General features: G+C 33.2%; 10 protein-coding genes across 12 annotated transcripts; 6 read left to right on the plus strand and 4 right to left on the minus strand.

The window, feature by feature from the left end:
• Positions 1-4,472: 4,472 nt before the first annotated feature.
• Positions 4,473-5,476, plus strand: LOC120284184. Its single transcript, XM_039290978.1, has 3 exons — positions 4,473-4,841; positions 4,905-5,272; positions 5,356-5,476. The coding sequence occupies exons 1-3, from the start codon at positions 4,473-4,475 to the stop codon at positions 5,474-5,476; spliced, it is 858 nt and encodes a 285-aa protein (XP_039146912.1).
• A 3,975-nt stretch (positions 5,477-9,451) lies between these two features.
• LOC120250229 (ethylene-responsive transcription factor ERF027-like) lies at positions 9,452-10,542 on the minus strand. The gene has a single exon (XM_039259024.1). The coding sequence runs from the start codon at positions 10,325-10,327 to the stop codon at positions 9,716-9,718; it is 612 nt and encodes a 203-aa protein (XP_039114958.1). The 5' UTR covers positions 10,328-10,542; the 3' UTR covers positions 9,452-9,715.
• A 1,430-nt stretch (positions 10,543-11,972) lies between these two features.
• Positions 11,973-14,468, minus strand: LOC120283660 (protein-ribulosamine 3-kinase, chloroplastic). Its single transcript, XM_039290376.1, has 9 exons — positions 14,337-14,468; positions 14,069-14,222; positions 13,796-13,886; positions 13,643-13,717; positions 13,473-13,561; positions 13,223-13,341; positions 12,772-12,912; positions 12,359-12,435; positions 11,973-12,253 (listed from the first exon to the last, which is right to left on the minus strand). Exons 1-9 carry the CDS (start codon positions 14,437-14,439, stop codon positions 12,107-12,109), a joined length of 996 nt encoding a protein of 331 aa, XP_039146310.1. The 5' UTR covers positions 14,440-14,468; the 3' UTR covers positions 11,973-12,106.
• A 645-nt stretch (positions 14,469-15,113) lies between these two features.
• Positions 15,114-17,404, minus strand: LOC120250078 (RING-H2 finger protein ATL78-like). The gene is made up of 3 exons (XM_039258840.1): positions 17,003-17,404; positions 15,896-15,993; positions 15,114-15,523 (listed from the first exon to the last, which is right to left on the minus strand). Exons 1-3 carry the CDS (start codon positions 17,138-17,140, stop codon positions 15,301-15,303), a joined length of 459 nt encoding a protein of 152 aa, XP_039114774.1. The 5' UTR covers positions 17,141-17,404; the 3' UTR covers positions 15,114-15,300.
• Positions 17,405-22,241: 4,837 nt separating this feature from the next.
• LOC120283393 (BAG family molecular chaperone regulator 3-like) lies at positions 22,242-23,777 on the plus strand. Its single transcript, XM_039290068.1, has 4 exons — positions 22,242-22,665; positions 22,744-23,000; positions 23,084-23,230; positions 23,305-23,777. Exons 1-4 carry the CDS (start codon positions 22,461-22,463, stop codon positions 23,560-23,562), a joined length of 867 nt encoding a protein of 288 aa, XP_039146002.1. The 5' UTR covers positions 22,242-22,460; the 3' UTR covers positions 23,563-23,777.
• A 1,090-nt stretch (positions 23,778-24,867) lies between these two features.
• On the plus strand, positions 24,868-39,989 carry LOC120283969 (ARM REPEAT PROTEIN INTERACTING WITH ABF2-like). Of its 2 annotated transcripts, XM_039290795.1 has the most exons (3): positions 24,868-24,980; positions 25,362-27,116; positions 39,957-39,989. In XM_039290795.1, exon 2 carries the CDS (start codon positions 25,391-25,393, stop codon positions 27,092-27,094), a length of 1,704 nt encoding a protein of 567 aa, XP_039146729.1. In that variant the 5' UTR covers positions 24,868-24,980; positions 25,362-25,390; the 3' UTR covers positions 27,095-27,116; positions 39,957-39,989. The 2 variants fall into 2 exon arrangements, with proteins under 2 accessions (XP_039146729.1, XP_039146728.1); XM_039290794.1 differs by lacking the exon at positions 39,957-39,989 and having other exon boundaries at positions 25,362-27,344.
• Positions 29,105-33,016, plus strand: LOC120283971 (peroxisomal membrane protein 11C-like). Its single transcript, XM_039290797.1, has 8 exons — positions 29,105-29,231; positions 31,417-31,638; positions 31,733-31,807; positions 31,891-31,965; positions 32,058-32,138; positions 32,210-32,284; positions 32,368-32,541; positions 32,624-33,016. The coding sequence occupies exons 2-8, from the start codon at positions 31,447-31,449 to the stop codon at positions 32,657-32,659; spliced, it is 708 nt and encodes a 235-aa protein (XP_039146731.1). The 5' UTR covers positions 29,105-29,231; positions 31,417-31,446; the 3' UTR covers positions 32,660-33,016.
• On the plus strand, positions 39,411-41,303 carry LOC120283970 (dihydrodipicolinate reductase-like protein CRR1, chloroplastic). Its single transcript, XM_039290796.1, has 10 exons — positions 39,411-39,575; positions 39,652-39,774; positions 39,858-39,932; positions 40,025-40,090; positions 40,166-40,261; positions 40,349-40,465; positions 40,534-40,626; positions 40,717-40,818; positions 40,902-40,988; positions 41,074-41,303. The coding sequence occupies exons 1-10, from the start codon at positions 39,477-39,479 to the stop codon at positions 41,104-41,106; spliced, it is 891 nt and encodes a 296-aa protein (XP_039146730.1). The 5' UTR covers positions 39,411-39,476; the 3' UTR covers positions 41,107-41,303.
• A 2-nt stretch (positions 41,304-41,305) lies between these two features.
• LOC120283972 (probable ribonuclease P/MRP protein subunit POP5) lies at positions 41,306-43,382 on the minus strand. Of its 2 annotated transcripts, none has more exons than XM_039290799.1 (4): positions 43,233-43,382; positions 42,694-42,883; positions 42,416-42,553; positions 41,306-41,554 (listed from the first exon to the last, which is right to left on the minus strand). In XM_039290799.1, exons 2-4 carry the CDS (start codon positions 42,869-42,871, stop codon positions 41,406-41,408), a joined length of 465 nt encoding a protein of 154 aa, XP_039146733.1. In that variant the 5' UTR covers positions 42,872-42,883; positions 43,233-43,382; the 3' UTR covers positions 41,306-41,405. The 2 variants fall into 2 exon arrangements, with proteins under 2 accessions (XP_039146733.1, XP_039146732.1); XM_039290798.1 differs by having other exon boundaries at positions 42,694-42,889.
• Positions 43,383-44,048: 666 nt separating this feature from the next.
• LOC120249991 (probable plastid-lipid-associated protein 10, chloroplastic) lies at positions 44,049-51,046 on the plus strand. Its single transcript, XM_039258714.1, has 10 exons — positions 44,049-44,203; positions 44,312-44,419; positions 44,497-44,631; positions 44,715-44,810; positions 44,989-45,069; positions 46,015-46,101; positions 46,450-46,505; positions 46,579-48,627; positions 49,426-49,685; positions 50,310-51,046. Exons 1-8 carry the CDS (start codon positions 44,075-44,077, stop codon positions 46,691-46,693), a joined length of 807 nt encoding a protein of 268 aa, XP_039114648.1. The 5' UTR covers positions 44,049-44,074; the 3' UTR covers positions 46,694-48,627; positions 49,426-49,685; positions 50,310-51,046.
• The last annotated feature ends 10,410 nt before the right edge of the window (positions 51,047-61,456 follow it).

Raw genomic sequence — 61,456 nt, forward strand, 5'->3', positions numbered from 1 at the left:
TTATTAATATTTCTAAATTTATTTATTAATTTAGCAAGATTTTTTAAAGGAACACCACTAATTTAAATTTGTCACCCTTTGCTGAAAATTTTAAATTTGCTTATGTGTTAAAAATTTAATTTTAGCCGCATTTTCACTAATAAGCGCCACTAAAGTTATTTACAAATTTAAATTTTTATTTAAAATTTTAATTTAACATGATTTTAATAAAAAATCACTAAATTAATAAATCAATCAAAAAATATTTACACTTCAACGCCGTACAGCAAATGAGAGTTCAAGCAGGGATGCTACTTAGATCCTATATAATCATGCATACCACATGGTTACTCTAACAGGGCTTTGTGGCGTTCGCCCTTAGCACAGATGTGACCGAGCCGTTTAGCCGAGAGGATGGCCAAGGGAAGGTCATCCTCCAAAAACTAAAGCACGGACAGTATGGTCGGACACCATATTCGATTATAAGTGGGAATGACTTCCCGCACAATCAACCTTGGGCCGTGATTGAGGAGCGAGGGCGGAGCCACGAGCAATGACTGAGCGGGCGTGGTAGTACCAAACAACACTAGGCTGGGAAAGGCCGAAAATATTCCAAGGCATGGACCAAGAATATATAGCAATCACCAACGAGGGTCATAGGCACACTTACCGAGCGGCATGGCCGAGATGGCCGGCATGGCTCAATAAGGTCACTAGGTATGGATCGGGCTGACGCGGCTGACGTGCGGGACATGGCTCTATAGTGTAGCACAATGTACCGTAGGTATGGCCCCGGTAAGGTGTGACGCGACGGGGCGTGGTGTAGGCTTACAAGGCGTGGCACAGACTAATAAGCAAGGTGCGGTATGGTTCAAGGCATGGCGACGCAAGTATGGCCAGTATGGCTCGGACATGGGTGATGTGATCCAATATGGGCATATAAGGGCTGGCCACTCCAAAAGAAGGTTATCTCTTGGAGCCTTTGCCTATAAATAGAAACAAAGGGCTGCCATTGTTGGGCAAGTACGGGTTGAGCTTCAAGGATGTGGTTGTAAACTTTTTTTCTCTAGATAGTTTATTTTTTTCTCTCTTCATATTGGTGTCTCCTTGTTCTCTTTTTTTCTTACTTAGCTGATTCTTGGCATATTAAGGTGTAGGCTGACTTGCATCCGGGCAAGTGTCGCACAACCCGATCAGTAAGGATTAGTCCTTGGCAATTATCACCTTGCCTAGTGAGCCCGAAGGCTGCAACCAAGGTCACCATGTAGGCATGTTGTGCCTAAATCATGTGGCCACACCTTATAGCCACTTGGTTAAGTTCATGGCATGAGCTTGGCGTGCCATAACACTTAGTCATGGCTTGGATAATGGCTTAATTATATGAGATTTCCTAGGCACGCCGGTGCATTGCCAAACTGCGGCCAAAGCACCATTTAGGGTCTGTTTGTTTGGGGGTATTTGAAATTACATGTAATTATAAATACTGCACTTTTAAAAAACTGATGTTTGTTTGGGGGTATTTGCAAATCCAAGTGTAATTCTAAATACCCCTAAACCCACAATCAGTTGGATTTTGGATTACATTGAAATCTATGGTAATATTGAATACAGGTAATTGCAAAACACAAACAACCCATCCCTTTTCTAGATCTAGCATTGTTCTTCTTCTTCAGATCTGGGCAGTGACCACGCCCCCTCTCTAGCCTTCATCCAACAAACCTGGGCAATGAGCGCGCCCCCTCGCCGGCCTTCATCGAACAGATCTGTGCTCTTCTCAGCCCCATCGCCGTCGTCTAGTACAACCCGTGCTCCCCATCGAGGTAGTGATTTGTACTCTGGTCTCGCCGTCGGAAGCGCAGCAGCAACAAAACCAAGGTGTTTTTATGGATGCTTTTTCGTTGCTCTGTTCATGTGTTTTTATGGATTTATGGATGCTTTTCTATTTTCGTTGTTGTGATCACACGCATCTCTAGTGAGGAGCTCCTCTGGTTTATTGATTTTTTTTAAAATTATTTTATCCTTATCAATAAGCATCATTAATTATTTTTGTATTCCTTTAGTTAGTGCTGAAGATTGGTCATGTATGTTGCTTAAAATAAACAATCTACTGTGATCTCCACTATAGTGTTCTGTATAAAATTTTCTTATATATTTTGTTTAATATGATTATAATCAATCCAAAAAGAATGATTACAAATAAAAAAGCTGAAACTGATTATGAGTGTTGCATTAATTTTGCCCACATTAATGGTTTGTGCCTAAGCCTATCACCTGCCAAAACTTAGAAGGAATTTTTAATAAAGATTTATGTATTTGGTTTGTATGATTAAATATAGAAGGTTGTGCATGTTGTAGATTAAGGTATATATGAAGGCTAGCATTTATATGTGACCAAAAATAAGAAGTTACAAATTAGTGCAAAGTCTCTCAAACACATCATTTCACTCTCATAATCTTCCTTGAAAGACCAATGATTTTTATGTTTTCTTCAGTAACCAGTTTGAACTGTATACAAGCTTTAATTAAAGGACTCAATGTGAATGGAGAAAAACTTGTCATGACTCAATAGAACAAACATCTCATGTATGCTTATTAATTTTTTGAGATATACATATAGAAGAATATTATATGAAACATTCCTACAACTACACTAATTACAAGCCTGCAAATGCTCCTCTTGTATGATATATATACTTAATGAGAATAATATATATACTTAACATATTGGTTAACACCACTTTGTATTGGTTATTGAAACTGGGAATTAATGAGAATAATATATATACTTAACATATTAATGAGAATAATAAATATTTATTTTTTGTTAATAGTAATTGCTTTTTAACATGAGCAAATCTTGTATGATTGTAATTATGGCAATAATATCGCAATATCGTCAATTTGAAATTAACTTTTAACTATTATTTTAGATGGATCATCGCAATGGTGTTGATGAATTGTACCTATTAAAAATAACGGTTTTAGCCGTGGCCTATGCCGCCATGTTACATGTGCGCAACAAAAGACGTCGAATTTATAGAGAACCATCCCGTGAGAGACTACATATAAGGGAAACATATTTGTCTAGGTTGGTAAATGAGAATGATGCCACTAGTATAAATATGGTTTGCATGGACAAATTTAGATTTTTTAACATTTGCACGATACTACGTGCAAAAGGTCATGTGCGTGATACATTACACATGACTGTGGAGGAGCAATTGCTTATGTTTCTACACACTATTGGATATAATCAGCGCAATCGTGTTATTGCCCACAATTTTTTAAGATCAAGCGAGACGGTTAGTAGATATTTCCACCACATCTTATTTGCAATCGGTGAACTACAACATGACTACATACGACCACCAAGTATGCAAACACATCCATACTTAGTAGCGAGGAGGACATTATACCCATACTTTAAGGTATCCTTATATTAGATATCACAATCACACACACACACACAGATATATATATATATATATATATATATTAAGGTTAATTCTAACATAATGCACTGGATCTTAGGATTGCATTGGGGCCTTGGATGGAACATATATTCATGCATCTGTGCCGGCATCTGAAATTACAGCATTTCGAGGAAGAAAACCTTACCCAACCCAAAATGTCCTTATAACTGTAGATTTTGACTTACGTAACACTTATGTGCTAGCTGGTTGAGAAGGTTCAGCACACGATGCTTTAGTGCTTCATGATGCTCTCGAATGACCTAACGGACTAAGGGTCCCCGAAGGTACATAGAGTCATCTTTTTTTAATAAAAAATGCCACCAGAATAAATTAAATTCTAAACATTAATCTTATTCTTATGATTTTATTTTTTATTATTAGGGAAGTATTATCTCGTTGATGCGGGATATACTACGTATCCAGATTTCATACCCCTTTATAGAGGGGTTAGGTATCACTTGAAGGACTTTGGCTCGAGGACTCCTCAAAATGCCAAAGAGCTTTTTTAACTTGGGACATTCATCTGCTCGTACTTCTGTTGAGCGTGCCTTTGGTTCTTTAAAAGGGCGCTTCAAAATTTTATCTTCTAGGCTTTTTTTTCCATTTAAGACACAGGTAGAGCTAGTGTTGGCATGTTGTATTTTACACAATTATATCATTAGTGATGGTGAGGATGAATTCATTCCAACTGAGTAAGATTGGATACCACAACGGACTTCACAAGAAACTGCTAGGGAGCAAAGAGAAGAAGCACAAGAGTGAGCTGCTCGTTGTGATCAAATTGCAGCTGAAATGTGGGCGAACAAGTAGATACTTTCCAAGTCTAAGTCTATGAACTAATGTAGTGTTGTTTTAAAAGTGCAATTTGTTTTGTTATTGGATGGTAATTCTTGACTTAAATGTGTTTGTTACTTTGATTCTGATATGTTAAACTATGATAACGTTTAACTTATATGTATTTATTATTTTTATTTTGTTATGTTATTGTATGCTAATGTTTGCCTTACATGACCAAGTAGAATGGATGGACACAATGTATCTGAATGCAGCAACACTTCATCAGTTAAGAAATCCACATCAAGGCCATCAGGGACCAAGAGATGGACACCGGCTGAGAGTCGCTATTTCATACGATTCATGGCTAACCAAGTTGAGCAAGGGCTAAAGATAGACAAAGGCTTTAAACCACAAGCAATCCAAGGTGCAATTCGAGCAATGAAGGATATGTTTGGGGTGATAGTCACAGAGGCCAATGTGGGAAACCATCTGAGGACAATAAGGAAACGGTGGGCAAGGATTAAAAAATTGAGAGACATGAGTGGTGTGGGTTGGGACAACAACCTTAAAGTTATTATCATGGGCGAGGCTGAGTACAGAGACTATATTCAAGTATTTCTTTTCTTTGATTTTTTTTTGTGATAAATTGTAATGTTTACAAATTTTATTGTGCAGGTCCATGTACAAGATGAACCATATCTGAATAAGCCAATAGAGGATTACGACCTATTGGAGATTATATGTGACAATGATCAAGCACGTGGTCATTATGCCATTCAAAATAATGGAACCCAAGTTGGCACAAATATGGACTTTGAGACAGCACCAGGACCAAGATACCCGGATGACAATTTTGTTGATTTGTCATTTGGAGATGCAGATGCACATGATGCCTCCCCGTTTGTTAATACTCAATCTGGCGCTTCCGAACATACATCAGCAACTAGTCCACAAAGAAAGAAAGGGAAAAGCAAGAGCAAAGCAAACACTGATGATGAGCCACTTCGCGAATTGGCGACCACCATAAACAAAGCATTGAATCGGTTAGATCCAGCCAATCTCTTACTTTTACAAAAGAACTTTCAGAAGAATGTATGAAGCTAAAAGAATATGGCTACTGTACAAGGCAAATTCTGAGGGTATATGAGCATTTGATGATGGATGATGCACGAGCTAGAATGTTCTTTGCCATAACTGAAGAAATGCGCAAGGATTGGTTGGAGGAATTCTTTGAATCATTTGACTGATGTTCTTGAGTTGTGGAGATGGTAATAAATTGTCTTTATTTTTTTTCATTGCAAATTTACTTGAACATGAAACTTAAGGTGTGGTAATTTGTTTTCCTTGAAGAATTAAGGCAACATGAAGTGGATGAATCTTATTCCTCCTCAGGACAGCTTCTTTCTAGTGGGAATTACTCATATGAATGGTTATATGTATGTTTGATTTTGACTTTTATATGTATGTTTGACTTTGTGGACTTTTAGAACTTATATACGTATGTTTGAAGACTTTTATATGTATGTTTGACTTTGTGCACTTTTAGAACTTATATATGTATGTTTGAAGACTATTATATGTATATTTGTAAGAGATTTCATATGGAGTTTGCATGGAGAATTATATGTATTTTTTGGACTTATATGAGTTGTTGTTTGAAATTAATATGTGTTTTTGATTTGCTTTCAAATGTTGTTGTCTTAAAGTACTTGTTTGCATATAAAAAGTTTTTATATTTCATAGTGATGTTGTTTCAAAATTATAGATTATCATGCTTGATTTGGTACTAGTTTACTCAAAATAGAATCAGTTGCAAGTGCATCACTCACTATTTTGATGAAATTATACTAATGACAACTGGAAATAGATGAAATATCCATGCAAATATTTAAAAGCATATGTGAAAAATTTTGTATTGTTACCTTTTTTTAGAGTTATAATAATTGCTTCTTAAGTTTATATTAATAGTTAAAATTTATTCCAATAATTCCAATAATAATAATAATAATTTCATATTATTACAATATGTAATAGTATGTTTAAAAATTAATTTAATAATAGAATTATGATTTTCTTAATATTAGGTTATTTAATTTTATATATATTAAAAAAAATGAGATGTTAAGCATGTGAGGGTTAATCTCACCATGGTGATCATATACTTCAAATACATCAAACCAAACACATTTTTTACAAATCAAAATTTACAAATTCTTCCAACCAAATACAAAATTCTATAATCCTACATTTCAGATACATCTAACCAAACACTGAATTTGTTAGTTCACTGCATTTTTAATTACAGGATTTACAATTACACTGTAATATGAAATTCACTGTCTTTTCAATTACAGCTAACTAAACGCACCCTTAGTTTTATTTGCGTGGTATTACGCACAATCTACTAGGACATCTCCATACTAGACCCATCCAACATGATATTATCCCAATAAAGACTAGGTACTCTAGCATAGGTTGGGCCATGAGCTTAAAGGTGAGTCTAACTTTATTGTGTGATATTGATAATGACTTTTGAATTTTGATGTATATCATACCACCTACACGCACCATGATGGCTGACATACGCCTTACATGCATGGGTCACACGTGCCGGTAATATGCACTATTGCATGTGTCGTTAAATTACTCATGTTGATCACCCTAATGCAAAGGCCACAAATATGTATTGAGACATACTGGACATAATCACTTTTCATATGGATTATATGCAAAATTATTTAATTTATCTAAATAAAAAAAAATAGCTATAGTAAATTGAAACAATATGTAGGTTTATATCTAACACATACATCTCTAACCATATGATAAATGAAATACAATTACAAAAACAAAAATAATAACATAATTATAAAAATATTCATGCATGCTAGTTAGAGGTATAAAAGCTTTTGTACCAACTGTTGGAAAATTTATTAAAGTTTGATATCAACACAGACAATCTTTATTATTTAGATATACTATGAATACTAGCAGAACATTAGATGTCTAATCCAATGAAGGCTTTAATAAATTAATTTTGGCATTTGAAGATCACAATAGTAATGCTAATCTACATCATTTAATAGATAGAAAAACCCTGATGATATTGGTCTATACAAGATCCTCTCTATCAAAGAATTAACTTTACTTTAAATTTTAAAGTAATTAATATATAAAATACCAATTAGGATTAACGCATGATTTTAATACTAAAGTTATTGATCATAAAAATTTATTTAAATCTAAATCTAAATCTAAATCTAAATCAGTCTGAAGTCAATCAAGATTTGCAATTTTACATTAACACTTGCATCATATTATAGAATTCCCTTTAGTCTTTATCATCCTTATCTTGACAAGTGATTGATGGCATGTATGGTGAACCTGAATGGAAAAGATGCAAATAAATGTCACCAATAATTGGTGCTCACAATTGGTAATGTAATGGTAGAGAGTTACTGTTTCAGAGGCCTTGTGCGCTTACTAGGTTTCGGTTTTATGGTTGTACAGCTGTTTGTCGGCGCACCGGGTCTGACAAGCCGAGCTTAGTTCGGGGCATGACACTATTGTTTTTTTTTTCTCAATAAATTTGAGTATTTCGATAGTATACCAAATTTTTATTTACTAGAATTTCAATAAGTGTTTGTTAATTGTAAAGTGGAAAAATGTAATGATTTTAGAGCTTACTCGAAAATTTAATTTTACTAGAAAATCTTAATTTATGAATTAATAACTCTCTTATCTTTTTTTTATAATAAAAATGACAAGAGCTACCTTGAAAAGTGTGTGTCAAAAAGACATGTAAGTACGATAGTACATCAATTATAATGATTTAACTATTCCATGAGAATTTGCTATATAGGGCAGGTTAATATATAGACAAAAAATGGCTTTTCATAATGACTTATCATATAGAGAGATGAAAAATACTACTCACCCTAAAGAGACTCAATAAACGATATTAGTATATTATTCTGTAGTATTTAAACAATATTGTATAATACCCGGCAGAACGAATTCAATCTGGCACCACTCATTTTACCATTCTAATCACTCACCAATATACCATCTAGTCATTGTGATATATATCACTAAAATCTTAAATAGAATGGCCAACGACCAAATGATCTATTGGTATACGGGTTGCGATAGAGCTCTTCATCGAGTGGTGAGAGTTCGTTTTTCGGCTGAGGGCACATTTCTGGGAGATGTGAGCAGTGGTTGTGTGCGGGTGGTCTTAGCGCCCATGTGTACGCAGACCCCGCCCCCCACTGTTCTCTCGAGGTTTGTGTATGCACTGCGGTTTTAGCGGGGACTTTCGTACTGTTTGTTCCTCTTGTATCTTAAATAGAATGGATCGAAAGTTAAAATAGTTTAATTAAAATGTGAGTGTGAAGAAGGATCATGCAAAGAAAGACAGAGAGACACCACCAACCAATCCGAGTCTTTTTATTTAATAACAAGAGATTCACCAAGGTCTTGTCCTCCTCAACAAGGCATTGTGGGACCTTGGCCAGCTTAGAAACTTCTCCATTTTCAATAGTCAAAAGCTTTTCTTGTCTCTCGCCCTTTTTCTCTCTCTCTCCATTCTTTTTACTTACCATCTCTGTGCATGCATGGAAAGATCAATGAGAAACATGGATTAATCCCAACGCTTAAAACACTTTCTCATCATATATACATATCTATATATATCAAAGGTATATATAAACATAATGATATAGGTTTATAAAAAAGAGGTTTTAAATATGAAAAGAAATGTTATTTAATGCATTCCTCTAAGTATATATATATTATTCCTCATTACCTAGTTTTCATTTTCACCTCATCATTCATATAAATCATACATTTAACAACAATATATGCAAAACTCCTAATATAATCAATCTCTATTATTCCACCAGTAAAACCAATAAAAGAAAATTAATTTCTGGGAGAATTAGTGCTGCATGTGATGCATTAAACTCTTGCAAACGTAATTTGTGATAACTAGCATGCCACATACCTGTGTCATTTTCTAAGATTGTGAGAATCTCTCCTGCATTTACAGTTCCTTTTCCCTCATAAAAATGCCAAAAAAGATTGTTGAGAATTTTGATTTCTCTGTACCAACTTCTTAACTTCTCCTAGTAGTACTCTAGTACCTTCTCTTTGCACCAAGACATGATTATTCAAAACCCTAATTAGGGTTTCAATTCCCTGCCACTCTTATCATTTATATATATATATATGCATGCACACCCATTCATCTAGTTAGTTTTACTGATATATCTAAGACTAAGACTTCAACATTTTTATTATCATATAACATCTCTTACAACAAGTCTCTCCATTGCCACTACTTCAACAACTTCAACACTAACAAAACTCACTAAAACAAACACATAACTCTCTTCTTCTTCTTCTTCTTCTTCTTCTTCTTCTTCTTCTTCTTCACTCTCTACTAATTATCAATCATATATATATATATATATATATATACTAAATTATGGATAGCTCCAAAGGGACTCAGACTCAGAAACATGAGGGGAGTCATCAGAACAAGAAGGACTCAACCTTGGAGGACTCATAAGCATGCCTTCAGCCATGTTCATCAACAACAATGGCATATCAAACAACTCCTCTTCATCCACAAACTCCACAACATCTTTTCCATTCTCACCAATCTCCGGCCTCATCACGGCAGCTGCCGCTGCCGCTGCAGCTCTAATATCAGCCGGAGACAGTGACACCGGAGTTGGCCAAGAACCAATACACTCAGGAAAATTCAAAACAGCATCCTTTCCCTTTAATGCATGACAAGCAACATCATAAGCAACTGCAGCCATCTCTGGAGTTGGATAAGTGCCCAACCATATCCTATTGGCCTTTCTTGGTTCTCTTATCTCTGACACCCATTTCCGGCTCCGACAACGAATGCCTCTATACTTCCGGTGATCACTGGAACCTCTGCCGACATGTGATGATGATGATGATGATGATGATGAGACACTTTGTGTGAATGGTTGTTGGCACACAATTGTGGACTCTTGTTGCTGCTGTTGTTGATGAAATTCATACACGTGTGATTGTGACACGTGAGAATGATCATCAGCCATGTTTTTCCTTTTGTTTTTTTTGGTTTTTTTTTATATATAATAATATTTGAATAGAGAGCTAGCTAGCTAGGGAGGGAGGGAAATAGTTGGGAAGAGAATTGGAGTTTTTAAGGGGTGGAAGGAAGCGAGGGAAGTTACGCGGTGGATTTTGTGTGAGGGAATGCACACGGTTTTGGAAGTAGTTTTCAGTGAGCTGGTTCTTGAACTGCAGCAGCAGCAGCAGCAGCAGCAGCAGCAAATTAAGTGTTTGTGCTTTTGTAGTTTTGTTTAGTTTTTTTTTCTTTCTTTTTATTAGAATTTTAACTGGAAACAGTGGATGGATGTTGAGTGGTGATGGGATTTATCATTTATGAGATGGAGATGTGTTTGTGGCTGACACGTGTTTTTAAGAATATTTAATGTCCATGTTGAATTTGTAAAGTATTTGAAATGTTGGTTTTTTTGTGTTTTGAGTTCATCCATTAATTGTTCTCCCAATGTAACTTAGCCGACATTTCTTGCTTGAGTATTCATTTTGGGAAAAACAGATATTAAATTTTAAATTTTATGTTAAATAATGATTAAAAATACTGTTGATATTATGGTTGAGCTTTAAATTTATATTTATTCGAAGCTTTTTTTAAATAGTATAGTGATTATTGTCTATTTATAAAAAAAAATAATAAAAAGGGTCCATAGAATAAATGATTAATACTATTTTATTTGCCAACAACCATTTGATCTATTGGCATCGGGTCCTTTGCATAGGGTGTTCACTTCGAGTGTGGAGCGTGGCTCCCCGAGTTCGATCCCCATCTCGCGTAAGGTGAGGGCACAACTCGGTGGTGGCCTGGCTCACGCGTTTTAGTCTCGGGTTCCGTGACATTGTCGTCTTTCTCAAAAATATTTTTATTTATTTATTTATTTATTTCAATAAATTTATTCAAGCATTAATTCTAATATGAGTTTTAATAATTATATATAATTTAATAATTTAATAATGAAATTACGAAAATGGGTAGACGTCCTCGGTCAAGGATTTCTGCACAGGTTGTTGTGTTAGAATTGGGACCTCACAGGTCCATTATTGTAGCTGGGCTGGACCCAATTTCTTTGGTTATAACTAAATTTAAGCTGATTTATTTTATATAATATAACCAGCTTCTTATCTCATTTTCATTTCTCCAACAATCTCTCAATCTCTCATTCGTATTTTTTTCGTATTTTTTTCATACTTAATTGACACTTGAAGTGTCTCATTTAATCAGTGGCGGAGCCAGAAATTTAATTAGTGGAGTTCATATATAAGTATAATATTAACTAGTGTCAATGTACACGGGAGGGAACCATCTTACCTACTTGATAATATATTTATTATTAATATTTTTTTATAGAGAGCAATCTTGCTTGCTTGATAATATATTTATTATTATTATTTTAAAATTTTTTTTTTTTGACCCCACAATCTCTAATGTAGCTCAATCCTTGCTGGTCTTTATCAAGATGTGTTAACCCAAAGACATTCCAATCCTCAGGTTAGCTATACCCTTCCTAGATATATAAGGAATGGATGAAATTGTCATCCCTAATTACACATTATATACTATTAATTTACAAAAATATGACTTTTTGGATATGAAATTCTAATTCAAGAAATTTACTCATAGAAAAAGTAACATTAGTGTTGAACCATGCACCACTTCTTCATAACTAGTACAAAGTTGGCATACATACATACAAAGACAGATATATATAGGATGATCAAAAGGAGTTCTTCAAAGAAGAAAAGAATTTAAGTCTTCAGCATTTCAACATCCTTAGGTAGTCATCTATTATAGACACAGCCGACGATTGATATCCCGACCCAAAGAGATTGTAGTGATTCAAATAATGGTAAAGCATGTAGAGATCTCTCCGGGTTTCAAACCCTGGTTGTTTCGGCATCACCTGAATGATAGAACACATACTAACTATGATGATTGGTGTAAGTTTAAAACTCCGAAAGAAAATTTTCAAATTTGTCGGTAAGAGAACAAATGTGAGGGAGGATACCTCAAAATAAGAATTATAGAATGATCCGCCGAATCCAGCACACCAAGACATTCCGAATTCCGCTTCATTGTGTCCATCTACAATGAAGAGAAAAATACTTGAAAGGTAGCAACACAAGTAGTTAGTTTTACAATCAATGCCCCACCGTCATTTATTGATTTGTTCATGAGAAGTGAGTGATCAAATTCAGAAAAATTCAGAAGTGAAATCATTTTTGTTTACATCGTTTTTAAATTATGAGAAACGTCTTTTATCCCTTCAAAGTCTTTTGTTTTTTTCACAATTTATGCAACTTTCTTCCAATCAATTGTTTCAAGAAGGCAAATAAAAGAAATCCATTCTAAGAATTCATAACCTAAATGTATGGCAGATAATCATGCCCTACAATTCTGAAAAATTGAACAAGGACATACAGTAGCATGCCGGATCTAATATAACAGGATTGCCATCCTTATCAGTGCTGATATTCCCACTCCAAAGGTCTCCATGAAGCAAGCATGGTTCAGTCACAACACCTTCAAAGAGAGGCCGCAAATTCTTCATTAATCGTTGGCCTGTCAAGCAAAGGAAACAAGTAGAAGCACCGAGAAAACAATCATTCAGTAAAGTTAAAACCACAATGTTCCAAATACAAGTTGAAGTGAGAATCAATAAGACAAGAAGTTCAAAATGCCAAACAATGTAATCATTATGTTAGTGAGCTCAAGAGAGATATTTCAGTTCAATCTTCTTAAATGCCAATGTGAAAGAAGTTAAACCATTGAATATAAATAAAATGAAATGAAACTTAACAGCAATTGAAATATAGGAAGAAAAAACAGACAGAAGTCCATTCCAATCTTGCTGATATCAATACCATTTTACCTTTTTCATATATGCTAGAATCCCCAAACTTCTTCAATGCTAACTTCAACTGATATCCCAATCTATGCTCTGCAAAGAATTCAACCCAATCTGAAGACCAAGTATTCATCTGGGGAGTACTGCAGCACACAATTGATGAAGTAAGAATAAGATCCGTGATCACCGTATAACTTGTAGTTTAGAAGCATCAATACGTTGGATAATAAAGTTTAACCTGTTGAATGAAACAACAGAAGTATTGAGATTTCACCTGCCAATGGTATTATCGACATCAAAACCAAAGCCTCTTTCTGATTTCCCGGCTTTATGCATTTCACCCAGCTTTCTCCCTAACACAGACTGAGGGCGCACTATAGATAGGAACAATGAATCTCACAGAACAACTTTTAGCAGAAAAATTACTGAGTTTGTAGCTTTTACCTGATCTCCTCTGGACATCCCAAACTCAATGTATTCCATGATTATAAAGGAGCCACCAGTCGGCAAAGCTCCTACCTTCTCAAATCACAAATGCAATGAAAATTCTACTATACAAAATCAACTGATCCTAAGAGATAGATTTTAATTCTCTACCTTATATGGTTTTGGTACACGAATTGAGTTTGTGGCATACATGGCATTTAGCCCCATAGCTTCACCTTCAAACATTGATGGCCCAATCCCCCTAAGTTAAATTACATAAAAATCTAAGTTTCAGCGAAGGATAATGAATCAAGAAACCAGTTCCTCAAGCACTAAACATTTGTAGACATCCATATAACATCAAATTAGGTTTCTCAATCATAAAAACATTGACAGAATTACTTGAAAAAAAAAAAAAGAAGGAAAAAAGTGAGCTTTGGTTACCTGTTTGTTTTCACAAAGAAAGAACCAGCATCAGTGTCATATCTAGTTGCTAGATTGATACAGCCACCTCCAATGGAACTAATCCTTGTGATTTCAGTAGCATTCCCTTCAGTAAGGATCCATTTTCGCACTGGATCATCACCCAAAACAGCCACTGGAACCAAACAAGCATTAAGAGAGAGAGCGAGAAAACGAAGCTGGGCAAAGATTGCAGTTTTGGATTGAAAAACAGAAGCAAGATGAGAGCTTTATGGGATGGAGAAGTTACTGGTTGAGAAGGTGGCAGCGCGGCGGCGTTCGGGGAGGGATAAGCGGAGGGAGGAGAGGGAAGGGACGGCGGGAGTGGAGGTGAAGACTCCCATGAGCACCATTATCCATCCCTCTGCTTCTACAAAGCTCTTTTCTCCTCTTTCATACTGGGGCTGTTTTACTTATTCCCCCTTGTAAATTTACAATTTTATCGGATGTTTATAAAGAGAACCCCTTGTAAAGTTTGAAAACTTGAAATTGTGATTTTAGCCCCCTATATTTTTCAAAACTTATTTGCAAACATAAATTGCTGGTGCTACAAGCAACTTTTTAATAAAATTTTGACAGTTTTTATTTAGAAAGCTGAAATTTTTTTATTAAAATCCAAGATTTATCAAAAATTATTGCAATCCTAATAAACATTTTTGTTTAATGAAATTATAATGATTGACAAGAATTATTATTATTATTTTTGGTTATTTCCCCTGAAAATTGGGATTTTATTATACATAGATTTTTGGTAAATTATTTGAAACCCCTTCAAAAGGGTGGTGTCAAAAAAAAAACTCTTTTTTGAATAAGTTTTTAATGACATTTTTGGTAAAATTTTGAGAGGAATTGATGCCAGAACCAGCGTGTCTTTTTTAATGAAAAACTTATGGCCACCAAACAAGTATAAACTTTGCTATTAAACTCTAGACTTTGAAAATATTATCAACCATTTTGGCTATTCCACAAAAAAATTCAGTGTATATTTTAGGAAAATTTTTATAGGAATGATGCATAAAAGTTAATTTGCAAATGCTGCCAAAATTGTTGACTTAGAAGCACAATGTACAGAACCACCATCATACCTATAAACACAAGCTCAATGTCATGGATTTTGAGTTGTTGATGAGCATAAAGAAACTCAGAATGGTAAAAGACAGACACACATGAAATTATCAGTTATTTTCAAAGTCATTGCTGATGCCAAAACAGGGTCAGGGATGAGTGAGAGGATGCAGAGGAGGACTGTCCACTTCCATTGCTTGAAGTATTTCGATCAAGGAGTCGTCTGAATCATTCAATGATAATCGGCAAACTGGACATGTTGAATGATTGTGAAGCCATGAATCTATGCAAATAAGATGAAAGCAATGGCCACATGTAGGCAGTGTTCTTATTAATTCACTCTGTTGATACTCCCCTAAACATATAGAACACCTGTAAAAGCAAAGAAGAAGGTTTTTCAGCATAAGCTTATTATGCATTCATGTCCTTCAGTGGCATATGAACCGATGCACTTGTTTCAGCTTTCCTTTTCAGGTGAATGAGTTTTTAATCCAACTGATAAATGCTACCTCTGAAAGAATTTAGTTTGCGCAAACCATGAATGCAGAAAAGTCATCAACAAAAGAATAAAGAAGCAGAACAAGCTCTTCTTTCTCTTTTACTGACAAATACTGCCCACATTGTTTACATTGCTGGGAAAGATAAGATATTATATCTGTGACTGGCTACGTATGTTGTGAGAATGATGCAAGAATGATCAAACAAAGAAAGCAAGATAAAAATTAACATCAGAAAAGTGCTTACTGGATATCTTCTCTAGAATGTAAAACTTCACTGTTGTAAATCATTGTAGGAAATGCAGCAAGTTTAATTGGCTCCAAACCTTTGTTTGTTTTCTTCAGCTGCCAGAATTATGTATTAGTATCAGCAAAGAGCCAGAATCCTGAGAAACGCCCATACTTCCATACAATTATTCAGAAAGTAGAAATCCTTTCAGGTAAATCAAGATTAATCCTGGACTAATGGTACAATATTTATACACTTAATTTTGCCCCATATGAACTCAACCACAACCAATTCATTCACAATGTCTTGCATGAGAGATAGTTTATGTGATTGCTTCACAGAATTTATAAACAAAGAAAACGCCAAAGAAATTCAGTACAATAATTTCCTGCCTTGGCAACACAGACTTTTATTAATTCATCCATCTTATTCTCATCATTAGACCAAACAGAAGGGAAACAACATTCTTTCTCATTTTTGCTCTTTTTTTTCCTCAAACAAATGCACTCATTGAAATGTCAGAGACTAGAAGGAAACAAATCATGTGATGGAAAAGGAAGATGACAACAACAACAGCCACCAAAATAATAATTAAACTCCTCAGTTTTCTCATTTTCCTGTCTGAACCATCAATCCAAAGACATATATATCAAACAATGCCGAAAGAAGAAAGATAAGTACAAGCACCAACAAAAACCTCTCCTTTTCATCAAGGGGGGCACACAAAAAAGGAGCCACCTTTCACAATGACACAGCAAGAAAATACATGGAAATTTCAGTACAACAAAAGCCAGCAAACTTCCTTTCATTTGCCTATCCATCAAATTTGTAACGCTTACTCAAACATTAACAAATATATATGTATATGTATATGTATATGTATATGTATATGTATATTGATTAAAAGAATAGCAATTTTCTTTTCAAAAAAAAAGAAAAAAAAAAAAAAGGAACTTTTCCTCTCTTCTCGTTCAATCCAAATACATACTAAATAAGTGACAATTACAAGCATAAAAAACCACTCATTTCTATCAAAACCCACAAAAAGGAACAACATTTCACCAAAGAAATTCCTCCCAATCTCTTCAATCCAAACAGAAACTAAGAACAAGAACAAGGGCTCACCTGAAAACCAAGCTCGCCACGGAGCTCAGGCTCACGAGGGACGACAGCGCTGAGGCGGATGCAAATGAAAACAATGAAGGCGGAGCTCAAGGCCAAGCCGATGACAATAGCGACAAAATGGAAGCTGATATAAACCATGAGAGCAGAAACTGTTGAAAACCTTCACCTTCACCTTCACCACGGCCATTAGGAGTTGACAAAGAAGAAGAGCACGAGGGAAAGGCACTGAAAAAGAGGAGAAAAGAGCACATGGCGCCATTGTTGAAGCTTTGCTTGCTCTCTACCATTCCAACGAAGGCCCTCCTTCCACACGGCGGTTTCTCTTTCAGATCCCCTTCTCTTTTTCATTTACACCCCTATAAACCTTGTATTTCTATTCTATATAACCCCTTTCATTTTGGGAATTTTGCCTATCCACCCCCATAAAAAAATATAATTATATATATAAATATTGATCCATAGTATTCCTCATCTTTAGACTTTCAAATGAGTGAAACCATATAAATTAACAAATACGCATGGCTTGAATTACAAGTTCAAGCATTATAAGTAAATAAGTTAAGCTATATTTAGCTTGAGTAATTAATTCATTTATTGTATATTACTTTAATTTATTAATGTAATTTTGACATAACATATAATACAACAAATTATGATTATTTTTATATATTTTAAAATAGAAGTAAACATAGAGTGACATACTCCCTCCTCCGTTCCTTTTTATTGTCAACTTTACCTAATTCACATCGATTAAGAAACATTGGTTAAAGATAGTTGGTTACCTATATTTTATAAAAAAAAATTATTATTTTTCAAAATTACCTCTATTTAAAATTCCACTAGTGGAGTAAATAATTTAATGCTTAGTTGATTGTGATTTATTGAAAATTGTATAAGTACATATAAATGATAAATTTGGAAAGAATTATTTAATACTGTACAAAATTTCTAATGTGACAAGTAAAAAGGAATAGAGAAGCGCTATAAAATGTGACAACTAAAAAGGAACGGAGAGAGTAGTATTTTATACCATGTTTTCGGCTAAGTCTACCAAGTTTTTAACTCAATTTACAATCTTAATTTTCATCTGTCAATGTCAGAGAGTCAGTGTTTGCCTAGTAGAGCATAATTGGTGATCTTTACAATTTATATGCAATTCGCTACTCTACCATAAATTCCCTCTACCCCCTACCTTACTCCGATTTAGTAGTTTTATTACATGTTTAGAATAAAGTCAACAATCATTTAAGGCATTTTTGTCGGTGATTTAGGATTTTGACAATGAAGTTTATCCTCCATCATCTCATTGCTCGACTATGACTTTTATTGTTATGGAGTCATATCTTGTGTTTCGAATTTGTCTTGATGTCTTACCGATTTATTGATTTGCATCGAAATAGTGCTCTCCAATCATATACCCTATTTAGATACACACAATATAAAAAAAATAATAATGATTTGTGACAAGTTAAGAAAAAAATTAAGTACTTATTTATATCAATTTACAACAAAAAAATATGAGTTTGAATATAATTCTCACACTCAACACTATTTTAAATGCATTTAGCAACTTGTCATAGCTTCATTACCAAAATAATTTTGTTATTCAAAATAGTCATTACCCACAACATGATTTATATGTCTCACTTACCCATTTTTGTTCCCAAATATGTTAATTTCTTCTTGGACTATGATGAGAATTGTTGGGATGTCCAAATCAATTTTATTCAACATTTTGTGGAATTTATTGGTAATCATAACTGTCTAAATTTAATATATACATGAGTACCATTATCAATACACTATTTATAAAAGCACACTGAGTATAGTGACAGAGAAACATCTTGGAGGTTGATTGGTTACTTTTGTGACTCAGCACCCAATTTAATTGACCCCACTCAATCTAACTCAACATCAACTCAGCAACAGAAATGAAGTGACACCAAATCAACTTTTATTACAGCTCAACTCTATGTTTTTTTTGTATAAAATATGTTGTTAAAAAAACAATGTTTGGTTGGGGAATAAATATCAGAGTTAATTTTATTTTTCAATTATTTAGTTGGAGACAAAAGTTTTATTTTAATGGACTAAATTTTGATTTAAGTAATTCTAATAAAAAATAAATATTTTAATATTAAAATTGTGCTTTGTTTATAGTAAAGATAAATATTTATTAATATCAATATTTTAACTTAAAAAAAATTATTAAATATATTTTTTAAAAAATATTAAAATATTCATAAAAATATTTGTTTGGGGGAGTAGTATTTATCTCCCAATAACTTATGGTAAAAATTTGTTTTGTGTAGCGGAAAAAATGATTAATTTTTTTATTAGTGCTCTATCCATTTCAAGGAATTTTTTTTTGTTTCAAATTACTGCTAACTTTTAAGAACTCTTTAAAGTATTATATATATATATATATATACTTTTATTTTTCTTATTTAATAAAATTTATTTAAACAGTGGGTGTATTAATAAGAGTAAATAATTTAAGTAAAAGTTAAAATTGTTCTATTATAATATTACTTTCTATATTCTAAGATTTTTAATAGCAATAACAAATAATTTGAAACATAAGTAGCATTTTAGAAAATAAAATAAAATATTGTGAGCATTTAATCCGTCTCATTTGCTGGCTGGATAAGATAATTTTTATTTATTTATGGACTTGTAAAAAATAAACTGTTCTCAATAACTTGAGTTTTGTAATTGATTTCATCCACAATTATCTGTCAAGTGACAGCCAAAAGCTAAAAATGACTTATTATAAAATATATGTGTTATAAATACCTATAACTATCATAGAGGACCGATTCTTTACCCATGTTCATAGACAATCAAATCTATAAACATTGGGTGATCATCGTTCATTTAACATCCATCATATAGTTGCATTAGTTGAATCAACAAGGATACTTAGAAATAGTGCAAATCTGATCAACAATACTTTTTAAGAACATAACTTTTTGTATGATAATGAACATTATTATGAACAATAATTTATTTGCATTGAATTTGAAACGGTTGGATGTCTCCGTTTAAATCGATTTGCATATTCACAGAAAATATAAACAATCAAACCCCAACCTACTCTTTTTTAGATTGGTATAATCAAATGGACATTCTTTATATTTTTTGTTTCAACTAAATAAGATTAATTTTGTGTCTTTCTCTCTTTTGTTCGTCCTCTCTCTTTCTTTTTGTGTTCTATCAAAGTTCTAATGGTGAAATATGGAATTAATGAATTGAGTTTAAACTTATTTTCTTTCCATTTCTGGGAAGTGATGGAAAAGTTTTAGCACTTATTTGATTTTTGAACTATGCCCATTTCAACATTTTTTATTAAAATAAAAAAATAAAATTTTATATAAACTCTTTTCTCATTTTTTACCAAATGAACACTATAAGTTATTAGAAGTGTTGTTAACTTTCAACCACTTCAATGAAATATTACTTCTTCACTTGATCATTTCAAATCATTTTTCTCCAATTATGAATACAGTGTAAAAGAAAAGTTGACAAGTATATCATTCTCAATTTTTTCTGCTGAATTTATCCCAAACAAAAGAAAACCTTAAATTTATATAAATATTTTTAATTTTATAATGGTTTATCAATTTTTTTTTTTAAATTATGATTTGTAATGCATCATTTAAATTACGATTTCTAATGCATCATTTCCTCTCTCTCTCTCTCTCTCTCTCTCTCTCTCACACACACACACACACACACACACACACACGCACTCATTTGTATAAATTGATATTGAAAAAAGAAAACACATAAAAAAAATATGTGATAAAAAAATTCCAACTTTCCTTCCTTTGGGAAGTGGCACTTCCACTTACCCCCTTAAAATACCCAAAATATTGGTATTTATTTGTTCTAAGTCATCGCAATAGTTCAATTACCTAACCTTAACCTTCATTTATTTTAATGGTTGACCTTTAAGATAATTAACCACCGAAAAAAAAAAAAGTAAACCCCATCACTATGCCATAATATAAATAACCCAACATTGACCATGATAGCCACTAAACATCCAAGATAAAATAAAAAATAAAAAATTTAAATTTAAATAAAAAAATAAAGCCGCCAACAACATGGATAATTAATTAATTAATTATAGCCAAATAACAACACCCACTCCAATACTAATCAAGTAACCATACATAGGTCCAAACTCTCATTCATAATAATGTAATCCCTCGTTCATACGGTTCCAATAAAAAGATCCCCACTTTTTGTTTCTTGATAATCATAAGCACCAATTATTTATAAATGATGATAATTGGAGGATTTTTAGTTTTGTTATTATTATTATTTTTAATTTTTTTTTTTGTCATTATAGATAAGTCATTTACACACTAATGCTATTTAAATCTCAACCAAATATTATGACAAATATGAATGTTAATTGTCAAATAAATTACTCGAACATTGTGAGCATATAAGATTAAAACCCAAAAATGCAAAACAATCAAAACGAAGATAAAATTAAGTTAATAAAAATGGAATCATTAACTTAATTGTGATTAATTAAAGACAAACGAAAAGGGTGGAGTAGTTGGGAGTCTTGTCTCTAAGCAAGCACCCAATTGTTTTCTATATACCGAGGGGGGCAAGAGAGGTTACACCGTCTCAATCCATCCACTAGCCAAAGATGAACGGTCTCGATTTGCACACGTGGACTCCATCGGGCCCTTCGGCACGGGTTTCCCAGTGTCGGTGGGCTTTCGGAGGGTGCCCGCTACCCGACAACGCGGCCCGTTATGGGGCCCACCTAGTGCCAAGAGCTCACGGATTCCCGCCACGTAATCCCTTCTCGTCATGACGTCATCATCAGACCTTTTCAGTTTTACCCTCTTGTTTCACCGATTTGTTTGACGGCGGACCTATTTTACGGTTTTGGACATGGGATTTGTCCTAATGACGGTCATACTCCTTTGTCTTTTACGCCGCTTTATTGACTACAATGACAGTATTGCCCCTATGAGGAATACGAGCACGAGATGTCCAAGATGGCATTTTCGTTGAACTGTGGTCTCGAGTAGGGGTATTTTTGGTATTGAAGTCATCTAACAGTGCCACGTCGTCAAATTGCAAGATATTTATGCAATTAGCCGTGCAGATGATCTCACAGGATGGTATTGCCCTCGTGCCAGCTTGCCTTGCTTTTTTTCACAATCACCCTTTTATTTTTTATTAATTAATTTTTGTCTATATATAAATTTTCTTTATTTCTTCCTTCCTTTCTCCGCTACTTCTTCTCCTCAAGCTTTGTTCTCAAGAAAACAGAGAGAGAGAGAGAGAGAGAGAGAGAGGAAGATTGGAGCTTTTGGATGATGGGAATGGCGGAATAGATAAGAAGGGATTGCTTGGATTGGATTCAATTCCATCAGATCTGCAAAGAGGGAGAGATCTGGGAGTGTTTGAAAGGGATAGGTTGAAGATGATGAGAATGCAGACAAGGTGTTCGGCGTTTGGCCAAGAAGAGCACGGTGAAGCGGGGGATGAGGCGCGGTGGGAGATGAGGCCAGGGGGGATGCTGGTGCAGAAGCGAGAAGGACCGTCACCGCCGGCGCCGACCATAAGGGTGAGAGTCAAGCACGGCGGCGCATCCCATGAGATCTATCTCAGCTCGCAAGCCACCTTCGGTAGGTCAAATCTGAAATTTAATTGGAGTTTAATCTGGCTGGAATTCATGTCTGTGAATTTGGATGGTTGAATCTCAGGGGAGTTGAAGAAATTGCTGGCGGAGAGGACGGGGATGCATCCAGGGGATCAGAAGATCGTGTTCAAGGACAAGGAGCGAGCTTCCAATGCCTTCCTTGACATCTCCGGAGTGAAGGATGGGTCCAAGATGGTGCTCCTCGAGGACCCCGCCGCGCAGGCCAAGCGATGCCTGGAGATGCGCCGCAATGCAAAGCTCGAGAAAGCCTCCAAATCCATCTCCCAGATCAGCCTCGATGTTGATAAACTCGCATCTCAGGTTCCTTCACAAAAATCCAATCTTTTATCCTCTTAGTCATTAAAGATTGCCTCTTGTTCTTATCTTTCTCTATCCACTCAAAGGTCACTGCTTTGGAGGCTATCGTGGCCAAAGGCGGCAAAGTGGCAGAGCATGACGTCTTGAATCTCATCGAGCTGTTGATGAACCAGCTTCTCAAGCTCGACGGAATCATCGCCGATGGCGATGTCAAGCTTCAACGGAGAATGCAGGTCTGCAATTCAATAATCCCCAGCTTGTGTTTGTTATAATGCCTCAATGAAAAAAAACTAGAGATTTCTCGCAGGTCCGAAGAGTTCAAAAGTACGTAGAAGCGCTAGACGTGATCAAGATCAAGAACTCAATGCCAACACAACAACCACCTCAACAGCAGCAGCGTAAACAGAAGCAGTCAGCGCTGGCACCGGTGGTGGCGACGACCAAATGGGAAGTGTTTGACTCGATGTTCTCGCCGTCCACTTCAGCAGCGAACTCCAGCACCACGGCGCGCTCCACCAACTCCTCCTCCGCCCCCACTCCCAGGTTTGATTGGGAGCTGTTTTGATAATTAGGAAAATTAAAAAAAAAAAAAGAAAAAAAAGGTAAAATGTTGACTGTGTTGATATATATATGTAAAAGTAAGTATATAGAGATGTATTTTCTAAATGTGGTGTTTTTTCATGGTGTTGATTGTGTTTGGTTCATTGTATATCATTTGCATTTCTCTTCTCAATTTATATCCTTCGGACATTAATAAAATGAGCTTATTTGTTTTATGCATCTCTCTTTCTCTCTCTCTCAATTATGTTCAATTTGGTTTGTCTTTCTGCATGGAATTGAGATAGAGATGGATCATGCTTGTTTGTGGTGGTGACAAATTGGGAAATATTAAAATGAGAAATTTGATATAATGATAAACTTGCTTATGATTATTAATCTTATATACCACTTAAAATTTTTTTAATCTTGTTTGATATATTCTTTTGTATTGTGTTTATTTGAGCATATAGTACAAAAGGACACAATATTTTTGTTATATTCTTTTATGTAATTTTCCAACACATTATGTATTATTTTACATTTTTATTAGTCGGACTTTATAATTCACCCAACCGTAATTTAATATTATATATATATATATATATATTTGAATTGTATTTAATCAACTTTATGTCTAATTTTGATAGATGCTTAAAATATAAAATTTACAAGTCACAATCATACTCTTTTTTGGTTATTTTAACTTGTAAAGTTTTTTACATAGTGATATATTGATTATATGCTTGGGATAGGTGAGTCCCTATGCTATGAAGGTTAGCCTCATGAGATAATATATAATTTAAAATCTTTTGCGTATGCATTTGCAACTCTTATCACCAGTCCTCTATAAGTTATGGAGTACTTTTAAATTCAGATCTAAATTTACTGTGTAATTTCTTTAATTTATTTCAGTCAATGGAAGGGTAGTAAGGGTACAAGGTGGGAAAAGCAAAGAAAAACAATTAATTTGTAAAAAAATACTATTAATAAAAAATGAAAACTTCAAACTATATCTAATTATTTATTTATATATATATTTTTCAAAACAATGGCCGTTTGGCGTGCCGTGCATTGTAAACTATCTCAAAACCACAAACCCGCGTTTCCCTCAACCAGCGTTTCCGAATGCGTTTCCCTCAAAGGACGTCAGCCTTATACCCGACTGATAACAGCCACGTGTCCACTAGTCTCTCGGGAACAACACCAGTATTCAAAATTCTGGTCGCGAGAACGGTCGGATTCCCTACGGTCACCGGCAATCACAGCCGTCCATTCCCCATCATCAATTCAATCATCCATCCAAACACTCGCCATAAAAATCGCATTTTGAAATCTTTCTCTTTGTGAACTCATTCATTCCTCTGTTTCTCATCTCCACCTTCTCTGAAAACAAGCTTTCAATTTGCCAACTTCTTCTTCAACGAAGTGAAAGCTCTCCAAAAGGTGACACTTTGCCAACTTTAAACCCAAGTTATTCATTCCTTTCTTCCTTTTTTCTCTCTTTGAAAATCTCTTCTCGTCTTCAAGTTTAAACACTGTGTAACATCTTGATCACTTATAATTAACTCTTCTATATTTTCATTCTTGATTGATATAAATGTGGCAAATCATTGCATTATAATCACTTTTTTTTTTTAGTTCTAAATAAGTTCATTCCTATTGAGATATCATTTACATTAAAGTGTTCAATCACCAGCGCCAATCTTTCACTTTCCAAGTTCTACCATTAAAAAGTTAGAAAAAAAAAAAGAAACAATCTTTAATTGTTCTTCATCTTCAAAAGTGAGACCTTTATTCACATTCCATTTCTCTGTTCCAAAACAGAGAGATCACAGAGCTCAAGCAAACCAACCATGGTGGAACAAGCCTCAACAATGGCTGAAGCCAACTCCAGCGCCGAATCAGCCGCTGAGCTCCTCTCTCAAGCGCAAAAACTAATCCCCATCGCACTCGAACGAGCCAAGCTCGCCGGCGGCTTCCCAAGCCGCTGGAAACTCATCATCTCCAAGCTCGAGCTCATCCCTTCCCGCTTATCCGATCTCTCCGGCCACCCTCTCTTCTCAAAGAACCAACTTTCTCGCGAACAACTCCACTCCGTCACCACCACCCTCTCCGACGCCATATCCATCGCCGACCTCTGCCACCCTTCGCCGTCTCCTGCCCCACCCACCGTCGGCAAACTCCAAATGCAAAGCGACCTCGATTCTCTCATCTGCAAGCTCGATCTCAACCTCCGTGACTGCGCGCTTCTTGTCAAAACCGGCGTTTTAAGCGACGCCACCCCACCGCCGTCTCCGGCCAAACGCTCAACCGAGTCTGAACCTTCTCGCCGGAATGTCCGTGAGCTTCTAGCTCGCCTCCAGATCGGTCACTCTGAAGCTAAGCACCGCGCCGTCGATGGCCTCCTCGCTGCCATCCAGGACGATGAGAAGACTGTCTTGCCGGCGCTTAGCCGGAGCAGCGTCTCCGCTCTCGTCCAGCTCCTCTCCTCCACCTCCCCTAAGATCAAAGAGAAAGCCGCCACCATCCTCTGTTTGATCGTCGAGTCAGGGACCTATGACGCTTTGCTCGTCGGAGAAGGCATCCTTCCTCCTTTCATCCGCCTCGCCGAGTCCGGCACTCCGGCGAGCCGAGAGAAAGCTGTGATCTCTCTCCAACGCCTCTCCGTCACCCCCGACACCGCCCGCTCCATCATGGGCCACGGCGGTGTCCGTCCTCTCCTCGACATTTGCCTCACCGGCGACTCCATCACCCAATCCGCCGCCGCCGGAGCCTTGAAAAACCTCTCCGCCGTGCCGGAAATCCGACAAACTCTCGCCGATGAGGGAATCATTAGAGTAATGATCAACCTCCTCGACTCCGGCATCGTCCTAGGCTCCAAAGAATACGCCGCCGAATGCCTGATGAATCTCACCGCAACCAACGACAACCTCCGACGTTCCGTCGTCGCCGGTGGAGCTCTCCCGAGCTTACTAGCTTATCTCGACGGCCCACTTCCGCAAGAATCCGGCGTATCAGCATTGCGAAACATCATCACCTCCGTCCCACCGGAAACTCTCATATCTCTCTCCGTCCTTCCCCGTCTCCTCCACGCCATGAAAGACGGCTCGCCGGGAGCGCAACAAGCAGCGGCAGCAGCCATTAACAAAGTATCATTAATCTCACCGGAGATGAAGAAGCTGGTTTGCGACAACGGTTGCATAGCATATCTAGTGAGGATGCTGGAGGCGAAGAGCAACGGAGTCCGAGAAGCGGCGGCCCAGGCGCTGGCCGGGCTGGTTTCATGCAAGTACTGCGGGAGAGTGTTGAAAAAGGACGAGAAGGGAGTGCCGAACTTGGTGCAGTTGTTGGATTCGAGTCCTGCGAACAATGCGAAGAAAAATGCGGTTTTGTGCCTGCTGAGCGTGTCGTCGAGCAGGAAGAGCAAGAAGATGATGGTGGCTCATGGAGCCATTGGGTATTTGAAGAAGCTCTCGGAGATGGACGTTAATGGCGCTAAGAAGTTGCTGGAGAGGTTGGAGCGTGGGAAGCTGAAGAGCTTGTTCTATAGAAGATAGAACAAGAAGAAGAAGAAGAAGATGAGATTGGTTGAATGAATGAATGAATGATAACTCTTGATTGTGTTTCAATGTCTCCATGGAACATGAACATAGAGTGGTGTTTTGTTATTATGTATGAACTATGGAGCTTATTTAATAATTAGAGCTAGCTAGTGGTAACTTTGTTATTATTATTATTATTTAGTATTTTTGTTTAACTTATTGTGTATGAACTTTATTTCAATAAGTTTATTTATGTGGTTTATGACTAGTGATTTATTTATTATGGGGCTGGATTAAGGATGGATTAATTAAGCTTTGGATTTGTGGTGTCTTTTTCCACATCTAATTTGCCGGCTCTTATTTGTTTTCTTTTTACACGTATATTATTTTTGAAATTTTTAAAAGTTTCATTAAGTATGCTTTTTTTTTTTTTAACTATACACAATTTTTATCAATAAAGGAATAGTTACTATAAAAGATATAATTGATATTGTTCTTGCAGTAAATCCTAGTCTACTTAAATTAAGGTGTGAACTATATTGAATTGGGCAGTAGATGGTTACCATTTTGGTATTTTTTATTATTATTCTAATATAAAAATTGAGGGTTCAAATTTTTGGTTTGTTCATATTTTTAGGATTGTAATTGAGCTAAGTTAAGCCAAGCTTAATTCTGTTTGTAAGTATTTTAACTTAACATGAATTCAAATCGAGTTTACTTCAAACTTCATACTTCATGTGACAAGTTTGGATTCCAATTGTTAAAAAAAATTGAAGAGCTCAAACTAGGATCATTAACTCAATTAAAGCTATATTGCTAATTCTTTTGTTTGTTGATTCATAAAAGCATCCTTTGAAGTTGAGGTTTATATAATAAATCATTCTAAGACTTGGTTCAGCTCCGTTCAAGCTTCAAACTAAGTTTTCTTCATTTATTAGGTTTGGATTCCACTATTTTAAAAATATAAAGTATATTTTGGGTGTATGCATGGTGAATGTAATAGTTTGATAAATTTTTAAGAAATCATTAAGTCATTATAACTGGTGTATCACTGTATTTTATATCTGCTTGTCACTTTTTTATGAGGTTGTGAAATTTTTTAGGGTTCCATAACTTTTAAAGGGGTATGAAAATGGGGATGTATGTGGCTCACTTCCCCTATTTTAGTTTTAAAAATTTTAAATTAAATCCCCTTCATTTTTAAATGGGGAAGTGTAACTTTTCCCAAATCAGTTCACTTCCCTCCATTTACATAAAAGTCAACGTCCTCGTATCACTTTTGTAAAATAATAATAATAATAATAATAATAATAATGTAAAACTTAAACTAAGTTCATTATCTCAATTAAAGAAAGCTATATTACTAGTTTTCTTTTTTGTTAATGCATAACAGTATCCTTTGAAATTTGAGGTTTTTTTAATAAATCCTTGTAACTAAGGCTTGAGTCGAGCACGAAACCAAGTTTTCTTCAATAATCTTCAAGCATGGAATTAAAAAAAAAAAAAGGATGACAATAACAAGAGAGAAGTCACAACGGTGGCACTAATGAGCTTGTGAATAATAATATAAACAAATCTTTTAATAATTTATATAAATACATCTTTAATGATATTATAAATAAATTATTCATAAATTTTATGTAATCAAATTTGTGGGTATTTAAACTCGGCATATTTTATCAAATGAGATGAATTATTAGGCTTAAAACTTCTTATTCAACTTAATAAATGAATCAAGTAGCTAATATTTTAATAAGTTTATTGATTTGTTTAGGTCAATTATTTGCCAAAATGAGTGTAATTATCTTGCAAATAGTACTATTTCAAAAATTTCTTTTTGTTTATCATATATTTAAAATTTAAAATATATTTGATAAATATTCAATAATCCAAAAAGATAGAGGATTAATTAAATAATTAAAAATAACAAGAGAAGCGAAGCCGGATCAACTGACACGTGGCTTGATGCTCCAATAAAGTGAATTGAGATATATATATATATATATATATGTAAATATGATTAGACGGAAAACCAGGGAGTTAACCGCAAATTTTCTAAATTAAAGAAAAGAGTGTGGAACTCTAACGCTGTGACTATTTTCATCATCTTCTTCTCCGCAAACCCTAGAGTTCTCCGAGATTTCCTCTTCAGGTGATGGATCTAGTCTCCCTTTTCCTCCTCTTTTCTTTGCAATTTATCTTTTCTTTCAAGTGTTTCTTGCTGTTTTGAATTCCTAGTGTTCGTTTATTTTGCTGTATTTTCTTTGATTTTACCTTAAAGTCTGATCCTTTGCTTGCCCCCCCTTTGTTTTTTTGTTTTCGGATTTTAATGATGTTGTTATTCAGCTCGGGATGCCTTTCTGATGGAATTGGGAACTATGAAAATTTGTGATTATAGTTTTTTTTTTCTGATAGCGACAAGAGTTATATGCAAAGGTGTACGCACCTAACAGCGCATCCTCAATAGGGGATGAGGGATTTGGGCTGTGAGCCGGCAACTACAATCAGTGACTCATTATTATTATTGCTTTCAATGAGTTTTGAACTCAAAGACCGTTTATATATGTCACCTTTGTTTTATGTAATTTTTCACAATAAGGGCAAGTACCGTTAGGCTACAAGCTTATGATATTTTGGACTTATTTTATGTTGTTAGGTTTAGGAAAACATTTGATCAGAATAAAGTTTTCAGATATACAAGCAGAATTCCATCTTGTAATTTAATGATATTATGTATAATTAGGCAAAAAGATTGGATTTTTCGTGGTAATGCCCTGAGTACAAATGAACTATTAGATAATATTTTGGGGCTTTAGATTGGATGTATAATTGTTTAGTGTTTTGGGGCTTTCAGATGGCTTAAGGACGAGGAAATCTGTGTGTGTTGGCACTCTGGTGTGTGTTTATAATTTTTTAATTTATTAACCAGTTAAAGATTATTTATTTGGGCTTATTTTCCTGGATAATTATAGAAAAACTTTGGTCAGAGTACAGTTTGCAGATATTCGATAGAAGCTGTTTTCCATCTTGTAATTAATGACACTTTTTTTAAATTGAAAAATAAATTGTGGTTTACAGTTTATAGGGCTTTCTCGCCTTAGTAGGACTTCTTGGTTGTTGAAGCTGATCCGATATTTTTTTATTAGTTAGTTTTGGAAATTAACTGTATGATTAAGTGTTGGGATTCATATGGGAAAGTTGAGTATGTTAACTCAACTTTGTTCATGTTGTCACTTATGCATGTAATGGATGTAGTTTTATTCTTCTACTGAATATTGTTGCTTTCATGGATAAATTATTCCACATCAATATTGGAGCAAAGGCAGGGGTATGAAGTGGTTGGGACTGGGTTTTGAAAGTCTCAAAATGATGGTGTTTCTAGGTGGGTTAAAAAGTTTAGTATCCTGAAAGGGATGAAGTTTCTTTTGATTTCATTATCAAATTGCTGCTACATAATTTTCCATTGAGGGAATCTCATAGAAATTGCTTGTTGTGGTTAGAATTTAGAATTAATTAGCCACATCACGTGTAATAACTAATAAATAAAGGAAAAAAAAGAGTTAAGTCCTATGGTTTGTCTCATGAATTAGAAAAACTATTTTTTAGAAATGACTATGCATATGCATATATTAATTGAGTTGATAGGCTTTTACTAACACTTCATGTCAAATCAAATCTTTGAATTAGGGTTTACTGATGTTGTTAGAAACTTATGGATAATGGTTGCCCTTTGCACATGGGTAATATTGCTTAAATTTTTTGCCCTTCACCTATTTCTATTTTATGTATCACCTACATCTCTTTTGTTCTAGTCCTTTTGATTCTTGCCAGAAATGTTACCTGAAGAACATTCAGTTCCTTAATACTTATTATGGAATGTTAGGAATAATTCTGTGTTATACTTAGCATGACTGCTCATTTGTATAAATTGATGCTGAGAAGGCCAATGGTATGAGCCAAAATTTAATAGATCTTGAAAGTGGCTGTTCATGTGTGCATATACTTATGGTACATGTTCTTCATTGTTATTTGACATTATCTTTGATTGATTCTCAAATTGGTAATTTTGCTGATTAAAATTTTCTGATAATTCATTGATCTTTGATCATGGAACTTGATGTGTTTGTAATATTTGTATATTACTCAATCTAGACAACACGCTTTTGAATTGAGCAAGCATGCTATTATTTTACAATAGTGTAAGATGGTGAACAGTTAGCCCTATTTAGCTTTTGCACTGGATTGCCTTAAAACATCCATTTGCTGTGATATTTAACTTATACGCTGTGGTTTTTTCGGTGCCCTTGGGCTTATTTTATGTCTTGGTTTTCTTTCAGCTTTGAGCAATCAGATCGCTTGTAAGAAGGATGAGCACATTAGATGCAACAAGAGCAGAACTTGCTTTGCTAGTCTTATATCTGAATAAAGCTGAAGCCAGAGATAAGATTTGCAGGGCTATTCAGTATGGCTCCAAATTCTTGAGCAACGGACAGCCTGGCACCGCACAAAATGTTGACAAGTCAACTAGCCTTGCGCGGAAAGTTTTCCGACTTTTCAAGGTTCTATTTAAGTTTTCTTGTTTGTTGCATGATGCAACTATCTCAATGCTTTCTTTAATATTCCAGATCAAATCTTTTTCTCTCGATTTTGTAGTTTGTCAATGACTTGCACGCTCTCATCGCTCCACCTTCCAAAGAGACTCCTCTTCCTCTCATTTTACTAGGAAAGGTAATACGATGTTTGCTGTAAAGCTGAAGATTGGTTTTAACAATTGCCATGTCCTATCTATACTTTATATGTGGTCTTTGCAGTCCAAGAATGCGTTGTTGTCGACATTTTTATTCCTGGATCAAATTGTATGGCTTGGGAGAACAGGAGTGTACAAGGTATATATATCTTCTTTCTTAATCATTTCCAACAAGGAAGTTGTTTGAAATTGCTTTGAAAAGAAACTAAATGCTTGAATTGGCCTTTACAGAACAAAGAACGTGCAGAGCTGATTGGCAGGATCTCTCTCTTTTGTTGGATGGGCTCCTCCGCTTGCACTACTGTGATTGAGGTTTGTTTAGTTATGGTTTCTGATTGGGAGTTTATGATTGACATTCTAGCTGTTGGTTGCTCTTATCTCAGTTATCGGAGCTTGTAAGAATATCCAAGTCAATCGAAAAGCTCGAGAAGGAGCTCAAGCTATCAGATAAATATAAAGTATGTCACACCAAACAGTTCCCAACTTTTGATTTCATTTTTTACTTCCAGTTTTACCTTGATCATCACCTGAATGTCTACAGGATGAGGTATACCGTAACAAGGTCAAACAGTCAAATGAGAGGCTGCTGGCTCTTGTGAAGGCTTCCATGGACCTAGTGGTTGCAATTGGGTTGCTTCAGCTGGCACCGAAGAAAATCACTCCTCGTGTCACTGGAGGGTTTGGTTTCCTAAGCTCCCTCATATCTTGTTACCAGGTTTGTTTCTCATTCAAAGTCGAAGACAAATCAAAATTTTATTGCCAAATCTGAATGGATTCTTTTTTATCTCACTGTGCAGTTGCTTCCTTCTTCAGCCAAGTCTAAGACTACATGAAATGTGTGGCCTCTCTTTATAGGAACTCCTGAATGATCAATAATAATTGCAGATTCATAAGGATGTATCTTATAAACAAGACAAAAGTCTTCACTTTATTTTCAGAAATAAACTATGGCAAACATTTAGTCAGTTTGGAGTGCTAATAGTAATATTTAGTGGCAGACTTTAACGAGTTTTTACAGGGTGTATATTCAGACATTTCTTTAGTACATGGCAAAATGCTGTGTGGCATTGCTGTTGCCTTGTTTATTTTGCTTTGGTTGTAATGCTTATTGCTTAATGGTTGAGTCATTGCCGTACATCTGAATGTAAGGTAATTGTATAATGTTTCTTTATAGGGCAAATAGGGAAAAAGGAAATGTGCGTTTATCTATAGTAATTTTTGTTTATACCCAGGTAAATCATTATTTGTCTACAAAGGAAAACGCCACTTGGGCTTTTTAATTATATGATATAATTTGCTTAATTGGTCCTTTTAAGGGATTATATTAATTTTAAATTTAAATGAACTGGAATGTTTATAGTAAAATATTGGGAGTTTTACAAGTGTACCTCTGATTAATTTTAAAATTATTTATTTATCCTTTAATAAAACATAATTACATACATACCCCTGAATAATACATATAATTGTATATGTACCTCTGGGATTTAAATTGGTTGAAAAACCATTTGTTAACAAACAATCGATATATAAAATGACTATTATATCATTTTCATATATACTCTTGAATAGTTTTTTAAATTATAAAATAACTATTTACAAGGGTTATTTTGAAATTTTTGTAAGTTATAACCATAGTTAATAAAGTTTGATTAACTTCTGTTAGTGGAATCTAACAGTAGGGGCATATCCGTAATTATTTATATTTTTATAGGAGTATATATACAATTATGTTTTTTCTGAAAATAAATATGCAATTATATAATTTTTGAGGGGCTTATAACCAATTTTCCCTAAAATATTTATGTTGTTTGGGGCAGAAGAGTGGCTTTGTTAGAGCATCTTAAACGGTGCCTTTAAAAGCGTTCAATAAACGCTTAGGCTTCGTTTGGTTCAGTGGGGGAGGGGAGGTGTGAGGGGGAGTAAGGAGGGGAGGAGTATGGAGGGTTTGAAAAAATTTTATGTTTTGGCTCGAAATGGAGTGCGGAGGGTAATCTTTTTTTGTTTGGTTAGAAGAAGGGGTGAGGAGAAGTGAGGAGAGATTTGATGTGTATTTTACTAATTTGCCCTTTTATATAAAATTGATCATAATATTTTTTTATACATATCTAAAAGATTATTTTGTACAAACTTTGTTAATATTAAAATTAAGATTAATATTAGTAATAATATTATTTGTATAACTCAATTTTTTATATTTGTTTATTATTATTATTATTATTATTTTAATTGTTATTATGAAATTAGATTTAAAAAAGATATTATCGTAATTTCTCAAATTGACAAAGGATACTTTGGTCTTCTCATAAAGAATTAAACATCAAAATTTGTTTTAATAATCCCACCCCTCCAAAAGACCCCGATTTGGAGGGATGGGATATGAGGGGTTTGGAGGGGTGAAACACCCCTCCAAACTCCTCTTCCTCCTCCTCACTCCCCCAACCAAACAACTTTCACCCCTCCTAACTCCTCCTCACCCCTCTAAAAACCTCCAACCAAACAAGGGGTTAAGGATTAAACCCTCTCATATTTTTTAACTGTTGCACCTCTCATATCTTAAACGGTGCCTTTGTTAGAGCATCTTAAACGGGCATTAAACGTTTGGTGATCACCCACCAAACGTTTAACTGTGGGACCCACTCATATTTTTTCACTGTTGCACCTCTTCATCAGCATTTTTTTAGCAGATTTTTTTTAATTTTCAAACTTATAAATATAAATATTTTTTAATTTAATTTAATTTTTTTATTTTTTAACTTTTGTTTTAATTATTTTTAATTTGAGATTTTTTTGCACTTGATAATTTAAAGTGGAAATTACCAAAAACACCCTGTAAGTTTGCAATATTGCCAAAAACACCCCGTTAGTTTTGCACTCCCCAAAAACCCCTTCCTTTTGAATACAATGATTTTTTAAACCCCTCAAACATCTAACGGTGATTGATAGAGTTAATTTAGAATTTTTTGGACGAAATTGTCCCTTGCGTGGGAAGTTGTGGCAAGTGTGACAGGGTTTGACTATAATGCCCTTGGGTGCAATGAGTTTCTATTTAAAAATGAAGCTTCTATTTAAAATATGAGGTATGAGGTTCTGTTTAAAAAATGAGTTTCCTGTTTAAAAAATGAGTTTCCTATTTAAAAAATGAGTTTTTTGTTTAAAAAAATGAGTTTTTTTGTTTAAGAAATGAGTTTTCTGTTTAAGAAATGAGGTTTCTGTTTTAAAAAATGAGGTCTCTGTTTAAGAAATGAGTTTTCTGTTTAAGAAATGAGTTTTTTGTGGTGTATTTATCACCCCCAAAATCTCTTTATTGCAGTTGGGCTGGGCCAGTGAGACAAAGCATGCGGCTCACAATCACAGTCACGTTGCATGAAAAATGGGATTTCGAACCCTAGAATTTTGATCTCCCCCTCGATCTAGATCTCAATCTTGCCAGAGAAAAAGTTGCAACCTTTCGATGCCTTCGCTCGACGACGAGGAGCATGCGGTCTTCCCCGAGGTCGACGACGAAGAAGATGAAAGAGATGAGGTCGACGACAGGGAAGACGATGAAGACGAAGACGAAGACGGCGAGATCGAACCCTCATCGGCGCCGCTTCTTCCCTCCGTTCCTGTCACCGACTTAGGCACCATGGATCCAAACCCCGGAATGATCCCTAACCCTAACCCTATTGCTATCCATGTTGCGGTCTCCGCAGTCGAGAATAGTTCCATTCAAGTTCAGCCCGTATTATCCGACGTCGCTACCGAAGACCTCACCACTCCGACCGTCGAGGAACGTCACCAACCGGATCGCCAACGCCGACAAAGATTTCTCCTTTAACACCCCACACGAGCAGGCCACCTTCAAGATCGCTCGCCCGGATCTCGGAGCTCAAGACTCAGCGTTCATGCGAGATCAACGACGATGAGATACTCAATGTCCCCTACTCAATGAGGTTTCGTTTAAAAAAATGAGGTCTCTGCTTTAAAAAAATAAGCTCTGTGTTTAAGAAATGAGTTCTCTGTTTATATGCTTGTTTGTCTTTGTTTAACTATCGATGTTTCTGTTTAATATATTGCGTTTACATTTAAAAAAGTGCTTAAATATCGTTGTTTCTATTTAAATGCGGTCTTCCCCGAGGTCGACGACGAAGAAGATGAAAGAGATGAGGTCGAGGACAGGGAAGACGATGAAGACGAAGACGGCGAGATCGAACCCTCATCGGCGCCGCTTCCTCCCTCCGTTCCCGTCACCGACTTAGGCACCATGGATCCAAACCCCGGAATGATCCCTAACCCTAACCCTAACCCTATTGCTATCCATGTTGCGGTCTCCGCAGTCTAGAATGGTTCCGTTCAAGTTCGACCTCGTCTTATCCGACGTCGCCATCGAAGACCTCACCACTCCGACCGCCGAGGAACGTCGCCAACCGGATCGCCAACGCCTAATAAAGATTTCTCCTTTAAGACCCCCACGAGCGAGCCACGCTCGAGATCGCTCGCCCGGATCCGGAGTTCAAGACTCAGCGTTCGCGAGATCAGCGACGATGAGATACTCAATGAGGTTTCTGTTTAAAAAAATGAGGTCTCTGTTTAAAAAATAAGCTCTCTGTTTAAGAAATGAGTTCTCTGTTTAAAAAATGAGTTCTCTGTTTATATGCTTGTTTGTCTTTGTTTAACTATCGATGTTTCTGTTTAATATATTGCGTTTACGTTTAAAAAAGTGCTTAAATATCGTTGTTTCTATTGAAATATGTACGAGTGGCCAAGATTAATTGGTTTTTATATCCATGATTAATTTATCACGTAAATATTTGTTTTTCTGTTTAAATATTAATGTTTTTGTTTAAAAAATGAGTTTTATGTTTAAAAAAAATGAGGTTTCTGTTTAAGAAATGAACTCTCTGTTTAAGAAATGAGTTCTCTGTTTAAAAAAATGAGCTCTCTATTTAAGAAATGAATACATGCAAAAAAGAATGCAAAAAAGAATGAAAAAAATGTATGCAAAAAGGTTTAAGGGCAATGATGGAATTTCATAATGCAGGGGGTAAAAAGGAAGTGAAACAATAAAGGAAGGGCTGTCTGAGGTATGCAAAACTCACAGGGGCTGTTTGGGAAGTTTTGAAATTATCGAGGGGTAAACAGTAATTTTCCCTAATTTAAATTAAATTATTTTTTTTATTTCTCCACCAATTTTAGAAAATACATTTATATCAAGAATTTAATCATCTTTAATAAATTAACAATATTTAATTTTATAGAAATTTATATATTTGTTAAAATATTTAATTTTATTAAATAATGAAATAATTTGTTATATAACTATATTTATTATGAAATATATAATATGAATAATTAAAAAGATGAATAAAATTAGAGGAATTGCATGGAGCATCCCTCCTATTTTGTCAATGGAGTAAAAAGTCCTTTGACTTTTCCATATCCCTTATAAGTCCTCTCTTTTCTATAGAAATACTTTCAAGTCCAACAGTCCACTAATGGTGTTAAAAACAGAGTAAAATGACGGGATTGCCCTCAATTGGTTATAAGATTTTGAAAAAAGTTTGAAAATGTAAAATAGTTATTAATTATCAGTCACATCACATCCCCATACTCATTTCTTCTTCTCCCGAGAAAAGAAAGCCTTTCGTCTTCCTCCATTGAATGACCATATCGCAGCCGGCCAGCGTTCGTGTCGCTGCTACCGGAGAGAAGGAGAAAGCTTGAGAGCATCCTTGCATTCTGTTTGGACACTGAAGGGAAAAAAAGGTTTGAAGGCCGACGGCATTGGAGGCCAACACCCTTTGGTTAGTCTTATCTTGCATTTATAGTTTATTGTTTGTTAAATTGGATTATCATTGTGCATAAGCCACGAAATTCCTTGAAATCTCTTGACGAAGACATGAAATTTGAGTGTGTAATTAGTTTGTACAGTAGGTTTGTGCCCTAATTTCAGTTGTAATGAATAAATCCGCACGAATGCATGAAAACAACTGTCTTATGTGCGCAGAATCTCTCTAATAACGTTGATATCAACATGTGGAATTTATTTTAGGGCCAGTATTTACAAATGTATTTGATGTTCAATTTTTTTTTATTTTTTGCTAACAATCCTGTTACCGATAAGATTGTATCTCTTTAGTTGTATTATGAATGGATGATTAACATTTAGAATCAAAGAAGGTGAATGGATCATTAACATTTATGATTCATGCATTTGTATTATGAATAGGATTACTATCAGTGGTTATTGTTTACATTTCTGTTGTTCTGTTCATTTACAGATGACAATTGCTTGCACTGTGAGTTGTTGTTGATATTATGGGCAATTTATATTGTTTGGGGAAGATATAGTGGGTTATGACTTTGTTATTCAATAAGTATATGTCGCCTGACCAGTTTGTTTTGTTTGTGTGATTAGGAAGATTATGGGCGACAATTTAGGAAATCTTGTGAACAGACGTTGTTATTTAGCACCAGTAGTTGATACCATCAACCAGTTGAAGAAGATGATGACACGAAGGCGTTGGGATATACTTCGAAGGACACCATTCAGCCACCTCATGGACATTGAGCCCATAGTCCAATAATAATTCCCACCCACTCAAGATGGTTAAATCTAACACACAACCCTCTCCCTTATATTTCACAACAGTGTAAAACATGTCCATTAAGCCACTGCAGCAACAAAACAAAAAAACCTTTAGTCATAAACTGGCACCTTCTGAACATGGTGGTTGATAAAAATAAGATATAATATGAACAAAATCTCTAGCTAGACGATATCGTTGACATACGGTATGCTCAAGATGAGATCCTTGCAGCTGGTGTAACGTTGCACTGGATAGCTTCTCCGGACTTGGGAGACGGAGACGACGAACGAAGATAGAATTGGTTCTTTACATGAAGAGGCTCAAGAATGGAAATAATATGGACCAGAACACCAGCTTCTTCATCAAGATACAAGTAGAAGAAGAATGCAACTTCCAAAGCAAGTTTGCAGTACAATAGCCATGCTGTGATTTGACTTGGCGCCATTATTCCCTCCAAACTTTTTCAAGGGTAGTTTTGGGATTAAACAAAAACATCATAGCTTGGGGTGACGGAAGGGACGAACGAGTACAAAAACTATAAAGGAAGGACGGATGGGGACTTTAATTTTGTCAGAAGGACCTTGGAGGAAGTTTAAAAAGTTTCAGGGACTTAAAAATAATTTTCCCATAAAATTATTGTTGGGATATAGTTTAATAGATAAGAGTTAAATAGGTTGATGAGGTGGCATAGACATCAAAGCCCTTAGTACCCTTGTCATTAAAATCAAAGCTATAAAAATACTTTTCCCTCAACTCTCTCTCCATTTGTTCTCCTTTCTGTAATTTCAAATAAAAATTATATCCCCTAATAATTAATTCATACTTGACAAATCTTAATCTATCAACAAATTCAATTTCAAATATAATCCTCATCAAATAGTTTGAAGTAACAAATCAAGGTAAAACTAAATTAATTTATTATTAAAAAAAAATGAAAAAAATCAAGACCAAGGCTTAAATATTTGCTAGGACTTGCCACATGGTCTGGTTCATGTTTTTTAAAGATAAGGCATTCATTTCTCATCCACACTCACACTAAACCATCTCACTGAGAAGCCAGAAGAGTTTTGCACTGATAATGGCTACAATGAGATGTCAGCCATTGCCATTCTTTAGAACCAACAATGCCACTTCCATCATCTCTTGCACCATGCAACCATCTCAGAACAACATCAAGGTTCCATTTCTCTAATTCTCTCATTCCATCAACACTGTTACATCTCAACTAATTAAGATGTTCTTCATGGAAAGAGGTGATCATTAATGGTGCCACAAAGGACATTGGAAAGGCAGCAATCTTGGCTGTGACTAGAGCCAGAGGAATGGAAGTAGCTGGTGCTGTGGATTCTCATTTTATAGGACAAGATGCTGGCAAGGTTCTCACTTTTCCATTTTGTTTTATTTTTTGTTTATTGAGTTTGGTGCTTGTTGATGAATTTTGGTTGTGTGTTTGTCTTAGATATGTGGATTGGATGAGCCTTTGGAGATTCCTATTATCAATGATTTGACAATGGTTTTAGGCTCCATATCTCAGGTGTTGTTTGGATTGAGAAAAATTAGAAGAAGAAGAAGAAGAAAATGAGGAACATTGTTGTATTAATTTAGTGTTGTTCTGTTTTGTGACAGTTGAAGGCAACTGGTGTAGTGGTTGATTTCACTGATCCCTCTACTGTTTATGACAATGTCAAGCAGGTTTGATTTATAATTGTGAAGAAATTGATTGTTTAGTTTTACAAAAATTAATGAATTTCATGTTTAATCTGTCAGGCTGCAGCTTTTGGATTAAACAGTATTGTCTATGTGCCAAAAATTAAGTTAGAGACCATAACTGAGTTATCAGCATTCTGTGAGAAGGCTAGCATGGTGAACTTACATGAGATGATGAAATTACTGCATATCTATTGAATGTTAAAGTGTTATTTTTTTTTATTGGCTTCTCTTGTTCATCAGGGATGCCTTGTTGCACAGACACTATCTATTGGCACTGTGTTACTCCAACAAGCAGCAATTTTAGCTTCCTTTCATTACAACAATGTTGAGATTGTGGAATCAAGTCCTGATCCTTCAGTAAGGTTTAAATCTTCAGCATCACTTGACTCAAAAAGGAAATAAAATTGCTTGAACTATACTTGCAGGAACTCCCGTCTCAAGAAGCAGTTCAAATTGCTAACAATTTGTCTGATTTAGGCCAGTTTTACAACAGGGAAGACATCGACACAGAAAACCCGGTGAGTAGCCTCATGAGCCGAGATTTCTGAATGTCATTATCAAGACACATTAGAACAAAACATAAATGTTTTTTTTCCTGTTTATTGAAGGCAAGAGGTCAACTTCTTGGTGATGATGGAGTTCGAGTTCACAGCATGGTCCTCCCTGGAATTTCCTCAAGCACAACAGTTCACTTTTCAAGGGCAGGAGAGGTGGATGAATGGTCCATTCTTTGTTCATTCAAGACTTTGCTTCAAATCAGGCATTCTCTTTGAGTTCAATGCTTTCTTTGCAGGTGTACTCTCTTAAACATGACATCACAGACATAGAATGCCTCATGCCAGGCTTAATCTTGGCCATCAGGAAGGTTGTTAGACTGAAGGTAACAAGCACTTCAGGTTTTTCACTTAGATTTTCAAATGAGTATCAATGCTCAATGATCTCACTGAAACATATCATCCTAGCAGAGCCTGATTTATGGGTTGGAGAAGTTCCTATAATCACAAAGCTATGTTCAAGAAGTATGCAAGAATTCTGATTGTTGATGCCAAACTCCAAGAGACAAAGGAAATTTCATTCTTCCCCTTTAAAGTACTTGATTGAATCTTAATCCTTGAGGGTCATTGTAGCTTACAAACGACTGGTATATTTTCTTTCAACGGAAAAAATTTGAGGAAAAGAAAACAGCAGACAATACACTTTTAATGTCGGTATAGAAATTGCCGACAAGAAGCTTGCTGGGAGTCCTACAAGTTTACTAAGAAAATTGAATATGGGAGGCAACCATCCTTTCCTGATCTTAGCTCTCCAAATTTTTCAGCTTCTCAAAGCAGCTTTCAACTGTATGAGTAATCTCAGCTTTGACAGAACCACCGGAGGCAAGCTTGTAGGTTTCGAACTTAGCTTCATCACACTTCAGGGCAGCAGCTTTACAAGCTCTTATACACCCTGTGATTAAATAAGAAAGTCATTAGCAACGCTTTCAAGTAGCACTAATCATTCGGAAAATTGAACCACGAATACAACAAGATGAACATGTTATTAACCTAGTTTAGACAAGGAGGCGTTTTTAGACACGTGCTCCTACACTACAATGAGAGCATGGGCCTTGATAACTATTAATAGCTATAGAAGTCAATTAAGCACAAAGGATAATAAACAGGAAAATAGCCATCTTGCAAGCTCCAGTTGAGAACCAATTTATTATTGACTTCAAGTGAGCCATTATAGACAACGGTGCTTGAATGGAAAGGATTGTCAGAATTAACAAGGAATTTATGTGCAATAGCACTAGCAAAATTGACAGTGAATTATCAAACAAGTTCGGGAAAAAAAACCTCTTGTATTGAAACAACAAAATTTTCTCTCAAGTTTATTAAGTGCCTCACGAATGAAACAGAGTTCTAAGCCAAAATCCTGCTTTTTACCCAATCAGCTAAAACATGAGTACAGACTCTGACCATTTACAAGCGCATCTATATAGCCTTGAGGATCTTACTAGCCAACCAGATTCATAATGTGTGAGAACTTTTTGACCAAGGGTGTTTTCCAAAACAATCTCATATGTTCAATTCAAGACTAAAAAAGATCATGAACCCCCCAAAAAAAGAAATGTAACATATACAGGGTGTTTAATTAGTAATTACAGTTGTGCATAGCATAAACTATAAACCAGGTGTAAAATTCAAGTGAGCCTAATATTTTGTATGCCTCAAAAGAGATGGAAAATTTCAAATTATTTATCAGAACATCTCAAACATGTTGCTTCAATCAATGATCAAACCTAAAAAATCATAATCCCAAACTTACCACTCAAGTCCAGTAAGTTGAATGTTATTGGGCACTTCCCAATACTCCTAACCATGGTAATAGCAGCCCATATCTTCTCATGATCATCGCGGGAAGTTCTAATAACACACACCTTCGTAACAGGATTCACATATTTAACTACAAAAACCACATATTACAAAATCCATCAGCCACACATGAACAACCAGTTATCAAGGAAGAATTGTATAAAAATTCCATGATTCCATTCAAGAGTAATACTAAACAGCCGAAGCAGATACAATGTTGGAGAACGCTACCTTGGAACGAACGAAGTGATAAAGCCAGACCACACTCTCCGAAGTTCAACAAAATGCTATCTTTAATAGCCTTTGTCAAATTAAATTGGCTAATAACAATTGGCTCAGTACCACCTAAGTCTTTGTTTGGATCAATAAACACTTCCATCACTATATACCTGTTCTTAAACTGAACCATGTTGCTTCACTTCTAACCCTACAAATTAATATCAATGTTATTAAATATCCAGCTAATTGCAATATGAACAAAAAAACAAAAAAGGATAAATCAATAACAACATCAAAATAAGTAGTCAAATTCGAAGTAAACCTAAGAAGTTATCATCACAACAACAAACTAACTCTTGATTTCTCTGCTTAGAAGAACAAATTAAGATTTTTTTCAACAAAATAGCGCATCTAATTAACAATTCAACAAAAAATTTCATCCCTGAAAAGAGAATTGAATGTCTTTGAGAAATCCAAATCTCCAATGAGTATTTCAATTAAATCACCCAGAAAGAAGAACAGACAAAAGAAAGAAACGGATGAAAGAGCACCTCAAGTGGATGTTCAGCGTCAAATCCGTGATGGCGGACGTCGGCGCCGAAGTCGGTCACCGGAGGCCGGAAAAGGTTGGCGAAGACGACGAGCTTCAATCAAGTTCAAGCCCTACCTCGGCTGATGATATACTCGTTTTTCTCAGAACTTCACAAATAGAACCTCGTGTTATATAATATTTATATGATTATTGTTTTATACTTTTATTAAAAAGCGCTTATTATTTAGATTTTTTTTTTGAATGTATACCCTGGAAATTCGTTTAATTGTGGTTATACCTTCAATAAAACTAACATGTATATATATTTTTTTAAAAAATAATTTGTTTATATATATTAAATTCGTCAATTATCTGTAGTAATGTAATTTTTATTTAAATATATAAATAAGGTAACTTAACTTTTTTTAAAGTGCATATGTAAAAAAATTGATATAATCACCATTAATAAATTTTTGGATTCAAATAAAATGAATAAAATGAGTTTATTTAATATATATATATATATATATATATATATGAATATTAACTTAATTAAAAAATTATGAGTCAGCCGAATTGTAACTACACGTACTTGTGATTGATTGAGAGGTTTCAAATTTAAGCATCTGAATTTGAGCCTCTCAGATTATAATTCATATTCTGTGTTCTCTATAGAAGTTCTATGTGAGGAATATCTCTCACTAATATATATATTTTTATACCGTTTATCTTTTTTTTTGCCATTTGTCGATTTTGTCCAAATAAAAAGAAATAATTTAATTACGAGTATATATTTACAATTTTTTTTTGGTTATTACCTTACTTCTGAAAAGGATTAGAGCGTGAATTTGAAGGTTGCCGATGGAGTTCGCATTCGCTTCAGCGCTCTCTATCCCCTCGCCGGCATCGTCACCGCCGGTGCGGCGCCTCCGACTCTTCAAGCCGCATCCCCGACCTTCTCTTGTGGTTCTTGCTGCCTTTGCCACTCCGGTATCCATTCTTTCTCTGGCACTCGCGCTCTTCTTCTTCTTCTTCTTCTTCTTCTTCTTCTTCTTCTTCTTCTCCTTTTTGGCTCTTAGTGCCGTGCCATTGATTCAGGATGCAGAGCTGGAGAACAAGAAGCATGCGCTCCTACGAGAAGTGCAGGACACGCAGCGCGGGCTCGTGACAACGGCTGATCAACGCGTCTCCATCCAAGAAGCCTTAGTACTAGTCTCTTTGTTTTTCTTTTTCTCTAGTTGATTCGTGGTGAATTCTTCATGATTGGGAGGCAATGGCTGCAGATCTCGGTTGAAGCCTATGGTGCTGGCGCTGCCATCGACCTGGCGAAGTTGGATGGCACTTGGCGCTTGAATTACAGCTCCGCTTCTGATGTCGTCGTGCTCTTCGAGGCTGCCGACCGCCTTCCCTTCCTGCAGGTGTGGAATTTGGTTTTCCTTCTGTTCTTTTGATTCTGTCGGAATATGGTCGGTGGTTCAATTGTGAGCTGGATTATGTGTAGGTTGGTCAAATTTTCCAGAAGTTTGAATGCCGGGATGGAGCTGATAGAGGGATTGTAAGGAATGTAGTTCGATGGAGCATCCCTGCCTTTTTGGAGGTACGAGATTTATATGAGCACTTACACAACGTTGCTTCCTGAACCCAAGCAAATCCTAACACTTATTTACTGGCTTACTGTTTGTGTTTAAGCACCTTTCCATCGTTCATCCATCATCTTTGTGATATACTCGGATATTAATGTGTTTGCCTTTATTCTTGTTGCATTTTTTTCATAGGAACAAGAAGGCGCCACATTAGTGGTTTCAGCAAAATTTTCTGTTCTTTCTAAGCGGCACATATATCTTCAATTCGAAGAAGTAAAGTCTCCATTATTTCCGTAATTTCATAGATAATACTCGACATGGATCTGTGAAATGTGTTGAATATGTTGTATGAGCAAGGCTTCAATTTTGTCATAGAGGTTGAGGATTTTTTAGCTTCATTTTTTATGCAACAGTTGGATTCAATAAATTTTGTATAACAGAGTCTAACAACAAGCGATCTTCTTGCTCTGATTCTAAAAGCGAGTTTTTTTTGCATCAATTTTTAAGCATTGAGCTTACGCATATATTGCTGGCACTGTTCCTAAAGAGAGTTCAAGTTGTTGACCAATTGAAAACTGCCAGCTGTAAGTCTATAGTGAATTTGTAAACTATAAAACTTTGATCATTAGTAAGGATTTATAACTAAACTTATAATTGTAGCTTCAGAATTGCCAATTTGCCTTCTGAAGTTCTGTTAAAGGTGCTTTTTGGTTCAAACTGTAAGGAACTTAAGCGGCACTCTCTCTGTAAAAGGCTTGCATTAATATGGATAAGTGTTGTTATGCTTACGTTTCTGTTCTTATTGTTCCTGTGGGGCAAATATCTTTTGGTTGCTGGAAACATTTGCAATGGTTTTAGGTTTTCAATTTGTATATCATATGCTTTTCTTTTTTCTTCCTTTACCTGATGAAATGAAAGAATGGTCCTTTCAACTTCTAATAGCTGGTATTGCAATGTATGTGCATTTTTTTGTGCGCTTTTCGCTTTTTGGAGCTGCTTAATTGATTGCAAGGACAGTGATGAACATTTATTTTGCTCATGGTGCACATTATGTTCTACTAGTGATGATTTTGTGCCACATGAATGTACATATCTGGTTGTTTTCAAAGCATAACCTATTGGCTCTCTAAATTCAGAAACCATCTACAACATTTGTTGCGCATGTTACTTTACTTGCTGTAGGATTTTGCTATTGAACAATCTGCTATTTATTTGCAGATTGCTATTGAAAATATAAAAATCAGTGAAGAACTACAGGCATTAATTGCTCCAGCCATTATTCCTCGATCATTTTTGAGCCTACAGGTAAGTTGTCAAGGGAAATTTTAGGTATTGAGCATATGGCAATTTTTTTTTCTTCTCATTTTTTGTAAAAAGGAATCTTTAATCAGTTTCTAGCTTTACTGATTGTTAGAACAATTTGTAGGATGGTGATTAAATTATGTTGCTGTCTATGTCACATATCTTCATTGAGTATCAATCTAAATCACGCTAACAAGCCTCTCTGGTGTCAGACTGTTAAAAATTGCCATTTTTTAATATCAATGCTTCAGCATATGTATCAAGGCATGCAGATTAAATTTGGGTTATTAACTTATTATTGTTGTTATACTAAGATACAACATTTTCTTGTATTTTTTTTCCATCATGCAGATCTTGCAGTTCCTTAGAACATTTAGAGCTCAGGTGCCAGTGAGAAGCCCAGATAGGTAAATTACTGTGTTTGATTGCTTTATGCCATGTGTGGAGATGTTAACCCTGCAAATTTCAACACCATTTCAGAAGATCCCCAGGAGGATTGTATTACCTTTCTTACTTAGATCGGGATATGCTCCTTGGGCGAGCTGTTGGAGGTGGGGGTGTTTTTGTTTTCACTCGATCTCAGCCTTTAACATGATGACAATTGTGCTTTCTTCTCTCAACCAAAGTATTGGAAAAGGCTAAATATTAACCACCGCTTCAGAAGCTATAGATATCAATCCAAATATGATTCAAGTTACAAGGTATAATTAGAATTTGCACCTGCAAACCACTTTCTTATCTTGTTGGTGCAATTTTATGTAAATTCTTCCTCTACATTTTGTAGCAGGCCTTCTTTCGTTGCAAATGTATAATTTTGATGAAAATTTCCTTGGCCCCATCTGGTTTGGTTGTGGTGCTCTTTGAAAACAATAATAAAAATTGAAAGATTGTTTTTGTGTTTATTATCTCTCTGTGATTGACACACGTGTGTGTGTGTGTGTGTGTGTGTGTGTGTGTGTGTGTGTAGGTTAATTCAATTAAAAAATTATAAAGATTGCAACAGAGAGATTAAGCAGAAATGATGAGAGATTATAGTTAGTCATAATGAGAAGCTGCATCTATGTTTCCTTGTAGGCCACGGCTTTCATTATGAAAGTATTAGGGCTTGAGCTTGATCTTCTTTAGTAAATTGGGATAATTTGGTGATCTCTATTCTGTGGTGTGATCTGTGTGTCAATTTTAGAATGAACCAACTAGAAACTGGCTGGTGGCCTTGTGATATTCTAGTTCTGAATTTGTAATCATGATTTTGAATAGAGCTCGATCTTCTCTAGTAAATTGGGATAATTTAGTTATCTCTGTTTTGTGGGGTGGTTTGTGCGTTAGTTTTAGAATGAACTAAGTAGAAACTGGTGGCCTTGTGATGCTCTGGTTCTGATTTTGGAATCATGATTCTGAATAGGGAGATGAACTAAATAGTTCTGCATTGAAGAGGGAAAAAGAAGAACTTGTGCTTAAATGTATAATTTGGTTTTGAATATGTGAGGCATCTTTTATAGGATAAAACTATGAGATCTGGCATGGGACAAGACAAAACAGACAATGCCTCATATAGGTTGGATCAGACCATTACAAATACACTGAGGCATCTTTTATAGGATAAAACTATGAGATCTGGCATGGGACGAGACAAAACAGACAATGCCTCATATAGGTTGGATCAGATCATTACAAATACACTTTTATACTCGTCGAGAATATCCTAATACACACATTACAAAATATTTAAAACACCATAAATATAATTTACGAGATATAGATACATAAAATATGTTTAAACATTGAATATATGTATATATATATATATCGATCTTAGACAAACATAACTGTTTGTATTATCCATTTAAATGTAGGGAGTGTTACTGAGTAATGTTGAATAAATCTTAAATCATAAAGATGAGACTCTCACCTTCTGCTTAAATATATGATCTTAGACAAACATAACTGTCTGTATTATACATTTGAATGTAGGAAGTTTAATTGAATAATGTTGTATAAATCTTAAATCATCAAGATGAGAGTTTCACCTTGTGCGTAAGTATGAAAGTTAAGGTGAATGGCTGAAGAACAAGAAATTCAGGCACTGATAGAAGCTCTCAAGTTCAGATTAAATGTTTTCAAACAGGCACAAAGTACAAGGCCAGGACAAGCCGAGATTGGCGAATGCAACAAATGCATTGAACACATCCACAGGACATTCTTATCTCTTATTTTTGATGAATTTAGAGCTCATTGACATCATGGCAATTGTTCCTTGCAGCTGGTTTCTGGTGGTGGTGGTGGAGGTGGTGGTTGCAGTGGTGGTGGAGAAGGGAATCTTGGTAAGTTTCCAGTAGGAGGTGGTGGTTGCTGCCCACGTGATCTCCTAAGGCTGGATTTGAAACCTCCAATAACTAGTTGATCAAGAGGCACTGGCTTCTGGTAAGTAGTAAGAGGAGGACCAACTCTTGCACAAATACTAGGAGCCATTGCCATAACAAGCACAAAAAGCAGAGCAAGCAGCAGCCTCGTTGATGATCCTCCCATCATGTAATGTCTCTCTTAATCGCCCCTTTACTTTCCTTATATATGTACTGCAATGCCAATGGTTTCTCATCTGGACAGATCTTGACTTGGATAGCCGCCTTTGTGGAAAACTGTGGGCGTCTCTTGTTTTTTCTTGCATATTTCAATTCCACTAGTCTTATTATTGTCGTTAATTGCTTAATAGACAGGGTTGGCCCTTGCTTAGTTGTCTGCAATTTGATTTGGCTGTGGTTACTGGAGAAACTTTCATTGTTTACTTTGAAGTTCTGGTGTGAACTAGTTGACCCAGTTTTAATTTAATCAATACTAATTAAAGTAATGTTTTCAACATGGAAATTGTTAACTTCAGCATAATCGTTGCAGAAGAATGTGAGGGGATTGTGTTACCCTTCATATTTGGTGATATGCTCCTCAAGCATTTGTGAAGTTGAACCTTAATTAATGCTTTAGAAGGTATAGATGCCACTTTAATGGAATCCACTGTTCATTCTATCCATTCAGCAAAATCTTTTTTTTTTTTTTCTTTTTTCTCTATTTTGTCACAGACAGTGGTTTATTCCCCACTTCATGCTATCCATTTAAATTGCAATCAGTGTGAGTAAAGATTTTTCTTTAGATCATAGAATCATCTAGAGAGGAGGAATCTTACTTTCAAGAAGTCTGGGTACTGATACAAACATTCACGTTCATGTTACGCATTGATGAAAGTTACATATCCAAAGCAAGTTGTAATTGCAAACTTAAGTAAATCAAATACATCAACAAGACTCTTACTTCTTATTTCTTACTTGTCATCTTTAGCTTGATTGTGGTGGTGGTAGTGCTGTTGCTGGTGGTGGCGGCGGAGAAGGGAGTGGATGGAAGTTCCTCATCAAGTTTCCAGTAGGAGGTGGTGGTGGCGACATTGACCTTAAACTTGCAGCAACCATTTGATCTGGATGCAGTGGCTTCTGGTAACTTGCAAATGGAGGACCAACTCTTGCACAAAAAATAGGAACCATTGCAACTGTTATCACAAGTAGGTGAAGCAGCAGCTTTGATGTTGATGATCCTCCCATCAGGTAATGTCTCTTTTAATCTTCCCTTTACTTTCAATATATAAATACTGTAATGCCAATGGTCTCTCATGTACAGATCCTTGAATTGGATAGCCGCCACCGTAGAAAAATGCAGATACTCTTTGTTTTTTTCTTGCATATTTTAATTCCACTGGTCTTACTATGGCTGTTAGCCCTTGCTTAGTTCTCAGCAATTGTTCTATTTGACTCTGGTTATTGAAGAAGCCTTCATTGTTTACTTTGAAGTTTTGGTTTGTGAACCAGTTGACCCAGTGTCAACTTAATTAATAGTAATGTAAGTAATATTTTCGACATAAAAATTGTGAAATTCAGCAAAATTATCGAATGCGAGGGGATTGTGATACCCTTCATATTTAGATGGTGATATACTCCTTGAGCATTTGCAAGGTTGAACATCAATGAATGCTTCAGAAGTTACAGATAACCAATTTATGGATTCCAGGCACTAGGTACTGTTAAAATTTGCACATGCTCAACTACTTCTTCTCTTCTTAATACAATTTGTATGAATTCTGGTTTTCTCTATTTTGTCACAGACAGTGGTATATTACCCTGTTCATGCTATCCATTTAAATTGCAATCATTGTGACCATTGATTTTCTATAGATCATTGAATCATCAAGAGAAAAGGAGGACTCGATCTTACCTTCAAGAAATCTGCCTACTGATGCAAACATTCTAGTACATGTTAGCCATTGATGAAAGTTACATAAAGTTAAGTACATCAAAGGCATCAACAAGATACTTATTTCTTATTTCTTACTTATCATCTTTAGCTTGATGGTGGTGGTAGTGGTGGTGGTGGTGGAGAAGGGAGCACATGGAAGTTTTTGCCCAAGTTTCTAGTAGGAGTTGGTGGTGGTGGCATTGACCTTAAACTTGCAGCAAACAGTTGATTTGGATGCAGTGGCTTCTGATAACTTGGAAATGGAGGACAAACTCTTGCACAAACACTAGGAGCCATTGCCATTGTCATTGCCAGCACAAGAAGTAGCTGAAACAGAAGCTTTGATGTTGATGATCCTCCCATTCTGTGATGTCTTTCTTCCTCTTCCCTCTACTTCTCCATTGATAATATTCTATACTTTACACAGCTCATTGGATTAGGTTGAGGATGGCCCCTCCTTTGTAGATATATATGAGTCTTCCATTTGTCCTATTGTTCTGCAAAATTAGATTTGGATTTAATATTAGTAGAATGTTATTACAAGCTAGAAATTACTTAAGGAAATGATTTGAATTAATTCAGGTTTAATTCAAGCTTGGGTCTGTATAATTGAACTAGTGTCTTTGGTCTGTATCTGGATCTATATAAATTGAGCCGGATTGACCCGTTCATAGCACGTGAGAGCTTTTACTCAGGGCCTGAGAATAGGGTGCAAGTTGGTCCTTGTGGAGATGATAAAAAAACCATTGTTTATTTCAATTTTCAACTAGATGATTTAATTTTCCATAATATGAAGCAAAATGGTTACTGTTAGTTGCTTTATTTTTCTTACGCCATCCCAGGTGCATGTTGTACCCTTGTTAAAAAATACATTCTATTTACCAACGGGGTTAGTATATTTATTTATTTATTTATTTATTTTTTACACTAACATTATTAGCGAAAGTGGTAGAAGTTTGATTCACTTAATCAAATGATTTTGAGTTCAAATTTTTATATATGCTACAAGAAACACTCCCTGGAATCTATTTCCTTAGAGGCTCTTGAAAATTTCTCTTTAGTGGCTCTCTAAGAAATGTATGAGTGAAAGTTTAAAAAAAAAACACTATTTCAATTGAAATTTGTATTTTAAATTATAATAATGTTATGCCTGAGCTATGCATGAGAGAGATAAATATATGTTAATAATAATGTTTGCACCCAACATTATAGTCATAATTTTGATAATAATGTTTGAAATTTAAATAGATATATTATTATTTAATTTTAAAATAAAATAAAATTTGTTTATTGATTCTCTTGTTATTCTCCAATTTAATTTTTGGTCCAATGAAGTTATAGTGATAAAAAATATTTATATTGTGTAAATTAATAAAAAACACTATAATAAAATTATATATAAAAGATGAATTTATACCATATATTATTTATAATTTGTTTTTTTTTTCTAAATCACAATTAATTTAAGACTAAATTGCAAATATCTTTTGTGGTTTCGCAAGATAATTTGTAATTAATCTATAACTAAATTACAAATATTTTTATGTTGCTGCAATACAATCCCTCTAATAATTTACAATTAATTAAAGTGAAAATTGCTAAAAACACCCCCAAATTTTGCAATATGCACATATTCTCCCCCTAAATTTGAATATTCATAAAAATCTCTTCTTTTTGAATATAATGATTTTTTAAACCCCCAAACATCTAACAGTGATTGATAGAGTTAATTTGGATTTTTTTTGGACGAAATTGTCCCTTGCGTGGGAAGTTGTGGCAAGTGTGACAGGGTTTGACTATCATGCCCTTGGGTGCAATGAGTTTCTATTTAAAACATGAGGCTTCTGTTTAAAATATGAGGTTTCTATTTAAAATATGAGGTTTTGTTTAAAAAATAAGTTTTTTGTTTAAGAAATGAGCACATGAATTACTCTTCATGCTAACCTAAATTTTTTTCCCACAAACTTATTAAATTTTTAATGTAAATATCGTTATCTCCATATAATAAAGAAACGCCATCTTTATGCTTGTTTGTCTTTGTTTAACTATCGATGTTTCTGTTTAATATATTACGTTTACGTGTAAAAAAGTGCTTAAATATCGTTGTTTCTATTTAAATATGTACGAGTGGCCAAGATTAATTGGTTTTTATACAAGATTAATTTGTCACGTAAATATTGGTTTTTATGTTTAAATATCAATGTTTCTGTTTAAAAAATAAGTTTGTTGTTTAAAAAAAATGAGGTATCGTGAGATTTCATTGAAAGGCAATGTGGAAGAAGGACGAATGAAAACGGAAGGGTTTGTCATAGTAGGAAAAGGGCAAGAAAAAGTGAAAGTCAATATAACATTAGATCGAGAGGGAGAGAAATTGAAAGCCAAATTAACAATAGAAGAAGAGCAAGAGAAGATGGAAGCCAACTTAGATGAGTTTGTTAAAGATAAGTTGGAAAAAGTGGAAAGGTATTTTAAAAACTTGATATTAAAGTGCGTCGAATGAAGCCCGAAAATAACAATTGGACTAACTCCAAATTTGATGCACTGATTGCTACATCAACAATAATGATGAAGATGGTTATGGAACTAGGTATTGAGATCAAATTGGTTTTTTTTTTTTTTTAATGAACTTTGGCTTTTTGTACTTTAGTTTCTTTTAGTAAAATTATTTATTATTTATTTTAAAATTGGGGCGCAGTTCATCCTTTAGATATGTGCAGCGCATATTTTGCTCGGGAAAATATTATCCATAATTATATTAAAAAACCTTAAATGGCTTTTTTATATAAATATTTCTTACGATATATTATGGATGATTTATTTTTTATGTTAGGAATTAAAAATTTTTTGCGGTATATTAGGAAAGATCCCCTGGATGATATTGGAGATTGACACTGAAAATGATTTATTTAAAAGAAAATCTCCTCTCTTATATATCAAATTGGATTTTTTTTTTTATTTTTTATTTTTTTTTACCTAGAGATAAATTTTATGCATAGTCATATAATTTAGTGCATTAAAGGAAAGATATAGCCAACCATATTTTTCAATATATATTATTCAACTGAAAATAAAATTTAAAAGTTATTATTGATATCAAACACATATATCGTGTTAAAAGCAATATAGGTTTTAAAAAAAAACACACACAAATAAATTATTTAAAAATGTGCAAAGAATAATTCTTATTTTAATAATAATGATAGTAATATATTTTTTTAATTAAAAATATAACAAGTTTAAAAAAAAAGTTACTCTGTACTACCGACCCCTAGAATCGTAAAAGCACTTTGGTGTGGGTTTTTGTGTTTACTATAAGTGGAGAAAGAAATTTTATTAAAAAAACATTTTTAACAGCGTTGTTTGTTCTTCTTCTACAAATTGTTGAAATTTTTTTTGTTTGCCAAGGTTAGTGACTGACTTGCTAAAAAGAGCGTGGGCACGCACAAGCTTCAGTGGAGTGAGTACATGATCCACACACAAATAAGTGTTAAAACCATCACATATAATTACTATTTATAGTCTCAGAAATGTGTTTTCACACGTTATTCAAACTCTTACCATTTGTAAAGAATCCTAACGAGGACCCGGTTATAAATAGACCACTTGATGGTTATAAATATACCACTTGGTTATTAGTCTAAATTGATATACGTGCTTTTTATTAATTCATGAAAGGATGTATAGATGATTTTAAATGAAACAGGGGGTCAGAAAGATGTGCCACCGACGCACCAGCAAGAGAAGTTCAATACTCTCTCCGTTCCTAAATACATGTTGTCTTATAAAAAAAATTATTCTAAAATAGTTGTCGTTTCACAATATCAAGGCAATATTTGTTCTTTTTTGATATAATCACCAAAATAGTCCATGTACTTTTCTCTCTCTTCCTTTTTGGTCCCTTTACTCAGAAATGCTCCTGACTAGTCCCTCTACTTTTGAAAATGTGCCCACTTAGTTAAAAATACTCCCAATCAGTCCCCCTATTTTTAAAAATGTGCCCATTTAGAGGGACTAAGTGGGCACATTTCTAAAAGTAGAGGGACTGGTTTGGAGCATTTTTAAGTAAGTGGGCACATTTTCAACAGTAGAAATTTTTAAGCTAGGGTATTATACCTTCTTTTTTTCCCCAATTTTACCCATCTTCAATTTCTTAAATTATATAAATGAAGAGAGTAATATTTATAGTCCCAAGAAAAATATATGGTTTCAAGAGAGGGATAGTTTAGTAATTTGGTTATTTTTTATGTTAAAATTTAGATAATTTAATGATATCCTTAATTGTTGTGAAACATCATTAAACGACATGTATTTAGAAATGAAGGGAGTAGGATTTTTGGCAAAGGTGCTTATGAATACTTATTAATGCAAGCTCATATTGCAAAGTTTTGGGAAAAACAACTGAAGGGTGTTTTAATCCTTAACTGCTTATTGTGTCCAATATCCATGGTTGTATTCATAGTTTCCTCTTAAGTTCTTGGGTAGAACACCTCTTTGCTACTCCCTTCGCTCTTTTTTAGTAGTCATGTTTTGGAGCTCTTCTCTATTCTTTTTTATTTGTCATGTTAGAAATTTTGTGCAACATTAAATAATTATTTCCAAATTTACTCTTTAATTTAATATACTTATATAATTTTTAATAAATTACAATCAACTAAATATTAAATTATATACACCAATAGTGGAGTTTTAAATAGGGGTAGTTTTGGAAAGTAATGAAATTTTTTATAAAATATAGACAATCAACCACTTTTAACCAACTTTTCTTAATAGGTGTGAATTAGTTAAAGTTGACAACTAAAAAGGAAAGAGGGAGTATTTACTATATTTTGGAATATATTTTTAGAAAAAAATAAAGTAAATATATTTTAAAGAAATTAAAACACGGATTTATATAAATGTGCAAAAACAATTCCAATTTTAATAATAATAATAATACGAGACTTTTGGAAATAAATGGATTAAAAAAAAATAAGTTTTAGAAGACGGCAACAAGTTTTTGAAGAAAGTTTAAAAAAGCCAAAAAAAAAAAAAGGCCCTTTTGAAATAAATAAATAACCAAAAAGCCAAGCCTACTCCCATTTCTAATTTAATATATATATATATATATATAATCAATTAGAAAATGATTTTCAATCCGTTTGTATCTTTTTTCAATATATATAGTTTAAAATAATTTTGCATATTTGGAAATTTTATGTCTATAAATAATATTTATAATAGTATTCTATGAAAATACAAGTAGATATAAAATTTTAATCTATTTCTAAATTAAATTATCCAAATATCACAATCTTTAAATTTATTTTAAGATTAATTTAGAATATTTTTTAATTTTCAAACATCTAATTTGATCATTAAAAAAATTAGATAATTGGTCAGTAGTTAATAATTGGAGAATCAATAAATATTTTTTTTTAAATTTAAATTAAGTTTGTTGTTTTCAAATATTATTATCAAAATTAAAGGTTCATGAGTTGTAGGTCAAACCACGGTTGACTTTGCCATTAATATAATATATATTTTTATAATATTAATTATATATAGATATATAAGATGTATTATAAAGGGAAAATGAATTATAACTCCTTGAAAGTTTCAAACAGACCCTCTGACATTTGAATTTACCAGACAGTCCCTCTTTTTTTTACAGTTTTCTTTTTAATCCTAATAGTTTACTTTTCAATTAATGCAGCTCACTCCGTCAGTTTATTATATTTACAAGTACTTCCCGCTTAAAATATATGGGTTTAAAGTTTGACTTAACATATAGCACATTTTCATTTAAAGTTTGACTTTTCCACTTAAAATTATGGGTTTCCGCTTAAATTTTGATGTTTTCGCTTAAAATTATGGATTTTCGCTTAAAATTATGTGTTTCTGCTTAAAATTATGGGTTTTCACTTAACATTTGGTGTTTTTGCTTAAAAACTTAGAGTCAGCCCAGTTAACATCAGTTACCTTTATGTCAACATCAATCACCTTTATGGCAGAAAGGTCTGAAAAATAACCTGTCAAAACAAAGGACATTTTGGAAATACTCAAAGTCATGGGATTTTTTTTGTGAATACCTTAACTTTAGAGGACTATTTGTTCATTACCAATATTATAAATTAATAAAAATTTGAAAAACAATAATATAAAATTTCAACAATCAAATACTTTTTCTCTATATATATTAATTCAAGGGAAAATTACTGTTTACCCCTCAAGAATTTCAAAACTTTCCAATTGAGTTTTGAATACCTCAGACAGAACCTAACAGAAACCTCATTTCTTAAACAGAGAACTCCTTTTTTTTAAATAGAAACCTCATTTCTTAAACAGAAAACTCATTTCTTAAACAGAAACACCAACCTTTTGACGTTGGAAATGCTTACTAAGGAAACGAAACATATTGATTAAATTCTAGGTGATCAATCTTAAAATAAAACATTAACAAGGAGGATTAATATGTGTGTGTTTATTTATATATATGTAGATTGCTAGATAGATATATTTATAGATATAGAGATCGCTAGATAGATATTTATTTATAGTAATGATAATTTTTGAAATATTTAATATAATTATTTTCAAATTTTAATAATAATTTTAAAAAATATATAATTATTTTAAATTATGATTGACTCTCTCACTCTCTCTCACTCTCTCTCTCTCTCTCTCTCTCTCTCTCTCTCTCTATATATATATATATATATATATAAGAAGCAGGAATAAATTTGTTCTAATTTTAAAAATAGGATTGAAATCTATTTTTAAATAATCTATTTTTAAATTTAGAAACATAGTCAATTTTGATTCTAAATTTATATTGGGTAAAACACATATTTTATTTTTAAATTATTTAGGGAATTTAAAAATAATCTAAAACTAGTGTTATGTCCGAGTTATACAAGGGAGAGATAAACATGTCTAAAAATAATGTTTGCACCCGACATAATTGTTATGATTTTGATAACAATGTTTATTGTTTAGGATAGTAAAGTAATAAAAAAATATTTATTCTTTATAAATTAATAAAAAAACACCATCACAAAATCATATATATATATATATATATAATGAATTCATATTACGTATTATTTAAAAAAAAAATTTTCAATAAATTATAATTAATTTAGAACTAAATTACAAATATTTTCATATTGTTGCAATACAACCCCTCTAATAATCTACAATTAATTGAAGTTTATATTTTTAACGATATTTTATATTAAAGTTTCATTCATTTTTAAAATTATCAATACTTCTTTGAATTATAAATATTTTAAAATTATAATTTTCTTTTAAAGTTTTTGTACAAAATTTTAAATAGTTTATGTTTAATTAATATTGGGTAAATAAAAGATTCATCAATTTTTAAAACTATCAATAATTTTTACCAGTGATAGATATTTTTTAAATTATATATTTAATTTTTCAAATTTAGTATGATATCGGAGATTATGTAAATATTTATTCTTTATAAATTAATAAAAAACATCATCACAAAATCATATATAATGAATTCATATTACGTATTATATAATATTTTCTTTTTTCAATAAATTATAATTAATTTAGGACTAAATTGTAATTCATGGTTTAGCAAGACAACACCTCCAATAATTTATAATTAATTTAGAACTAAATTACAAATATTTTCATATTGTTGCAATACAACCCCTCTAATAATCTACAATTAATTGAAGTTTATATTTTTAACGATATTTTATATTAAAGTTTTATTCATTTTTAAGATTATCAATACTTTTTTGAATTATAAATATTTTTAAAATTATAATTTGCTTTTAAAGTATTGGTACGAAATTTTAAATAGTTTTTGTTTAATTAATATTGGGTAAATAAAAGATTCATCAATTTTTAAAACTATCAATAATTTTTCCCAGTGATAGATATTTTTTAAATTATGTATTTAATTTTTTAAATTTAGTATGATATCAGAGATTATGTAAATATTTATTTTTTATAAATTAATAAAAAAAACACCATCACAAAATCATATATAATGAATTCATATTCACGATTATATAAAAATTTTCTTTTTCAATAAATTATAATTAATTAAGGGACTAAATTGTAATTCATGGTTTAGCAAAGACACACACCTCAATAATTTTATAATTAATTTTAGAACTAAATTACAAATATTTTCATATTGTTGCAATACAACCCCTCTAATAATCTACAATTAATTGAAGTTTATATTTTTAACGATATTTTATATTAAAGTTTTATTCATTTTTTAAATTATCAATACTTTTTTGAATTATAAATATTTTTAAAATTATAATTTGGTTTTAAAGTTTTGGTACGAAATTTTAAATAGTTTTTGTTTAATTAATATTGGGTAAATAAAAGATTCATCAATTTTTAAAACTATCAATAATTTTTCCCAGTGATAGATATTTTTTAAATTATATATTTAATTTTTCAAGTTTAGTATGATATCGGAGATTATGTAAGTATTTATTCTTTATAAATTAATTAAAAATACACCATCACAAAATCATATATAATGAATTCATATTACGTATTATATAAAATTTTCTTTTTTCAATAAATTATAATTAATTTAGGACTAAATTGTAATTCATGGTTTAGCAAGACAACACCTCCAATAATTTATAATTAATTTAGAACTAAATTACAAATATTTTCATATTGTTGCAATACAACCCATCTAATAATCTACAATTAATTGAAGTTTATATTTTTAACGATATTTTTATATTCAGTTTTTATTCATTTTTAAGATTATCAATACTTTTTTGAATTATAAATATTTTTAAAATTATAATTTGCTTTTAAAGTTTTGGTACGAAATTTTAAATAGTTTATGTTTTAATTAATATTGGGTAAATAAAAGATTCATCAATTTTTAAAACTATCAATAATTTCCCAGATGATAGATATTTTTAAATTATATATTTAATTTTTCAAATTTAGTATGATATCGGAGATTACGTAAATATTTAATCTTTATAAATTAATAAAAAAAACACCATCACAAAATCATATATAATGAATTCATATTACAGTATTATATAAAAATTTTCTTTTTCAATAAATTATAAATTAATTTAGGACTGAAATTGTAATTCATGGTTTAGCAAGACAACACCTCAAATAATTTATATTTAATTTAGAACTAAATTACAAATATTTTCATATTGTTGTAATACAACCACTCTAATAATCTACAATTAATTGAAGTTTATATTTTTAACGATATTTTATATTAAAGTTTTATTCATTTTTTAAATTATCAATACTTTTTTGAATTATAAATATTTTTAAAATTATAATTTGGTTTTAAAGTTTTGGTACGAAATTTTAAATAGTTTTTGTTTAATTAATATTGGGTAAATAAAAGATTCATCAATTTTTAAAACTATCAATAATTTTTCCCAATGATAGATATTTTTTAAATTATATATTTAATTTTTCAAGTTTAGTATGATATCGGAGATTATGTAAGTATTTATTCTTTATAAATTAATAAAAATACACCATCACAAAATCATATATAATGAATTCATATTACGTATTATATAAAATTTTCTTTTTTCAATAAATTATAATTAATTTAGGACTAAATTGTAATTCATGGTTTAGCAAGACAACACCTCCAATAATTTATAATTAATTTAGAACTAAATTACAAATATTTTCATATTGTTGCAATACAACCCCTCTAATAATCTACAATTAATTGAAGTTTATATTTTTAACGATATTTTATATTAAAGTTTTATTCATTTTTAAAATTATAATTTGCTTTTAAAGTTTTGGTACGAAATCTTAAATAGTTTATGTTTAATTAATATTGGGTAAATAAAACATTCATCAATTTTTAAAACTATCAATAATTTTTACCAGTGATAGATATTTTTTAAATTATATATTTAATTTTTCAAATTTAATATGATATCGGAGATTACGTAAATATTTAATCTTTATAAATTAATACCATCCACAAAAATCATATATAATGAATTCATATTACGTATTATATAAAATTTTCTTTTTCAATAAATTATAAATTAATGAGGACTAAATTGTAATTCATGGTTTAGCAAGACAACACCTCAATAATTTATAATTAATTTAGAACTAAATTACAAAATATTTTCATATTGTTGCAATACAACCCCTCTAATAATCTACAATTAATTGAAGTTTATATTTTTAACGATATTTTATATTAAAGTTTTATTCATTTTTAAAATTATCAATACTTTTTGAATTATAAATATTTTTAAAAATTATAATTTTGGTTTTAAAGTTTTTGATCCGAAATTTTAAATAGTTTTTGTTTAATTAATATTGGGTAAATAAAAGATTCATCAATTTTTAAAAACTATCAATAAATTTTCCGTATGATAGATATAAATTATGTATTTAAAATCAAATTTAGTATGATGTCGGGAGATTATGTAAATATTTATTCTTTATAAATTAATAATATACACCATCACAAAATCATATATAATGAATTCATAATACGTATTATATAAAATTTTTCTTTTTCAATAAATTATAATTAATTTAGGACTAAATTGTAATTCATGGTTTAGCAAGACAACACCTCAATAATTTATAATTAATTTAGAACTAAATTACAAATATTTTCATATTGTTGCAATACAACCCCTCTAATAATCTACAATTAGTTGAAGTTTATATTTTTAACGCATATTTTATATTAAGTTTTATTCATTTCTTAAAAATTATCATTACTTTTTGAATTATAAATATTTTTAAATTATAATTTTCTTTTAAAGTTTGATGCGAAATCTTAAAGAGATATGTTTAATTAATATTGGAGTAAATAAAACATTCATCAATTTTTAAAAACTATCGATAATTTTTACAGTTGATAGATATTTTTAAATTATATATTTAATTTTCAAATTTAGTATGATATCGAGATTACGTAAATATTTAATCTTTATAAATTAATACACCATCACAAAATCATATATAATGAATTCATATTACGTATTATATAAAAATTTTCTCAATAAATTATAATTAATTTAGGACTAAATTGTAATTCATGGTTTAGGCAAGACAACACCTC

This window comes from Dioscorea cayenensis, chromosome 19, assembly GCF_009730915.1.
Source record: "Dioscorea cayenensis subsp. rotundata cultivar TDr96_F1 chromosome 19, TDr96_F1_v2_PseudoChromosome.rev07_lg8_w22 25.fasta, whole genome shotgun sequence".
Taxonomy (NCBI): Eukaryota; Viridiplantae; Streptophyta; class Magnoliopsida; order Dioscoreales; family Dioscoreaceae; genus Dioscorea; species Dioscorea cayenensis.

Coding starts and splice junctions, on each gene's coding strand:
- LOC120250078 (XM_039258840.1), bottom strand. CDS start 17,140: ATGGTTTATATCAGCTTCCATTTTGTCGCTATTGTCATCGGCTTGGCC. Junction 15,994..17,002: donor GTGGCGAGCTTGGTTTTCAG/GTGAGCCCTTGT, acceptor TAATTCTGGCAG/CTGAAGAAAACAAACAAAGG. Junction 15,524..15,895: donor CATTCTAGAGAAGATATCCA/GTAAGCACTTTT, acceptor TTGCTTTTACAG/GTGTTCTATATGTTTAGGGG.
- LOC120283971 (XM_039290797.1), top strand. CDS start 31,447: ATGAGCACATTAGATGCAACAAGAGCAGAACTTGCTTTGCTAGTCTTA. Junction 32,139..32,209: donor CTTGCACTACTGTGATTGAG/GTTTGTTTAGTT, acceptor CTCTTATCTCAG/TTATCGGAGCTTGTAAGAAT. Junction 32,542..32,623: donor CCCTCATATCTTGTTACCAG/GTTTGTTTCTCA, acceptor CTCACTGTGCAG/TTGCTTCCTTCTTCAGCCAA.
- LOC120283970 (XM_039290796.1), top strand. CDS start 39,477: ATGGCTACAATGAGATGTCAGCCATTGCCATTCTTTAGAACCAACAAT. Junction 39,775..39,857: donor TAGGACAAGATGCTGGCAAG/GTTCTCACTTTT, acceptor TGTTTGTCTTAG/ATATGTGGATTGGATGAGCC. Junction 40,819..40,901: donor ACTTTTCAAGGGCAGGAGAG/GTGGATGAATGG, acceptor CTTTCTTTGCAG/GTGTACTCTCTTAAACATGA.
- LOC120283969 (XM_039290795.1), top strand. CDS start 25,391: ATGGTGGAACAAGCCTCAACAATGGCTGAAGCCAACTCCAGCGCCGAA.
- LOC120283660 (XM_039290376.1), bottom strand. CDS start 14,439: ATGGTGCTCATGGGAGTCTTCACCTCCACTCCCGCCGTCCCTTCCCTC. Junction 13,342..13,472: donor GTCGATAATACCATTGGCAG/GTGAAATCTCAA, acceptor TGTGTGCTGCAG/TACTCCCCAGATGAATACTT. Junction 12,254..12,358: donor TCTATAATTCTTATTTTGAG/GTATCCTCCCTC, acceptor TCTATCATTCAG/GTGATGCCGAAACAACCAGG.
- LOC120250229 (XM_039259024.1), bottom strand. CDS start 10,327: ATGGCTGATGATCATTCTCACGTGTCACAATCACACGTGTATGAATTT.
- LOC120283972 (XM_039290799.1), bottom strand. CDS start 42,871: ATGGTTCAGTTTAAGAACAGGTATATAGTGATGGAAGTGTTTATTGAT. Junction 42,554..42,693: donor ATCACTTCGTTCGTTCCAAG/GTAGCGTTCTCC, acceptor TGGTTTTTGTAG/TTAAATATGTGAATCCTGTT. Junction 41,555..42,415: donor CAACTTACTGGACTTGAGTG/GTAAGTTTGGGA, acceptor ATTTAATCACAG/GGTGTATAAGAGCTTGTAAA.
- LOC120283393 (XM_039290068.1), top strand. CDS start 22,461: ATGATGAGAATGCAGACAAGGTGTTCGGCGTTTGGCCAAGAAGAGCAC. Junction 22,666..22,743: donor CAGCTCGCAAGCCACCTTCG/GTAGGTCAAATC, acceptor GTTGAATCTCAG/GGGAGTTGAAGAAATTGCTG. Junction 23,001..23,083: donor TTGATAAACTCGCATCTCAG/GTTCCTTCACAA, acceptor ATCCACTCAAAG/GTCACTGCTTTGGAGGCTAT.
- LOC120284184 (XM_039290978.1), top strand. CDS start 4,473: ATGGATGGACACAATGTATCTGAATGCAGCAACACTTCATCAGTTAAG. Junction 4,842..4,904: donor AGTACAGAGACTATATTCAA/GTATTTCTTTTC, acceptor TTTATTGTGCAG/GTCCATGTACAAGATGAACC. Junction 5,273..5,355: donor ATAAACAAAGCATTGAATCG/GTTAGATCCAGC, acceptor CTACTGTACAAG/GCAAATTCTGAGGGTATATG.
- LOC120249991 (XM_039258714.1), top strand. CDS start 44,075: ATGGAGTTCGCATTCGCTTCAGCGCTCTCTATCCCCTCGCCGGCATCG. Junction 44,811..44,988: donor GCATCCCTGCCTTTTTGGAG/GTACGAGATTTA, acceptor TTTTTTTCATAG/GAACAAGAAGGCGCCACATT. Junction 45,070..46,014: donor TATATCTTCAATTCGAAGAA/GTAAAGTCTCCA, acceptor ATTTATTTGCAG/ATTGCTATTGAAAATATAAA.